This window comes from Uranotaenia lowii, chromosome 1 (genome assembly GCF_029784155.1).
Source record: "Uranotaenia lowii strain MFRU-FL chromosome 1, ASM2978415v1, whole genome shotgun sequence".
Classification (NCBI taxonomy): Eukaryota; Metazoa; Arthropoda; class Insecta; order Diptera; family Culicidae; genus Uranotaenia; species Uranotaenia lowii.
This window is the reverse complement of record NC_073691.1, coordinates 49,467,151-49,539,239: the sequence shown is the minus strand read 5'-3', so window position 1 is coordinate 49,539,239 and position 72,089 is coordinate 49,467,151. Positions and strand designations below refer to the sequence as shown.

The following is a 72,089-nucleotide window of genomic DNA, read 5'->3' as shown; positions in this document are numbered from 1 at the left end:
CTGCAGAGAAATTTACGAATATCGTTAATTACACCATCGATCGCCATGTGCCGAAACGTAGCGTAGGTGCTAATCTACGGACTCCGTGGGTCACTAAAGAACTGCGGCAACTGAAGACAGCTACAAACGTGCTCTTCGTAACTATAACAAGCTCAAGTCGCTGTACGCTCAGAACGAATACCGCAAATTGAACTCGACATATAAAAAGACCAGTAAGCGCTGCTACCAGAATTATCTTAATCGGCTACAGCGAAACTTCAAGACCAGTCCGAAAATTTTTTGGAAGAACGTAAAAAATCAGCGGAAAGAAACAGGGCTTCCGTCCCACATGTTTCTGGACAACAACACAGCTGATTCCGACCCCGAAATTTGTGAGCTCTTCGCCGGGAAATTCTCAAGCGTCTTTACAACTGAGGGCATTTCTTCAGAGCAACTAGCCAGGGCTGTCCGGAATATTTTACCTCTAGGTTCATCTTTGAATGGATTCCTAATTAAAGATGCAGCCATCTTGAAAGCGTCAGCAAAGTTGAAAAATTCAACCTCTACGGGCCCGGACGATATACCAGCAACTTTTTTAAAGCATTTTATGCCACTTTTGCTGACTCCCATCAAAAATATTTTTCAATCATCGCTGGACAACGCAATTTTTCCCTCACTGTGGAAGGAAGCTCAAATGTTTCCTGTCCACAAAAAAGGGGACAAGCGAGATGTTAGCAACTACCGTGGGATATCAGCTCTATGCGCGATATCAAAACTCTTTAAACTGGTTGTTATGGATCCTGTTTTCTCGTTCTGCGTGCCTCACATTTCCAACGACCAGCATGGATTCATGCCTAAACGATCCACAACTACCAACTTACTGAGTTTCACATCTTTCGTTCAGGACTGCTTTGCCAGGAAGACCCAAACTGACGCCATTTACACTGATATCTCTACTGCGTTCGACAAGGTGAACCATGATATTACTGTTGCAAAGCTCGGACGCTTAGGATTCTGTGGATCTCTACTGGATTGGTTCCGGAGTTATCTAACGGGACGCAAATTATCCGTTCGAACTGGTGAATCCTTTTCCAGGCAATTCCCTGCCCCCTCAGGTGTGCCCCAAGGAAGCCATTTAGGACCGATAATTTTCGTAATCTACTTCAATGACGCATTCTCACTTCTTGACGGCGCAAAACTCGCTTATGCTGATGACCTGAAACTTTTTCACGCCATAAACAACCAAGACGACATCGACTTTTTAAAGCAGCAATTTTCCGTATTTGCTCACGGGTGCGACATTAACTGCCTGCCGTTGAACCGCAGCAAATGCTCTGTTATATCATTTTCCCGTAAGCGGCTCACTCTTCATGCTGAGTACATCCTTGGAAGCGATACCATCACCCGAGTCGATCATTTCAACGATCTAGGAGTTATCCTCGATCAACGGCTGAAGTACAAGACTCACACGAACTATGTTGTTGACAAAGCTTCTAGAAACCTTGGATTCCAGTTTCGCATGGCCAAAGACCTCATAGACGTGTACTGCCTTAAAAGTCTTTATTGCTGCATAGTTCGTTTCATCCTCGAGTACGCATCAGCTGTCTGTTGCCCCTTCTATCAGAACGGAGCTGAACGAATTGAGGCTATCCAGCGGCGCTTCTTGCGGTATGCCCTACGTCACTTGAATTGGAACGATCCGTTTCGTCTGCCAAGCTACGAAAATCGTTGCCGCCTCATAGACTTGGATACGCTTCAAGTTCGTAGGAACGCAACTCGAGCTCTGGTTGTGACTGACCTGCTGAAATCGAGAATTGACTCTCCCGCGCTGCTGGAGGCTGTCCCTCTTAGTGTACGACCTCGAGGATTAAGAAACCAGCATTTGCAGCTCTGCGTTACCATTCGTCTGAACAACTATGGGGCCAACAGCGCTTTTGTCAGAATCTAAAAAACTTTTAATCGTTTTTCTGAGCATTTTAACTTTGACGATTCGAGAAATGTGTTCCGAAGGAAAATATTAGACGCGTCCAGAACTGAGTCGAGTGGATTTTAATTTTAGAAAGTTATTTAGAATAAAGTTATCATTTGGATCAACATGTGATCCGTTGATTTTTTTACAAATAAACAAATTAACAAATAAATCGGCCTCCGAAATACTCGCATGCAAAGCTGGAAAATCGCTAAAAGTAGCCAAATCAACCGTTACAAATGTAATTAAAGTGTTTGGGGAACGTTTGTCGACAGTCAGGAAGACGGGATCGGGGGGAAATCGAAAACCGGAAGCCGCTGAGACGATAAAGAGAGTTGCCGGTAGTTTTAAGCGAAACCCTAATCTCTCTCTCCAAGATGCCGCAAATAAGCTGGGTGTATTATTGGCTCGATGCCCGGTTGTAGACGAACCGGGCATCGAGCCAAAAAACGAGCCGGACTAACGCCTTACAAGAAGGTAGTGACTCCAAATCGCGATGATAAACAAAATACGATGGCCAAAGCGCAATCCCGGAGGCTGTACACGACGATGCTGACGAAGTTTGACTGCGTGGTAATGGACGACGAAACCTACGTCAAAGCCGACTACAAGCAGCTCCCGGGACAGGAGTTTTATACGGCAAAAGGAAGGGAAAAGGCAGCAGATATTTTCAAACACATGAAACTGTCAAAGTTCGCGAAGAAATATCTGGTTTGGCAAGCCGTCTGTAACTGTGGCTTGAAAGCAGCATTTTCATAGCTTCCGGGACTGCCAACCAAGAAATTTACGTGAAAGAGTGTTTGAATAAACGTCTGCTGCCTTTCCTGAAGAAACACGGTTGTTCCGTACTGTTTTGGCCGGATTTGGCATCTTGTCATTACGGTAAAAAGGCCATGGAGTGGTACGCCGCCAACAACGTGCAGGTGGTTCCCAAGGACAAGAACCCTCCCAATACGCCAGAGCTCCGCCCAATTAAGAAATACTGGGCTATTGTCAAGCGGAACCTAAAGAAGACCAAAAGAACTGCTAAGGACGAGCAGCAGTTCAAGACAAACTGGCTTTCTGTGGCGAAGAAGGTGGACAAGGTGGCTTGTCCGGCAATTCGGATTTGGAAAAGCGGAAGCCTTACTGAATATTTTACCTGAATTTTATTCTAATTAAACTTGAAAAAGAAATTTAATTTGATTTTTTAAATAAACGATTTTACCGATTTACACGCGTTTTCCATTGACCAAATTTTGACCGTATCACCCTTTAACAAGTTTACTTAGGTGGCCCAAGATACCCCACAAAATGTGGCCCACGATTCCCCACAAGCTATGATTTGGAATTGGTTGCGTTTGCGTGACTTATTGATGTTTCATCAAAAATTCCTTTTCGACGTGAAAGAACATGACAAAACTAAGATCATATGCGTATGAGCATATTTTTGTTATGTACTGTAGGTCTCCCGCGGATGCAATTTGCGGGTGCTTGTTTAATTATGTTAGTACACTTTTCTAGGCTTGTTAAATTAAAGAAGCATAATACACGTACATAAGTCAACAACATATAGAAAAACTTGCTTACGCAAAGCGACGACAATGGCAGTTGAATCAAGATTTTTATCTCAACACACAGCTCAGATATTTCGAGTAGCCCACGTTTCCCCATGGCCCACGTTACCTCACTCTCTTATACAGAAAATCCATTGATTTGTTTTAAATCAAATAAGTTCATTTATTTCCAATCATCTCCAAAAGCCGTTCATATTTACCAATCCAAACCCTGCAGTTTCAGGTGCTTTGAGTAGTGAGGCATACCAGCGGTAACCTCGGACTCAATGCCCAAATGATCCTCGCCACGAACAATGCGGAAGAAACCATTCTCACCCCAGTCCTGACCCCAGGAGTTGGACACCAGCCAGTACTTGACCGGGACACTCTTGATGTTTTCGACACCCCAGCCGACGATCTTGATGGCGTGGTAACCCTCATGAGGTCCCCAAACGTGGCGGTAGACACCGCTTTTGTAGGACTTGAAGTCCAGGAAAACGGAGAACGAAGCCTGAACTGGTCCACCGACGTAGATTTCCTCCATGATCTTGCGCTCATCCCGAGGAATGGTGTAGGCAGAACGCCCGAAACGACGATCATCGACAGCCTTGGTAACGTTGTAAGCAGAGTTGCAGGTACGCTTGCACCGAGGAGCAACATCTTCCTCATCTTCCGATTGGCAGGTTGTGAATGGGTAAGGATGGCATCCCTGGTTGGAACCATAAGCTCCCCCGCTGGAAATTCCACGACGAACCCAGTATTTCCAGGTCTGGGGCAAAAATCCTCCCTGGCATCCATCACCGCATTCAGTACAACAGGACAGCACATCGATCGATCCGAATTCGAAAGTTTCGTGATCCTGTGAGTGGATACACCAACGATCGGTCATGGTGGAAGTGGCCGAAACAGCGAAACATGATCCACAACATCCCTGGTTGCGAACGGTGCGAATGCTCTTACATTGAGGCCACTGCTGACGGGCGTCAAAGTTCTCGGGCAGTTCAATGTCCTGGTTAACCTTCAACAGCAGCATTCCCTCGGGCAGTCGATGTTGAGGTTGAGGAGCCAGTGATCCGACGCGATAGTGGGTCAGAGGCATCGGATTATTTCCGGGAGTCCAGGTTTGAGTAAGGTTCCGGATCTCGGAGGCAATTTGGTCCGAGTAGGTGTACCGGGACCCAGATCCCAGCCGATAGTATTGTTGACCGAACACAGCCTGGCAGAGAGCCAGGATCAGAAAGGCGCGCATCCCGAGATTCGATGGAAGTTAGCTGCTTCAGTGCTCAAACTGTGTTCCGGTGAAACTCAAGTGGATTGATGCTATTTGTTTGTTTGCGACAAGAGTATTTATACTGAGAATAAGATTCACTTTCAGAAAGACTGATAAGGTCGTCGTACTAAAAACTGCAATCAAGCAAATGCATTGTGATCATTGATTGAGGTAGCTCATCAATTCTTATCGGCATGGTTCAATCATGATGCCCTGTTCAAGAACAATTTGAAAACAAACAAAAATCGACATATCTGAAAATTTGTTACGTTTGAGAGAAGAAATCTATGGTGTTTCAAATAATTTAAACAAACCCGGGCGAAATCCGTCAATTTTTCTACCATATCTGGGCATCCTGGCCAGATTTGACTTATCTCGAATTCGTTATCTTAATTATGGGCAAGCCTGGATATATCAAGAAAATCTGGAATAAAGCGATACTTGTCAGCATTCCCTGTACGATCTACGTTGAAAGGTACACGGATATACCTTAGATGCTTTACTGATACCATAAGTATTGACGATTGTGTAGCTTTTTCAACATTACTTTTGGATATTCTATAAATTGTCCTCAATCATTTGGAAAATTTGACAAGTAATTGTATAAATATTAAACATAATGTTGAAAATTAAGGTTTCAAATTGGATCTTCCGGTAGAAAGACGATTGGCTGCTGTTACTGCAGCAGAAGATTTCTGCTGCCACGAGAAGAACCAAAACGTTGTTTATTATGGTTCCTCTTGCAATGTCCAACTCCCAATTGATGATTACTGAGAACAATAGGATGGTGATGATGATAAAAATTAAAATGTTTACAGCATCACACGGTTGAGCGAGACTACTCAAACTAGGTTCGTGGTAACACAATAGTGTTGCCAGATATTCTGGGTAAAAGTATCAAAGTGTTCAATGAGAAATGAGTAGTTAGTTTCCCGGCTAGGGAATGTGAGAAGTGGAAAGTAACAAAAAGCTATCACTAAGGTAAAGGATAGGCAGACGACTCAAAACTTGGTTTTGGCAAACGGAACAGGTTGAAGGTGGTTTGCTGACAGTTTGACAGTTTGGAGGGGGGCTTAATGACGAGCGAAGCCACACACCACAAAATGTTTGTCAATTTTACCTGGCTTCCTTTTCTGCCACGTGTTGGAATTCAGGTCGTCCAGAGCCCGAAAAGGCCTGTGCCATTTGTGCAATGGCTCGAATGTTCGTAGAGTCCCTCCTTCGCCCCCTGACGTCCTCTAGCGGTCCACGACTGCCACCAGCACGAACCTTCTGGCTCGCAGTAATGTCCATTATTCGGTAGAAGCCTATTCCAAAGAGCTCGGTTTTCTGATATATGAAAGGCAATATTCAGCAGCTTAACCGATACTCACCGAATACCCGCACGGATTGGTAAAGAAAAGATCGACGCTGAAAAACCGGTTCATGTGGATTCAATAAATATCGACTTTGCAAAAGCTTTCTACAAAGTACATCAAAGCAAAGCGAAAACTTAGCTTGAACACTACGGATTTCCTTCATGGATAATAAAATGGCTGCATTCCTACCTGGTAAACGCCAAGGCTACATAAACATCCAAGGATACACTCTACCAACAGTATTCGACATGCCCAAGCAACCAAAAGTCACATTTTTACTTGAATGAAGGCATTGGAAGTTACATATTGGCTGACAAAGAGAATCAACTGACCAATTCCCTTAAGTGAACTTTATGTACTCATTAATGAACTTGAAAGTTGCAAAAGTGATTAATATGTACGTTGTATGTGACTTGTTTCTCCCAATTCCCATTAGTGAACTATATGTACTCATTAACGAACTTGAAAGCTGCAAAAGTGATCTATACGTACGTTATACGGGACTTAAGTCACATAAAGGGCACAAAAGTGCTCAATACGGGATTTAGTAAGTCACATAAAGGGCACAAAAGTGCTTAAACGGGATTTGATAAGTCACAAAAAGTGCATTGATGTGCTTTCAAAATCAAATCACCTCTTCGAGTTTTAGTTCCAGTTAGAACAACATCTAGGCGTGGTCTCGTGGTAGCGTGTTCGATTCTCACCACGAAGGTCGGGGTTCGATCCCCAAGCCTGGCAAGTTTTTTTCAATACGTAAATTTGTACTTGAGTGACCATTCTGATGCGATATATGTAGGAAATGTAGGAAAGAAGCAATTGAGCAATTAGTCGAATTTGAAATCCAGCGCGTGGCATCTTGGCGGCACCGGTACAGAACACAGTAAATAATCAAGATAAGGTGATATGAACCGAAGCCAACGGTTCAGTTGAGATAGAGAGACATTTTTTTGCTCATTTTGCGATTTTTTGGAAGCTGAATTAAGAGGCCGCTGGAAGCTGAATAGAAGATCATTAAGACTTTTTTGGAACTTGAAAGTATCAATAAGAACTTAAATTTTGAGCTGCATAGAACGTACTTCATATCAATGATGGGGCTGAGTAAGCGTTTTTGTACCTGTTTTATGGGACTTTTGGTTGCTTGGGATGCCATCTGGTGTTCCACTAGGTAGTCACCTAGGACCGCTTATCTTTGTGCTTTTTTTAAACAACAAAGCTTGTTCTGCGAAGAAGTTCCACCTCCTCGCGGTGCAGAGTGGAAACATGTCTGCTTTATAGCAGATGTACGGCCGAGAGAACTACACCACCCCTCACCCCTCCCCCCACCCCTTATGAAGACCCTCGCTATCGAACTTTGATTACGGCTATGGACACACTATCGGAAACCGACTCCATTTGATGAAGTTGTAACGCTTAACCGTGCCGATGTACCTGGAAAGCCGGCGGGTCGTAAAGTCGGTTGCCTGTGAGGCACCAGGACACACCCAACAGTATCCCATTCCTTGCTGCGCTAAGCAGGTCACTGGCGCAGTCGACCTTTATTTACCGTGTGACTCGTGGGATTAAGAATGAATAAAATCAGCAAAACAAAGACAAACGATGGAACTGATAAAGGCAAAAGCCAGAATCCGTTCGGCGGGAGTGGCCTTAGGCGTTCACTGGTTAGGCAATCTGCCAACCCGGTGGACCTGACGGCGAAGTCGGTGGAAACACCGAGCAAGGTTCGAGCGGACCCGTGCGATGAAGTACAGGAAGCGCTGGAGGATCTACTGAGCTCTTCGGAACTTCAAGATCCGGGAGCTCCGGTAGAGTTGGTCACGGCCATGGCTGGCATCGCTGACCGAATGTGTGAAAGGAAAGTCCAACATCCAGAAGGAAATATGCGAGAAGCTAGCCAGGGTGATGCAGCTTTTCATCGCAGCAAAAATGCTGTGATGGAACGTCTCGCAGAACCCGAGACCAGACCAAAAGAGTGAGGGCCGGCAGAGACTCCTCTGAGGGCGGACACTCTCTGCCCGAAGAAGGTCAACGCCATTGCCCAAATAGAGGGCAGTCTTGCGTTTGCCAGCAACAGCAAACGTAAGAGAGGCTCTCCCGGGGAACTCAGACACGGTGACGCTAAGAAAAGTGCGAAGGATCCGTCTGTCCGGCAGAATCCTGCGGCCAGCACTTCAAAGAACGCAGGTGAGCCGACGAGCGCAAATACTGAATTGCAAACGGTATCGCGCAAAAGGGGGGGGCAAAGGTGCGGAGACGAAATAAGCCAAACCCCGACCACAACGACGCAAACGTCGTGGCAGGGAGAGGGAAGAGGCGATTGTCGTCAAGGGATCTGAGGGCACGTACGCAGATGTCCTGCGACAGATAAGTACTAATGAGGACCTCGCCGATCTCGGCGAAAACGTTCAGGGAATCCGTCGGACACGCACCGGCGAGATGATTCTAGAACTAAAGCGTGGCGCGGGAAACTCCAGCGGGACCCTTACGGCTAAGGCGGCCGAAGCCCTTGGCGGCAAGACTGAGGCACACGCCATCTTTAAGGAGGTGACCATCCGTCAAAAACCTGGATGAAATCACGACATAAGAAGAACTGCGGGTAGCACTGGTTGAGCAGTGCAAAATCTGCTCGGACCAGATGTCGGCAAACTGCAAGAAGCCTGCTAAATGCCCTGTCTGCGCTTGAGATCACGCTGCTGGCAACCCTAGGTGCCCTACCTACCTAAGGGTCCGGCGCCGATTGACCGACGCATAGGGCTGAGATAAAAGATCTCCACTGCTGGCGATCCGGAGCCAGCGTCTTCACTTGCTGCCAATCAAGGTTCTCGTCAACTGTGCGGATTTCAGCGGCTAGACTTCGCCGCCACGAGCTTTTGGGCCTGCCTCTTCTTCGATGCCCATCTGGATTCCAATCAAGCGCCTCTCTGCAAATCTCGTTTTCATCTCTTCGCAGTGTGTGCCCTATCCATCTCCACTTACGTTCCCGAATCTCGATTTCTAGCACCTTTTGATGACACTGGCGATGAAGGCCAACCCTAGGTGCCCCGTCTACAAAAAGGCGCAGGCGGTACCACCCCGGGCGCCAAGAGCATAGTGGTCGTCCAACTTAACCTCAACCACTGCTACACAGCACACCAGCTGTTGCGGCAGATGACAGTTGAGAAAAAGTTGGACATCGCGCTAGTGGTAGACCCATATCGTAGAGTTGCAAATGGCACCATGTAATTGGGCAACCGATGATGCCAAACTGGCCGCGATATGGGTAACAAGTAGTTTCCCCATACAAGAAGTGGTGACGACTGAAAACGAAGACATGCATGGTGGTAGCCAAAGTTAACGGGATCTACTTCTGTTGCTGCTATGCTCCACCAAGATGGTCCTTGGAGAGGTTCGACACTATGGTTAACAAGAGACTGTACGTTTACCATCTTATTCCGATAAATGTGGTCTTCTGTCACTGGGGCCAAAGGAGGACATAGTTGCAACGGATTTTCGTGAACGGCATCTTAACAAACGTTATTGATTCCCCGCAATTGCTGTTTTCTCTCAATCAGCTTGCTCCAGCTCGAGAACCTTGTATTCAAAACTTTCTCTGGCTACCAAGAAGCAGAACGTTTCGGCCAAAATTATCCACTACATCGATGCTGTCATGCAGATCCAGAAACTCGTGGGGGCGAAGCCGAGCCACTGAAATACGAACTGTCGACGAGAGTCTTGATTGGGACCAAGTGAAGACGCTGACTCCGGATCGTCAACAGTGGAGGTCTTTAACCACGGCCCTATGCACCGGAGAATCGACGCGGAACCATTAAGTAAGTAAGTAAGTCGGACGGATCGAACATCTCAATGCATATTGCTTCGAAGCGAACGAGTCTCATGATTGTGCAAGCATGTTCGACAAACCCCAAATCCTGGATACAAAAGCATCTGTTGTCGAAATAAAAAAAGTTACACAATCAAAAATGAATAAATCGAAATTTTGCACCCCTCGGAATTGTCACTTTGTAAAATTTTTGCTCTACAATGTGTTTTGAATTCATGCAAATGTTACTTCAGTTTGGGATTTCGGTCACTTGGCTTTGACTCTATTGAAATATTCGAAGAACTAAATATTTTGTACTCTAGAATTGGAATAAATGCTTGAAAAGATTTCAACTGAGTTTAGCGGACAGAACTCGTATTGGGATAATATAGTGCGTCCAGTATTAGAGAAGGCATTGAAATATTTCGGTATACTTTACGAAGTGGAGCGTACAAATCAAGCTCCTTTAGTCAACTGCTGAAACAACCAACGATACACTCTATGTTTATCTCGTATGTGTTCTATACGTGTTTTTTTCTTCAAATTATGGAAATAGTGATATTACAGAAAATTCAATATTTATTAATTCCAATGAGTTATTTATTTTCAATCGATTTCCTTCATTTTTACCAATCCAAACCCTGCAGTTTCATGTGCTTCTTGTAGTCCGGCATACCAGCATAGACATTGGACTCAATGCCCATATGATCCTCGCCACGAACAATGCGGAAGAAACCATTCTCTCCCCAGTCCTGACCCCAGGAGTTGGACACCAGCCAGTACTTGACCGGGACACCCTTGATGTTTTCGACACCCCAACCGACGATCTTGATGGCGTGGTAACCCTCATGAGGTCCCCAAACGTGACGGTAGACACCGCTTTTGTAGGCCTTGAAGTCCAAGAAAACGGAGAACGAAGCCTGAACTGGTCCACCGACGTAGATTTCCTCCATGATTTTGCGTTCTTCCCGAGCGACAGCATAAGCGGAACGCCCAAAACGACGATCATCAACAGCCTTGGTAACATTGTAAGCAGAGTTGCAAGAGCGCATGCACTGAGGAGCAGAATTTTCCTCATCCGCCGTCTTGCAGGAGGTGAACGGGTATGGACGGCATCCTTGGTTGGAACCGTAAGCTCCTCCGCTGGAAATTCCACGACGAACCCAGTAGCTCCAGGTCTGGGGCAGATATCCTCCCTCGCATCCGTCTCCGCATTCAGTACAACAGGACAGCACATCAATCGATCCGAATTCGAAAGTTTCGTGATCCTGCGAATGGATACACCAACGATCGGTCATGGCAGAAGTGGCCGAAATGGCGAAACATGATCCACAACATCCCTGATTGCGGACAGTGCGGATGCTCTGGCACTCAGGCCACTGCTGACGGGCGTCGAAGTTCTCGGGCAGTTCAATGTCCTCGACAGTCTTCAACAGCAGCATTCCCTCTGGCAGCCGATGTTGAGGTTGTGGAGGCAGCGATCCAACGCGATAGTGGGTCAGTGGCATCGGATTGTTACCGGGGGTCCAGGTTTGGGTAAGGTTCCGGATCTCGGAGGCGATTTGACCCGAGTAGGTGTACCGGGACCCAGATCCCAGCCGATAGTATTGTTGACCGAACACGGCCTGGCAAAGAGCCAGGATCAGAAAGGCGCGCATCCCGAAAACCGATGGGAGAGAGCTGATTCAGTACTCAAACTGCCTTCCAGTGAAACCTAAGTGGATTGATACAACATGCTGGATCGGAACAGGACTATTTATACTGGGAATAAGATTTCTTTGTAGAAAGGCTGATAAGGGCTTTGAACTGAAAACTGCAACCGAGCAAATGCATTGTGATCAGTGATTAAGGGTAGGTGATCAATTGTGGTCAGCAAGGTTTTAACAGATATATTCAATTTTTACATGTTTAGTTTAGGTAATCATAATCTTTCATCAATAAATGGAAGCCAATGTTTTGAATCTGTTTATCAAAAAATCATATATTTGTACAAGAAGGGATTACCTTGCCTATAATTCAGAAATGCTCAGTTGCGAATATTCATCGGTTATTTCTCCGCAACGTACAGCGAAAGGAGCGCTTCTACAAAGTCGATTATACAGGCTCTAAATGTCGATTTTTTAGTTGTTGATTCAGAATAAGAACTTGAAGTACCTGCAACCAGAAAACCTAACAGGTGAGCTCGAATGAGTTAAAAAAGGTAATTGCTAATTATTGGTAAAGACTCTTGCGGTATTTTTTCAATTGGTTGATTAGCCAGGTGGTAAATCCGGGTTCTGGGTCCATGGGTACAATTGGAAGACTCATAATATACTCCGTGTATACCTCCTGCTTCCTTAACTCCACATGGGGTCACAGACCTGGCTCCCACCTCGAACTGATAGACACACAATGCTTCAATAGTGGGAGGTCTATTCGCGCTAGTGCGCTCCAAGGCAATACTCATTAACGAAACCACTTTCAGCAAAACCTCTCATCCTTACGATTCGACGACTTGAGAACCGACATCTCCTTGCAATGACTCGATATTCCATCATAAATCTCTCGCATCGACTTGAGGATGACCTCTCCTCTGCACGATTCAAGGCCCGATCTCTCCTCTAGGGACTCGAGGTGACCACTTTTCCCCTCGTCTTGTTGATCAAAGGCCTGAACTCTCCTCTCGCGATTCGAGACCCGGCCTCCTATCGCAAAGACTCGGGGTTGACCCCACAGTTTCTCCCTTAAGAAGCGGCACTACTCGGTTACCTCTGGCGGTGGGATATCCTACATACGTTCGCGGCGTACCCATTACCTCCGCTACGCAGCTCCCCTGCAGGGCAGTCATGATCCGGGTGAACCCATCGCTTTCATTCCAAGTATTGGGGTCCGTACACATACTCTGCATCACGTTGTCTGCTATCGTGTTGAGCCCACAGACGGCAAGTATGTTGGTACGTCTTGACAGGCAAACTCCACATGTTCGGGTGTTTCGTCTTCGTCACTACAATCTGGGCAATATGACGAAGCCACATGTCCAAACTGGTAGTGGTACTCCATGACCAGTCAGGAATTGTGTCATATGGAAGTCCACATCACCGTGACTTCTTCCGATCCAGCTCCCGATATGCGGGATCAGACGATGGGTACACCTTCCTATCGCTTAGTTGTCCCACAGCTCCTCTAGCAAAACCGAGATGGGTATAACGCCCGCCACTACTCAGGCGGTTTTGGACGAGATGGTTCGGAATCCACTAATAACACACAGGTTCATCAGCCGCTGAACGCTGCTAAGTCTCTGCAGGTTATATTGTCTTCTCAGGGACTGCCTCCAGGCCGCTGCTCCGTACCGCAAGATTGACGTGATCACGATTGCCAGTATCCTCCTCTTATTACTGTGGATTGCCGAGAAGTTCGACATCAACCATGTGAGTGCAGCCGTGGCCATTTCCGCTTCCTTACACAAGTGGTCGACATGATCCGTAGAACTGAGTTTGTCGTCTATCAGCACCCCTAGGTACTTAATTGCGCGTTTGGACACGATATCGCACGGTCCAACTGCAATGCAACCTGTGTGGGGTGAGATCAGGTTGGTGATCAGCACCATCTCGGTTTTGTGGTAGGCTAGGCGCAGGCATTTGGAGTGCATCCAGCTTTCCACGGCCTGGATAGCTAGTGTGGCAAGTAGCTGTACCTCCGCTATCGAGGAGCCTCTCGCCAAGAGGACTATACCATCCGCAAATCCTAAGAGTTCAGCTCCCGATGGGAGGATCATTCGTAGGAGCTCGTCGTAAATACGTGTTGTTCCACAGGACCGGACCAAGTATTGACCCCTGTCGTACACCCGCCGAAACCTCTTGTGTTTGTAAGCCCTCACCGGTCATATACTGTAATTGGCGATTGTGTTTCCCCAAGCCTATACATATCTGTCGAGACCCTCATTAGGATGAGCAACGACGCAATCGCTGTCCAACTGCCGCTGTTGAAGGCGTTCTTCACATCTAGAGTGACCACCGCGTAAAAGCGGAGCCCTATCCTCTTCCTTAGCCTGGCTCTGTCCGCTACCTCAATAATAGAGCGGATGCTATCTACGGTGCTGCGTACTACACGGAAACCAAACTGTTTCTAAGAGAGTCCGTCCTCTTTTTCAGTGTACATCTTAGTTCGGTTCTGAATCGCCTTCTCCAAGACCTCACCCGCTGTGTCCAGTGAACATTTCGGCCGTTACGCCGATGGGTCTTCTGGAGGCTTACCCGGTTATGGCAGAAGGACTAATTTCTGCCGCTTTCACGTGTCGGGGAACACCCGTCTCATCACATATCGTTGCAACGAAGTCCGGAACATTTCGAAGAACTCCCTGATCGGGTCCTTTACTGCGACGTTTGGAATGCCGTCTGGTTCGGGGGCCTTCCTTGGTTAGAGAAATTTGGGGATTTCGCGAAGTTCTTTAACCGTAATCCTCTCCCCTATGCTGGTGTTTCAGCCATACGGAACTGTTACCTGTTACCAATAGAGTACGTAATGTGGCCGTTATCCTTCAGGGCTAAGAAGTGAATACCAATTTTGCCATGAACGCCTCCCAAAGTCGCTGTACAAGATGCAGAAACGAAACTGAAAGTCTGATATAAGCAGATAATGAAATTTAAGAAGGATTTGTTCGAGTGCAGTGGTACCTGTACTTGAATTAAGTTGAAATAGCTGATTCTTCTAGCTTTGTCGCTTGCTAATCTACAAGGCTCTATAAGATCTATCTTACAGTTAGAGTCGTCCAAATATTAAATCTAGGATTTTTATTAACTATTTTGATACTTTTTATGTCACTTGCTTAAAGCCGTAGATTTACGTGGAATTTAAAACATGAACTTAACTCATGCTTATTCTTTTAATCTAAAAGAAGACAACAACTGGGGGGTGATTTTTGTTCTGTTATTTCTGTTTTTTGTAATAAGATATAAATTTTTCAAATTCCTCCTATTACTGGAGTGCCAAGGTGGTTAACTGACCCTGGCTGTAGTAGTTTTTCGAGCTTATCAAAACGCATTCATGAATGTTTGAAGAAGTTACTCAATGAACAGCTTATCTGTTGACGCGATCTACCATGCTATTTAAATTCCATAAATGTTTACCAATTGAAAGTAGGTCAAACTGGTTGGAAGCTGTGTATTTTTTCTAAAAAAAAAAACAACTCTAATCATTAATCGCTAGGCTGATAAGAATTCGTTGAACCCTATCAATCAGTATAAAAAGGGAGTCAATCCAACGAAAAGGTATGTTATTTGGTTTAGGATTTCAACGACCAACGGCAGATAGCTTCAGGATGTTCCGTGCCATTTTGGTGCTGGCTTTGTGCCAGATTGTTTTGGGCCAGTATGGAAACCAGTACAGCTCTAACTACAACCAGCGATATAACAGCCACCAGCAGGAGGATATCCGTGGTACCTACAGCCGTATCGGAGACATTGTCCGCAACAACTCAGCCAGCTGGAAAGCCGGCGTCTACTCCAAGCCGTTGTCCCACTTCCGTACAGGTTTGATGAGCTCACAGTCCCATGCCAAGAATCTCCTCCAGGAGCAGTACCCAATGGGCATTTTGGCCGTCGGTGGTGACTTCGAGCTCCCGGAATCTTTCGACTCCCGCACCAAGTGGCCGGAGTGCAAGAGCATCAACGAGATCCGCAACCAAGGATGCTGTGGCTCTTGCTACGCCGTTTCTGCTGCCTCGACCATGAGCGATCGTTACTGTATCCACTCTCCGACCCACGAGTCTTTCACTTTTGGTTCCTACGATATCGTCTCCTGCTGCCATCAGTGTGGTAAGGGATGCAACGGCGGTGATCTGCCTCCAGTTTGGAAGTACTGGGTTGATCGTGGTATCTCCAGCGGAGGTCCGTTCAACTCCAACGAAGGCTGCCATCCTTACCCTATTGACGTGTGCCATGACTACGATGAAGAGCCTGCTTTCCCTGCCTGCTCCAAGAAGTGTCAAGCTAACTACAACACTACTGAGGCTTCGTACGATCGTCGCTATGGACGTGCTTTCTACGGTATTCCCAACGAAGAGGAACGCATCATGGAGGAGATCTACTTCCACGGACCGGTCCAGGTTGCCTTCGATGTGTTCGTTGACTTCAAGGCCTACAAGAGTGGAGTCTACCGTCACGTTTGGGGACCTGAGGATGGCGGTCATGCCGTTAAGATCATTGGCTGGGGTGTCGAGAACATCAACGGTGCTCCTGTGAAGTACTGGCTGTGTGCCAACTCCTGGGGACAGGACTGGGGTGAGAATGGTTTCTTCCGTTTCGTGCGTGGCGAAAACCACTGTGGCATCGAGTCGTACGTCTTCACTGGTCTGCCACACTTCCACAAACACAAGACCCTGGACGGATACAACTGGTAAACACTCTGATGTCTTACTACTTTGGACCGAATAAATGACGTGAATTACAATACATGCTTACAATATGTTTTAAGAAAGAAATCCCAATCTCAAATAAGATTTATGAACGACTCTGGCCAGAAAAACATGTTCGTTTTTATACAAATCCGCCCTTTGCTTTTTTGAGGATATCAAATTTCTTTTTCTCATGTTACTAGCTTCACCTGTAGAATTCCATTTGAAATCTTATTGGTAATCATAAAAGCAAGTGCCAGATTATATGATGGAAATATTGAAAGCAATACAATGATTGTACATCAGTTGAGTGTATGAGAAGGATCAGATCATGAGGACCTATTATCGATCTTGATTGCCTCCGAATCCTTAAACTGGAGCTTATTTTTATGATAAGTTTGAGTGGTGTGGTGATAAGGTTTGTGGGGAAACGATTCCCAAATTCCCCCAGATATAGACGTCTCAGTCTATGAGGCTTTTTTTAACGGTTATCAGCCATTTCCCAGCTTTTAAAACTAACAGCTGATTTTTCATTCCTTACAAATTTTTTGGCAACTTCTGGTCTGGCGAATCATAACAACATTAAGCATTCACAGTATCATAATATGTTTCAAGCCATAAAATCAAATGCAAGTTAAACGCCACAATAATGTTTTTTAAGATAGATATGAGATTCTATAGATTCATCGCATTCGAAACTGATAAAAAAATGTACAATTTTGGCATAATTGGCATAAGAAAAGAACGCGAGCAGGGATGATTCGATTTGCAACAGCCGGCGTTAACCTCCCAGCGCCGTGAAGCGTGAGACGTGAGACGTGAGACGTGAGACGTGAGACGTGAGACGTGAGACGTGAGACGTGAGACGTGAGACGTGAGACGTGAGACGTGAGACGTGAGACGTGAGACGTGAGACGTGAGACGTGAGACGTGAGACGTGAGACGTGAGACGTGAGACGTGAGACGTGAGACGTGAGACGTGAGACGTGAGACGTGAGACGTGAGACGTGAGACGTGAGATGTGAGACGTGGAACGTTGAACGTGAAACGTGATACGTGGAACGTGAGACGTGAACCATGAGACATGAGACGTGAAACGGGAGACTTGAGACTTGAGACTTGAGACTTGAGACTTGAGACTTGAGACTTGAGACTTGAGACTTGAGACATGAGACGTGAGACGTTAGACGAGAGACGTAAGAAAAGAGACGTAAGACGAGAGACGTAAGACGAGAGACGTAAGATGAGAGACGTGTGACGCAAGACGTGAGACGTGGAACGTGCGACGTGAACCATGAGACATGAGACGTGAGACGTGAGACTTGAGACTTGAGACTTGAGACTTGAGACTTGAGACATGAGACGTGAAACGTGAGACGTGAACCGCGAGACATGGGACGCGAGGCGTTAGTTGTGAGACGTGAGACGTGAGACGTGAGACGTGAGACGTGAGACGTGAGACGTGAGACGTGAGACGTGAGACGTGAGACGTGAGACGTGAGACTGAGACGTGAGACGTGAAACGTGAAACGTGAGACGTGAGACGTGAAAAGTGGTACGAGAGAGATGAGAAGAGAGATTATAAAAAACTGATTCAAATAGGATCTAAATAAGTGAAACTTTATGTTTCTATGCCGCTTTGCTCATACTGCTATTGAAAGGTTTGATTTATTTGTTGTTTTTTCACTAAAGAAGGCTACAACGAATAGCCGAAACGTTTGAACAAAAATCAATAACGATCATTAAGAAAACAACGAAAAAATATCAGTAAAAAACTAATAAAAATTTTTGATCAAAGCTTAGGTGTTTCGAAACTGAAATTATAAGATAATTATAGATGTTTAATCTTTTTTTTCAGAATTTTTTATGCTTACTAATGCATTAGAATAAATTTTCCCATCCAACCAGTTACATCGTACTATTCTAAGTCAACATAATCCCATGCATAATGACGCATCATAAAAAAGTTCACAAGAAGCTGAATTGAGCACTCGTTATCGATTTTTACGATCTGTCAATCAGAGAAATTGATGTTTCAAGAATTTTCCCTCGGCAGACGAATTCAAATTAAAAACCTAACTACAAAACGTCACGCTCAATGAGTTTTACTCCCGATGGTCTGAGGGAAACAATCCTTTGAAATCTTGGTTTAACGGGTATCAGGAATATTTGTTCCGATAGGGGATCATTGATAGGATTGACGGGTAGAAATTGCGCATGGGAAAGTGTGGATGGTTGAAAAAAAAAAAGGAAGGTACAAAAGTCAAAAGGCGTTTTCCTTCAGATTTAGATTATGACAGGCGTCTTGTTATTTTGAGATGTGATACTGTGCCGTTTCTTTTTTCTTGGGTATGTTCGAATGAAAAGCTTTGACAATTAACCTTTTTTCAGGGGTTTGTGGTAAGTAGTAAGTAGTAAGAGGGGTCGTTAATCTTTCCGGAAATAAAATATCAAGAAGTTATTTTTTGTACGATCTCTTCTCAATGCAAAAAGCATTGAAGCCCGGTTTGAAATTGGAGTATGATCGATGGTTGTCCAGTTTCCGTTAACTCAAACTGACGAATCAGCTCCCATTTTTCCCATTACTTCAAATCGTTCACAAGACGTTGGGAAAAATTTGCATATATATGCAGATTGTGCCCTGGAGAACAACACGTGAGTTTCTTGACAGCATCTCCCTGTTGATCCGCCTCCAAACGTCAAAGGACTTCGACGATTCTTATCAGCGTTTGTGAAGTAAACGACACAAAACAAGAATGGGTGTTGTTGTTTCTTTCTTCTCCTTCTCTAAGTGTAATCTTTATTCATGGCATGGCAGACGACGGTGTGTTGTTACACGTTGATTTGCATGGTTATCAATCACTTCTAGTTTTGCGATTATGTCAGCAGTTTGGCCCGGTGTGTCGATCTGTCGGTTATGAATAAAGTGAAAGGAAAAAAAAAATCCTTGCAATGCAATCGATGCTGTAATCAATCAAGCCCATCAATCGGGGAGTCGACAACCGACAACCATCAAAGGTTTATGACGTGATTTACCCCCATTCACAAAGAGGTGTTGGTTGTTGTCAATCAGTTTGGATTGGAATAGATTTTCAAATTGATAAAAATTACTTTGATAAATACTGTCACAAACCATTTAACAAGAAATTTTGAAAAAAAAATTTAAATCTGTTTTAAAAATTCGTTACATTCCATCCGCAATTCATCTTTTTCATATCGAGTAAATGTTTTTTTAAGTCTTTCATATTCCACTTTTTAGGATCAGTTATTCCTTCAAGTCGAATTGAACGCCAAACCAAAGATGGTAGAATAATTGTTTTTGCTGGTTTTTATGATCCATAAAAATGACATCCTGGCTATGAATTATGACGCAGTCTTCAAACCATCGTCATCGTCAAGGAAGAAAAACTTACAGATGTCTCCTACCTCTACCAGTGCAATGCAACGCAATGCCTATGCTAAACAGAAACCCTTTTTATCGGAACAATATCTCATCACCAAAGTCGTGGTTGGGTTTAACTTATCGACAGAAGGAATTGTTCAGATATTTGTCGAAAATTAGGGGACCTTCCATGAATGACCTCATAGTTGAAATTTTTTCAACAGAAAATACTTACAAACACACAGTACGACATTTAAAGACGAGGAATATTTTCCAAGTAAATCATCAAACCAAACCGAGGAAAAATCACTTCTGTTTCAGGGATTTCCTGCTTCCTGCCCTGGAAATACGATTACGACTTTCGGAAGCTTAGCTTCAACCCTTTTTCTTCAGTCCCCTCTACGCCACCGATAGAATTTTGCCCACCAACCAGTCGCCGCCTGTCATCATCGAGCGGACCTCAAATCTTCGTCTTTTTTGATAGAACAAAACCGTATCATTTCTTACCGAAATTTGCCTTCGGTTGTTGTTTTTGTGAAGAACGTAGTAAGGGGATTTTCCCGAAAGTTATTTATCGGATGGTTGAGTTATGCAGCGGTATGTTCGTCTCGAAACTTTATGTGGTTTCGAGACGAACATACCGCTGCATAACTCAACCATCCGATAAATAACTTTCGGGAAAATCTCCTTACTACGTTCTTCACAAAAACAACAACCGAAGGCAAATTTCGGTAAGAAATGATACGGTTTTGTTCTAGCAAAAAAGACGAAGATTTGAGGTCCGCTCGATAGGCGGTTTAAGAGGCCGATTTTATAATAACTCATTTTGGAAGAATTTAACGTTCTTATTCGAATCTGGCACAATGTTTTGGTAGTTATTATGAGGCTTGAAACATCTGCCAGTAGTAGCTATTGATGAACAAAAAAAGCGTTCCAAAGTCTTCCATAGGGTGTCCAAACGCAATACTAACTCGTTTTGACCTGGGCAACGCAGAATTTGAACTAACCAAAATGAAAGGGATTTTTAAGACAATATGTACTAAAAATTGTATAGGGAAGAATGCTAAGATGTGGTAAATTCCCGGGAAAAACTGAACATTCATGATATCTGTAGTAGATAGTTGCTTTTTTACTTACAAAAACGCGCACATTTCATTAGGCTGATATGCAAATTCACGGTCTTGACCTTAGAAACACTTGATTGCCTCGTTCCAGGCTGGGAAACGACTGAAAGACATATTTTGTGAGCTGTCCAATAGACTGAGTCAATTTGGGGTCATTTTTGAATTTCTCAAACCCTGGGGTCTAAAAAGCTTCGTCTTGTTCCCAAACTCATTTATGATTTTTAGCAGAATTTTTAAGTAACGTTTACATGAGTTAATTTGAACCTTTTTGTTTGTATGGGAAAATTGAATATTTTGTACTAAAAATTCAACATCATTTTAGTTTCTTCTGTAGAACCGAGCCAGCTGATGGTTTTTGTGCCCATTTATAAATTCCCTTAAGTAAATTTTCCGCTGAACAACTTTGTTGAAGGCCGCATCTTCGTATCTTATTAGGCAAAAAAGTTATTAGCTGTTTAACAGGGGTTTGTCTTTTCGTACTGATAAACAAGAAATTAAATTGACATCACTGCTGGAGCCTCGCGAAGTATTGCACGAAAAGCAGTCATGCAATACTTCGCGAGGCACCCTTTAGGCCCTTTAGGCATCTTCAAAGGTTTGAAGATCTGCAGCTAGGACAAAAGCAATAATGGGTGAGAAGAGAGAAGGCTCAACTGATTTGGTCCGATTGGGAGAATATCGTGTTTTCTACCGATAAACTCTTCGCTGTACAGCGGTTTGTCTGTAAATAAAGGGTGATACGGTCAATATCAACTTGACGTATTTCTTTCAATTTTGCATTTAAAAAACCTGAACACCCCTCATTTTGAAGGTTTGTGTGTAGAATGTTGCCCCTATTTTGATTTTGGAATTCACTCTTCAGTTGTCAAAATGCCGTCCAAGGAAGAAGAGCAGCATATCGAAATTTTGCTCGCGAATCGCGAAAATCCGAGCTACTCGCAAAGCTGGTAAAATCGCTTAAAGTTGCCAAATCAACCGTTACAAATGAAATTAAAGTGTTTGGGGAACGTTTGTCAACAGCCAGGAAGTCTGGATCGGGGGGAAATCAAACACCGGAAGCCGCTGAGACGACAAAGAGAACTGCCGGTAGTTTCAAGCGAAACCCTAACCTCTCTCCCCGAGATGCCGCAAATAAGCTGGGTGTATCGTCTACAACCGTGCATCGAGCCAAAAAAACGAGCCGGACTATCGACTTACAAGAAGGTAGTGACTCCAAATCGCGATGATAAACAAAACGACGGCCAAAGCACGATCCCGGAGGCTGTACTCGACGATGCTGACGAAGTTTGACTGCGTGGTAATGGACGACGAAACCTACGTCAAAGCCGACTACAAGCAGCTTCCGGGACAGGAGTTTTATACGGCAAAAGAAAGGGGAAAGGTAGCAGATATTTTCAAGCGCATGAAACTGTCAAAGTTTGCGAAGAAATATCTGGTTTGGCAAGCCATCTGTACCTGTGGCTTGATAAGCAGCATTTTCATAGCTTCCGGGACTGTCAACCAAGAAATTTACGTGAAAGAGTGTTTGAATAAACGTCTGCGGCCTTTCCTGAAGAAACACGGTCGTTCCGTACTGTTTTGGCCTGATTTGGCATCTTGCCATTACGGTCAAAAGGCCATGGACTGGTACGCCGCCAACAACGTGCAAGTGGTTCCCAAGGACAAGAACCCTCCCAACACGACCGAGCTTCGCCTAATTGAGAAATACTGGGCTATTGGCAAGCGGAATCTAAAGAAGACCAAAAAAAGGTGGCTGTACAAAATTTGATGGCAGTGGTTAAGCGAAAGGCCCGGCAATTCGGATTTGGAAAAGCGGAAGGATAACTGAATATTTTTCCTGAATTTTATACTAATTAAACTTGAAAAAGAAATTGAATTTGATTTTTTATATAAACGATATCACCGATTTACACGCGTTTTCCCTTGGCCAAATTTTGACCGTATCACCCTTTATTCCTTCCCAGTGTCGATTTCAGCAAATTTTTAAGAAATAGGTCATGAGACTCTACAAAATTCTCATGAAAGCCCACAAAAACACCGAAATACTACTCATGAGTCATGACCAAGATAAAAGCTGCATGGAGACAACTGTTAGAGGATACACGACATCGTCAAAACAGCAGCTGAAATACCTCGTCAACAAACGCTTAAGATTTAGAGCGCATTGGAATGGATGTAAAATGCCGAAAAAAAAATAAAAATAATGCCGAACTGCCTTAGTTTTGTCGAAAATTAGGCTGAGTCATTCGGCCGAAAGCCATTCGGCCGAAGTTAATTCAGCCGATGGACGTTAGGCCGAATGGGCTATCTGGCCGAACAGGACACTAGGCCGAACGGGTTATTCGGCCGACGGTAATCCAGCCGAATGCTGTTAGGCTGAAAGGACGCAAGGCCGAAAGGACGCAAGGCCGAAAGGACGCAAGGCCGAAAGGACGCAAGGCCGAAAGGACGCAAGGCCGAAAGGACGCAAGGCCGAAAGGACGCAAGGCCGTAAGGATGTTCGGTCGAATGGTCACTAGGCCGAAAGGTCACAAGGCCGAATGGTTATCAGACTGAATGGTCGTAAAGTCTCATGGACGATAGGCCGAATGGTCTCAAAGCCGAATGGTCGAATCCGGCCTTGCATCCATTCGGCCTTGCATCCAGAAGCAATAATATGTCTTATAGGCCTAGCATAAATTCGGCCCAATGACCATTCAGCCTGACAACCATTCGGCCTTACGACCATTCGGCGTTATGACCATTCGGCCTAACGATCTTTCGGCCTAGAATCCATTCGGCTTTACAAACATTCGGCCTTACGACCTTTCGGTCTTATGACCTTTCGGCCTATTGACCATTCGGCCAGATGACCATTCGGCCAAATGACCATTCTGCCAGATGACTGTTTGGCCTATCGTCCATTCGGCCTAATGTCCATTCGCTTAATATCCGTTCGGCCAAATAATATTCGGCCAAATAAACTTCAGCCTAATGTCCTATTCGGCATATTGTCCTATTCGGCCGAACATCCGTTGGCCTTTCAACCCATTCGGCCTGGCGACCTTCGGCCTAACATCTTGCAGCCTATCAGCCTTCGGCCGAATATTCGGCCCCTGTCGAAAATACCATATGGAGAAGTGGCATGGAGCCTTAGAGGTAGAGCGAAACAGTTCCGAATTACGGAACACATATCGGCTGATAACCATGCTAGTTTCCTATACATAGAGGACCAATTCATCAGTTATGGCTTTTGACCTCATCGACATAACTCTGACAAAGGATAAGAATTTTAATGAAGCAAGAGCTGTCAGAGGAGTGTGTAAACTTCAAGTGTGTAAACTTCAGCCCCAGGTTCAAAAAGTTAAGAGTTCGAAGAAGTAGAAAATGCAAAGATGTGTCACATGAACCATTTGTGTCGTACTTGAATCGATGAAATCACGCAGATCATATGCGATCTACGGATACGGATCCGGAGAAAGAAAAAGTCGTAGTCACTGAACGAGCTAAAAGAAGGTCCAGGGTCTCGTATGACATCAGTCTCTCAACCGGCCATATCTGAGGGTCCGGAGCTAATTGTTTTACGCATACTGCCAAAATTGAAGATTTCTCCTGCTGGAGATCAGGAGCCAGCGTCTTCATTAGCTGCCTGCTAATGTTCTCTCCAACTGTGTGCATTTCAGCGGCTATACTACACCGCCATGAGTTTCTAAGACTGCTTCTTCTTCGATGCTTTTCTACAAATATCGTTCTCATCCCTTCACAACGTGTGCCCAATCCATCTCCACTTACGCTCTCGAATCTCGATTTCTAGCGCCTTTCGATGACACCGGCGATGTAGTTCCACGTTTGAGATCCAGTTGTCAGGCCCCAAGCGCGGATTATATTCCGCAGGCAGCGATTCACAAATATGTGTAGTTTTTTCTGTGTCACCGCATATGTGCGCCAAATTCCGCTTCCGTAATCTGGCCGCCAAGATACGGGAAACATTCCACTTTCTCAAACTGTTGCCCAGCTTCCATGAAATTTAGAGAATTTTATGTGTTGATTTTCATCGACCTGGTTTTTCCAACACTGACGTTGAGACCTGCCCAAGCAACCAAGATTCACACATTTACTTTAATGAAAGTTACATATTGGCTGACAAAGAGAAACAGTGGCCCAATTTCCTTTAGTGTACTATATGAACTCATTGATGAACTTGAAGGTTGCAAAAGTAATTTATATGTACGTTGTAAGAGACATAAGTTACATAAGGGCACAACAGTATTTTATTTAATCGGGACTCCTAAGTCACAAAAGTGCATTGAGAGGCATACTGGCTGGCTGGCTGTCTGGTAGGCTACGAAATCAAATCACCACTTCGAGTTTTGTTTTAGTTAGAACAACATCTAAAAGTAGTCTTATCGTAGCTTGTAGCCACCACTAAGGTAGTTGTTCGATCCCCAAGCCGAGCACGTTTTTTTTTTCAAAAAGTAATTTTATTATTTGAGTGACCATTCTGATGCGATATATTTAGGAAATGTAGGAAAGAAGCAATCGAGCAACAAATTGAACAAATCTCGGCTAACCGCAATTTTTCCAGTTTGTAATCCGGCGCGTGGCATCATGTATTTAACATAGTAAATAATTATTGGAGGCAAGGGGGTTATCCAGACCGCTCTCACAGGCAAGTACCCCATTACGATGAGAACATCTTCCTCACCTATCCGGTTTTCAATTCATCAGAGATCAAATCCGTAAAATCATCCAGACTTGGCTACATCTACTTGACTTCCAGCATCGAGACGCAACGTATCAGGCACTACGGAGACCCTTGAGCTCTTCGGCTCAGTCACGCTGTTTCCTGCCAGCGACAACAGTCGTCCAGGCCCTGAGTTCGTATGTGCTGAAGGGTTTCTCCAGCCTGCGCTTTCAGGCAAGTACGCTATTATCGACTGTCCTTCTTCGCTTGATGGAATTTGCATTTCCAGGGATTGTCTTTCGTGTTCTGCATCCGATACATCTGATCCGATCAACGTTTACTATCACATTACAGAGGATAGCGTTCAAGTCTTCTAAGCCAGAGGTCATGAGATCAAGTCTTGGTCACGGCAAACATAGTACTCTTTCTATGGGTTGGTGGTGTTAGCATTAGTAAAATGCTATCCATTATATCCTTGAAAGATGTACGCTTAGTCTTAAGTAGAATTTAGATCTCTTCAAAGAAACATGAAGTTTCACTGAGATCCTATATGTGAGTGTTCGTTTTAAAAAAAAAAATAAAAAAAAACATCGGTGGTGTTAATTCCTATTTGGTTGATTACCTCCTTGCCACGTCGTGTTCCTGCTATGAAATCATCGCCTTCACAAAAACATGGCTGAACGACTGGACCTTAACCAGTAAGATTATCGGTCAAGATTATATGTACAGTGTTCCGTTGCGATCGAACCCTACAGAATAGCAAGAAGCCTACTAGAGGCGGAGTTGCTGTCAATATCCAGACAGATCAGTTTATCGAAGACAGTAGTGTACGTGCCTCCTGATCGTTCTGGTGACCTGGTTGTAGCTGAGTCTTTTTTGCGCTGCATCTCCAAAGTAAGCTCTATCTACTTTCCCGAAGACTACTTCTCATCGGCGACTTCAACATGCCTGGCTTGAAATGGTGCCCCTCCCGAGGTGACTTTTGATTTCCGGATCCTATGCGTTCTACTTTCTTGGCGTCTTCCAACATATTTGTAGACTCTATGAGTACCGCGACTCTACGTTAGATCAACAGCTTCGAAAACGACAACAACCTCTGCTTTATAATTGAATGGTTCGGGAATCCAACGATCGATATAGCTCTCGCTCCCCTTGTTAAAGCAGTTTCTCATCACCAAGCCTAAAAGGTCTAATTTGATGTCTCCAGATCTAATGCTCCGGTTAAGGAAACAGCGTTCTCCTACCACGACTTCAAGAACGTTGACTTTGAAGCTATTCATCTTGTCCTGAATTCCATCGAGTGGTGTCTTTTTCCAACATACTCAACTTCATAATTGACAGCCATGTGCTGAAATGGTGCGTAGCTACCAATTCATGCCCCCCCTGTGTCACTGATCAACTACAACTGAAGACGGCTAAGAAGTGTGCGCTTTGGAACTACAATAAGCACAAGTCCTTCCACACTAAGGAAGAGTACTGGAAACTGAGCTCAGCGTACAAAAAAAACGCAGTAAGCGTTTTTATCCGAGCTATCTTCATCGACTTCAGCGCAATTTCAAGACAAATACAAAATCTTTCTGGAAAACGACAAAAATCAGCATAAGGAATCTGGGCTTACGTCTCGAATGTTCTTGGACGGCTATACAGCGAACACTGATCTCGGAATCTACCGTTTTTTGCCGAAAAGTTTTCTAGCATTTTTACATCTGGGCCCATTTTTCCAGAACAACTGAATATGGCTGTGAGAAATGTCTCACCACTACATTCCTCCGTTAATGGTATTCTAATCGACGATGCAGCCAAATTGATCGAATTGGTTGTTCTGGATCTTATCTTCTCGTCCTGCAAACAGTTCTTCTTCAACGACCAACACGAGCTCATGCCATTGAGATTCTAATTATTATTATTATTATTACTTCTAATTATTTATTAACCTTCACAACCTTTGTGCCAGATAGCTTTGCCGTGAAGACTCAAGCTGATGAAATCTATACAGATCTTTTTGCTGCCTTCGATAAAGTGAATCACGATATTCAAATCGCTAAGCTCGAACGCTTAGGTTTCTGTGTATCCCTATTGGACTGGTTTCTAAGCTACTTAACGGGACGAAAGCTCTCTGTTAAAGCTGGAAATCACTTCTCAAGGCAATTCTTTGCTCCTCTGGCGTACCTCAAGGAAACCATTTGAGAACTATGACTTTTGTTACATATTTTAACGATGTACTTTCTCTCTTAGGCGGTTCAAAACTCGCTTATGCTGATGACCTCAAATTTTTCCACAGCACCACAAGCCAAGAATGCATCGATGACTTTGTAACGTCAGTTCAACACGTTCACTTTTGTTGTGCCACCAACTGTCTGCCTTTGAATCGCAGTAAATGTGCGGTTATATCATTTTCTCGCAAATAGAACCCTCTTTATGTGCAGTACACTCTCGGAAACAACATAATTTCTCGAGCAGACCACATCAACGATCTTGGCGTTATCCTTGACCAACGGCTGGAGTTCAAGACTCGTACGAATGACGTTGTCGAAAAATCTTCCAGGAGTCTTGACTTTTCGTATCGCCTTACCAAGTATTTTAAAGACGTGTAGTGTCTAAAAATCCTAGTAGTACTCGATTCTTGAGTATGTATCAGATGTTTGGTGCCCATTCCATCAGATCTGATCCAAGCGAATAGAGGCTAACAGCGGCGCCTCATACGATATGCCCTGCGACACTTGAACTGGCAAGATCCGTTCCGTTTACCCAGTTACGAAAACGGTTGCCACTTCACAGACTAGATAGCTTCAAGTTCGCCAGAACGTTGCTTTATGTTGATAGACGGAATACTATTTAAATAACATAAATTAACTATACTTTAACTGAAGATAGACTTAACGATGACTCTTAATCGCTTCTATTTAGCTAGTATCATTTATTGTTTCGAGCTTTCCTTGCAGGACATCTTTAAACGTATAGATTATTCTGTTTTGTGGAATCAATCGCTGAGGCCGCAGTCCTTGATCTCAGTATTGACATAGACACATTCGAAAACAGCCTCCTCTTGTTGTTTGGATATCCGAGGTATTTACCATGATCTAGTTTGTTTAGCCATCGAAAATAAGCTACATATGTTCTATGCAATCGATCTTTGAGGAATCACCAACATCTTCCATTGCTTCAACAAACTAATATGGAACTTTAGTAAAACTAGATGGTGGTTCTATTTATGGGATACGCGATCTTATATTGATGAGCGACTTTGCAAAATGTCCTCTGGAGCTTGTTGAAATGCTTAAAATTCCTCTTACAGTTCAAAGATGCTCCAATTTAACATTGGTCATTACTCATGGATCTTCAACTTGTTTTTTTTTTTTCATACAAATCCCTCAAAGAACGTTCTGAGATTATTTTTTTTAAATAATGTATAATCTGAATTTTCCGAAAAATCACCTTTAGGCGAAAAACAGTCACCCAACACCAAATCCGACAAGGATCTGTGACAGGCAATTCCAGCAGTCCATCCCAGTCACAGCGAAGTCGTAAATAATAATCGCATCTCCCCGTTGTACGTCCTTAGGTTTTGTTTGATACTTTTCTCCCGGGTTTGTTCCGGGTGGTGGTTTCTTCACTAATGCCACTTTACGATCGGCAACAGCACCCCGAATTCCAAATGAAAAGGGTTGAAGGCAGTCAACCGTGAGGTTTGAATGAATGGCAGCAGAAAAAAAGTAAAACTAGCTCCTTCTGATGCTGGTACCTAGCGAGATCCTGGGATTGACGCATTCCCGGAACCTGGGGGCATATGGCAACAACTTTTCGCGGAAGGGTAATTTTGATTAAACTCCTCCTTCAGAGGTGAAGGTGTGGCACCACACCGGGGCAAAAGGGGTTTTAAGATGGAAAATTAATCCTTTTTGGCAGCCTTAGCGTTTTTCTTTTAGCTACTTACGACAAAGTAATGCGGCTGCTGCCTGGTTGGGTTTGAATTTTTACGCCCGAAGCGATATACGAATTATTGCTTATTAGAGTCATTAAAATGTTTGTAACCTCTCCATTTTCCTTCGGAAGTTGGTGGACTGGCAGAAGGCTTAATGCAATTTATGAGACTGGCTTTTTAGCAAAATTGGATTAAATTGAGAGTTTTATGGGGAATTATCATTCATTGCTCTGGCGAGAATTTTGGAATATTTTTATGAGATTGGACAACTCCTTGCGAATTTAGCTTCTACTGGTTCCTCCAACAAATTTTTGAATGTTTTTAATTTTTCCTTATCATAGTCAGTAGACAATTTCTACAAATTTCATTTCAGGTAAATCTCACGTGTCAGAAAGGCAGAAAATGGCAGATCCAATTTTCTTCTGCTTAGTTTGTACTTTTCGTATCCAACATTATTACTGTATGCAAATTTCCGGACCACTGACTGACATATCTCACAGAAGCAATTTGCCGTTCTATTATTTTACATTTACCATCTCATATATTCGGGATTGGAACAAATCTGCCCTAGTCATGCCCTGGCTGCAACTGATTACATTCGTCCTGCAATGAAGCAAAACGGAACCCACAAGAAAAAAATGATTGAAGCCAAAATTGCTCAACAGTTACCTTCCTTTGGTTTGTTTCCATTTCGCCTACCTATGCTTGAAAAAGGAAGAAGGGAGGAAAAATATCAACAAAAACAAAAATACTTCCGGAGGCAATCCATCATAAGCAGCAATTCCACATACCAGCGGCATTTTGAGGAAGGGAAATCCTTCCGGAAGGTAAAGAGTGCATACTCATCAGAAAAAAGAAATCAACAAATGTAAATGGAAACAAAATCTACATAACCCAGGGGTTGATTACCCTTATTTCGTTTGAACAGCCAAAAAATAAAAAAAAAAATTTGTATCAAGAATACGAATTAAAGGCTTAGGATTTCTAACATGTTTATTTTCGAGTCTTCAGAATATTACCAACTGATGACATCGTACTTTCAGAAAATATATTAGCTAAATCAATTATCACTAAAAAACAGGAAAAATACGAAAGATTTTTTCTTCAATCAATATTTTTATTAAACTGAGCATCTTCAGGGATTGGTTAGCATATTTTTTCTATGAAATTTTTGCTCAAATTATGCATAAATACTATTTTTTTTTAATACGATTTGATTATTCATTTCAAGTTCACTTACATAAATAGTTTTTCATGCTAAATAGAAACTTTTGAAAAAACATCCTTAAATCTTTCAAATAATGATTAGGAATTGTACAAAGAATCCTTAAGTAACACAATAGGAAATTTACGTTCATCTAAAATATGGCTTTAAAATCTGGTGATCATAGCTTAAGATTGCCAAACGTTCTCCCGCACTTATCCGGGCTGGAAAAATCCTGTCTTTTTTTATTTAAAACCTAGCAAAATTTGGGCATTCTAGTTCTAAATCTTCAAACCAAAACCCTGGAAATAACCAGGAAAATTCGACAAAAATCCATGAACTTTTCAACAAAAATCAAAAAGAAAAACATTTGAATCAAGATTTTTTTTATCGAAAATCATATCCAGATTTTGAATCGTATTTCAGGCTCTCAAAATGGTTTTAGTTATTTTAAAAAATCTAGCTTGAATTTATTTTTTTGAATAAATTTTACAGAAGACAAAACTTGTAACATGAACCCAAATTCTGCCTATTTCTTGTTATTTTCAGCTGGATTGTGCAAACGAACTGACTTTGGTTAAATTTTTAAAATCGAGCTTACAATCTGAGTTATAAGCCTGCGATCTCTTGCAATCTAAATTCCTTACCAAAATATATTTATCTTGATAATTTCATTCAGATTGTGGCATTTATTCACGAGCTGAATCTGAATCTGAGTTTTGAACTATGCATATTCTGAATCTGAATTTTTAACCTCATTTCTAAATTTGTTTTTTCATTCTTTTCCGGAACCGCAGTACTTTTTCTGAAATGTACATTGAAACGGTTTCTGAATTTAGAAATATGAGCCAAGAATTAAAATCAGTTTCAGATACCATAATGATTAGTCAGATGTTTTGGGTATTCATCATTATTCTTCATTTCAATTATGTTTTTCTAATTCGACTTGCAAATCTAAATAAAAATAAAAATTTCGAATGATGAATCTGTATCGCCGTTTTGAAGCTTCGTTATGTTTGAATTTAAAGTAAAGTTCTTGAACTTCGAATCTGAATAAGAAACAAAAATTCAAAATGATTTGTTTATTTTTCTTTTTCATGTTCGTAAAAATATTAACTAAATATAAAAAATGCGTATGAGTTTCGAAATAAATGAACCGAATGTTGAAGGAAATGTGAAATCAAATTTAAACGATGATTTCAAATACAGTTTTCCAGCAAACATTTTTGTAGCTATATTCTTATGCTGTTTTAATATACGTTCCATATACATTATAGAACTGTTGTATAAAAGTCGAAAAAACAACATTTTCCTATCGAAGTGGAGACAATATACATACATAAATTTCATTTGTTTCTAAAACGACCAAAACTACACCAATTTGGCGTTATCGGATACCTTATTCGCGCCCATCAGAGGAATGCCAGAGAGCGTAAAAATTTTGCTCTCATAGCCTTTAAATCGTTGCCAGCGACAGTTTTTTCCAGTTCTCTCATAGATCAATATTACTCAATTCCAATGACGATTATTTTCTCACTTCAAAATTTACAAACATGGCGGACTTTCTATCACATGCGATTTAAACTAACTTCAGACGACAGTTTATACGATCTTTTCATTAAGCTGTTGGATTTCGATTTGCAACACCACTGTAAACGACTTAAGTTATCATTTCTGATACGATTTCATGTTTGCTGGGTTTTCGTTTAAATTTTAAATGATTTTTGAACCGAATGTTTTCCTTTATTTCAGGGATTTTTTTTATTTTTTTTTACAATTACGATTGTGATTATAGGGAACCAAAATCTTTGAAATGCATTTAATCCTTTTTAAAATTAAGTAGGGTAAATGTACCCGAACTTGGCCCCTAAGGCATGGTTGACTATATTTCCCATGATGGTAGTCTTCCTGTAATATGAACCTTCAAAAGTCCTTCGACAAATATGATTGCTTACTAGCCTGAAATGTGGTAAAAATATATCCTAGCTTTAAAGCGGTGGATAATTTGAGATAAACCTGATCAAACTATTGATTAAAATGCTCCTTATTGTGGCCCCCGTTCCGAATTGTGGCCCTTTATGAGTTCCTTAAATTGGCCGCCTCAAGAAGAAATTTGCCTCACTAATACAACAAAAGCCCCCACGAATTCGTTGATAATATCCTGGAAGGAAGCACAACAATGTTCTGTGTTGTTTTCAAAAAGTCGAAAGTACGAAATGTCAACCAATTTTTAGAATTTATATTTACGTGCAGAATTATAATCTTACGTAAAAAAGTTGCACTTGTTTGTTTCAGTTTTTGGTGTATTTAAAATTTCTATTATCAGAATGACAATCTAGAACAAATAGGTTCCAAAATATTGCATTGGTTAACATAAATATGTTTATTAACCGAGCAAACAAATCGTTTGTTCAATTTTTTAAAATGGAATAATGATAGATCTGTTTCCATTGAAGTTAACATACGATAGTGAATGTTCATATTTTTATATTCCACTCCCATAAAAGGAGGAGAGACATTTCAAAAACCATTATGACCGAGGCAAGAAGCAAGCTAAAGCTAAAACTCAAGTAAGCGAACGATTCTTTGAATCATACCTACATATTTAAAATGTCGCCCTTAGGAATTTTCTAGCAATCGTTTGCGTACACCCGGATTGCAAAACAAGACAAACTATCGCTCACTCCAGCTAGCCTGATAGAAATAGATTGCATCTCACTCGTTCGTTTGGGAACTATAGCCAATGGAAGTGAACAACAAATTTAAAGCTGGGTGATATTCAAGCTGCATCCCACTCGCACTCATGCAAAATCATCATCCAAACTCGACAGCGCTTCTTTCGCATATTCCTTTCCTACGGAAAACAAACGTCATCACCTCTGCTGATGCACAGTGATTCATAATATAAAACAAACTTGGTCAAATTTTTATTTTTGATTTCACATGAAATTGAAAACAATAAAATTTAGCTCTTAATAACATAATTTTTCAACATTGTAATGCAACTACTTTTTTTAATAAACATAATATTTAGAGTGTCATAATTTGAACTTTGCAACCATTCCTTTCAAAGCGACACATATATGTACAGCAAATGTTCATCTCCAGCACAAATAAAATGAAATCAAAATACGTTGAACCTTATTTCCAATTGTAGATTTTTTTTGGGTATGGATAAAGTTACTTCAACGTTGAGATCCAAGATATCGATTCGGATCCGAATCCTGTTGATTTCGTGCTCAGAAGTTGAGAGGAAAAGTTCTAGAAATTTACCAAAAAAAAGGCAGCTAAACTTTTAGTATTATAATTCCAACTAAGATGCCAAATACGCTTGAGAGATAAATAAATTGATTATAGTCCAAAATACATTAATGGTATTTTAAAGTTATTTCAATCATTCTTTTTACTTTCGACCAGTTTCAAATTTCCAGACCACTGTGCACTAACGGCCGACGATTCGGCTGCCGGCTGCCGGCTACCGTCTGCCTGCTGATTTCGTTCTCACACATACATACAAACCTCAATAAGTGGAATTTCATGCCAAGATTAGGCGAAAAAAATGTTTATATTTTCTTCAATTTTAGATCAAATATGTACGTTGTTTGGAGTAGGTTGTAATTTTATATTTTTTGCCACGTTTTGCTGTAACCAATGGTATTTTTTAGTGATTTTTTCATAGGAAAGTGTGTTTTTAAAATCGATCCGAAGGTGGAAGATGCAATAGCAAGGTAGGTTCATTTTAGATTTTTTCCGAAAATCGTAATTTTACTTCCAGTTCGTCATGTGAAAAAAAAATATTACGCAGTTAATTGGATTCAATTGCGGACAAATGCTATGCAGAATGTAGACAAATGCGATTTTCTTTTATGTTTGATTTATTTTATATTTTTAGGCATATGTTTGACATGTAAATTACCAAAATGCATTTTGGCATGCCAAGATAAGGAGCATGCCAAGTTAAGGCTCACTTACCCTACTCAGAAATTAATTACCATCATTAAGTGATTTTTTTTATTAAATTAGCTGAATTCTGAACCTGTAATTAGTTTTCGAGGTTTTGACATAAGTTCTGAGTCAAGGTTGTTACTATTAAATATCCACACTCCATCATCATAATATGATTAAGAATTACAAATTTTGAGTGTAGAGTTGTTTATCTTGCTTGTTTTTGATGGACCTTCAAGGATGACAGACTTTGAAGTAAATCAGTAATTCGTACTCACATTTACTACTCTTGGTTTTCTTTTTGTGTAGATTATGATAATTACATACAATATTCTAACATTAATAAAATCGATGCACCCAGGCGGTTTTATTTTGGAACATGAGATTTGCGTTCGCTCTCTATAATTTTATAGTTTCATTTTTATCGTATCATGTTTTATCTTCTCAACATAGTTAGAAAACAATTGTTTAGCTTTTTTAAACTTGGCGACTTCTACCATGATATTGTTTTAGAGCCTGTTATTTGTGCATATTTTTTGTAATTTTAGTTTTCTTTTAAATTTTCATATTTTTTGTTCTTCACGGATTCAGTGAACTGGACTTCTGCACGGAGAAAAATGTATAGATTAATCAACTAAATAAAGTTTCAACAGGAACATTAATATGGTTGTTTGGTTTTGACCCGAATATTCGCAAGCCAACCATCAGATTAAGCCGATGCTTAAACTGTTTAACTGTTTTAACCGTTGCTACTATTCCCCCTGAATGTAGAAAATTTTAGCTTTAAAATATAAAAAAGGGGTTTTCTTAGGTGTCTCGGAACGACAATATCAAAGTACACCCGCTGCAGCTCATTGCCTAAGTAGGAGTATCTGAAACGAATTCACATTGTTTTGCAAAAAAAAACAACTGAAATAAAATTAGTTTTACCTTTTCGCTACTTGATGGAGGTCATATTTTCCAAATAAAAAAAACTCTAACACCTCCAGTCAACCATCACTGCCATTAGAGAACAAACTTTCAAGTAGACTTTGAAAAAAAAATAATCGAATCTACTAGAGTGTCTGTCACGGGATTTCCCGGGAATTTGAAAAATTCGGGAATTTCCGATTCCCGGGAATCGTAGTTTCATTCCCGGGAATTCCCGACATGTATGAAATGATTTCTTTGAAAAAACCTGAAAACCTCTAAAATCATTCTTATTGTTCTTTTTGAATATGAGTAGCCATTTTGCAGCTACTTGATGCAATTTTTTTTATTCAAATAGATTAGTTTAAAAAGATTATATGTATTTCCACGCCGTATTCATTGAAAGTAACATTCATGCACTTGTTTCCCTTTGGCTTTGAAGGCCAGATGAACTTCAAAACCTCAAAATGAAGACACCATAGTGTTTTTTTTTTAATATGAAGAGCAAATATGTGTTCAGAAAAACGAAAAATGGTTGGAATAATCAAACAAATAAAACATAACTTTTTTTATCAACTCCTTTTTTCCTGTTGGGGAGAGAGTCCGCTGCGACCATTAAGTTGGGTGATAAGGGGGTGGTTTCAAAATTCAAATTTAGCTAAAAATAATATCAATAATAAAAATACACAATAAACAAGGAAATGAATCATACATAAATCATCATTTTCTTACTCATGATGATCACACCAACTCATAAAATGATAAATTTTACTAAAATACTAATTTCCAAAATAATTCACAATGAAAGTTTCGAATTAATGATATATTCTAGTCTAGTTTTCAAATTTGAAATAAATATTTCCAAAACACATATTGAAAAAAAAAATCTGAATTCCAAAGTGAATGTCATAAAGTCTGCTTCATTTAATATTGGAACAAATTCTTTTGCTCATTGTGGCGCTCCTAGTGGACGGATTTGGAAACTTTTTTCACCCACGTGTCGGGAAATTCATTACCTTTCACCATGTATTTATGTCATAACACCAAACGATAGCATTTTGTAAACAACCGCCATGGAAGCCGAACGGAGAGATCAAATTGTGCACAGTTTTCTTGAAAATCAATTGTTGTCGGCATCGAAGCTAGCTAAACAGCTTAAAATGCCCAGTATGGCGTGTTATCAAGCAGTACAAGGAAACATTGACGACGGCTCGGAAGCCGCATTCGAAGCGTCGGAGTGGAACTGTCGACCGGAAACTGCGTGGGAAAGTCATCAAGGCCGTCAAGAGGAATCCCAATCTTTCAGACCGCGATTTGGCCAATAAGTTCCAGGCCGCTCACAGTACGGTGCGACGAATTCGTCTCCGGGAAGGAATAAGGTCATTCCGAGCCAGCAAACAGCCAAATCGGACGCTGAAGCAGAACAATGTGGCCAGAATCCGTGCTCGAAAGCTGTACGACCAAGTGCTGACCAAGTTCGACGGATGTATTCTGATGGGCGATGAGACCTACGTGAAGGCGGACTTTGGGCAAATCCCAGGTCAAAAATTTTATTTGGCGACGGCTCGGAAAGATGTACCTGCAAAATTTAAGTTCGTGTTTGCGGATAAATTCGCCCGCAAGTACATGATTTGGCAGGGGATATGCAGTTAGGGACAGAAAACCAAAGTCTTTCTCACTGACAAGACAATGACATCAGAAGTCTACAAAAAAGAGTGCCTACAGAAACGGATTCTGCCGTTTATTCGTGCCCACGACCGTCCAGTAATGTTTTGGCCGGACCTCGCAAGCTGCCATTACAGCAAAACGGTTATGGAATGGTACGCAACGAACGGGGTCAGCGTTATACCGAAGGATCTCAACCCCCCAAACTGCCCCCAGTTCCGGCCGATAGAGAAATACTGGGCAATCACGAAGCGGAGGCTTAAGGCAAAGGGAAAACTTGTTAGGAACATGACTCAAATGAAGAACTGGTGGAATCAAATCGCCAAAACGGTGGACGAAAAGGGTGTGCGCCGCCTAATGTGCCGTATTACGGGAAAAGTACGAGAATTTCTTCGAAACAGCAATGAATAATTTTTTTAATCTTTTTTTATGAAAGAGTATAGAAAATGCTACATTTGTATGAAAAACAAATTATGAATTCGTTAATAAATGACTGAACTACACGCAATTGTTTGTGTTCCAATATTAAATGAAGCAGACTTTATCAGGTAAAAAATTAACCATAATCAATTATTTGGAAATAATAATTGTTATTTTTTACGCATCTTAATATACATTTCTTTTGTTCATTGTCAACAGAAGGGTTGATTGACAATTCCGCTGTAGAGTTGAGAATTTGGAAAAAAATAATCGCGATTTGATAAGTGAATTTTTTATCAGGAAAAAAATCAAAGGTTTATGATTTTAGAACACAAAAATTGAACACTAAAAACATAGACAAAATTGTCAAAAATATTTTACAAAAAAAATCAAAAAGCTTGACTTTAAAATTCTGTTAGTTTATTGAATAATTCGGTAAATTCATTTGAAAATTAAAAAAAAAATATGATAAAAGATATGTTTTTTAACATTTAAGAAGGATTTGGTAGATTTTAGCGTCCTGAACTCGAATCTTTTGTCAGATTTGAGCTATCACATTTAGTTCTGTTTATATGGAGTTTTATAATGTGTCAGTTTTTATAAATCAATTATTGATAACTGATTAACTATCAGACCTTCATTAAAAAAAGAAATCTGGTTCGTATTTCGTTTATTGTACTTCATTCAATTAAAATGTAGTTGTTTGATGATTAAGATATAATTTTGGAATGCATGATCCTTAAAAGTAAAATTTAACAGTTTTTAAAAATATTAAAGATATTATTATTACAAGTATTTTTGTCATTACTGCAGAAAATTATGAAACACTTTATTTCATTCACAACCTGTTGGAACCTGCAAAACGATTAGATTTATGCTTTAAAAAAATAAAAAATTCTATTTTGTGAAGAACTTTTTTAAAAACTCGTTACATGAGAAAAGAAAACAAATAAAAAAAATTTCTAGAAATTTTTTCGCAGAACTCAAAATCACCTGAAGTCTTGAAGAAAGTTGGTAAAAAAAAATAATAAAATAAAAAAAAAACTTTTATTTCAAAATGTTATGTTTTGTTTTCAAGCATTAAAAAAAAGTAGAACCTCCTTAAATAATTTTAAGCTATCTTGAAAAGGTATTTTGATAACAAAAGCTGAGCAAAATATAGAATATTTAGATTCAGAGCACTCAAATTTGTCAAAATAACGTTTTGAATTCATTGTTCCTCGGAAAATGTAAATTTTGTGGCCTTGTGTAATTTATGATTTATGATGTTGAACATTTAAAAAATCAAGAAACACAAAATCAAATTTAGACTAAAGTTGGTTTCCAAAAGAATATTTCATATGAGCATCAAATTTTTAAAGACAAAAATAACTTTTTTAAATCAAAATTTTTAGTAATAAGGTAAAGGATACTAGATATTAGATTTTTTTTGGTAATTCTGTTGCCCTTCGTGAGAGATTAACGCCTGTTACATGGTTTTCAACTCGCCGATGTAAAAAATAAGTTTTTGATTGATTAATATTGAAATAAAAACGGTCCGTTTCATACTGTTCTGGTTTAGTTACACTTCCTAATGAAAAACCCATGCTAAGGACGAGGTAGGGTTTTTGTATGTCAAATTTAGGGTTTCAATACAAAAGGTGTTAATTGAATTGTAAATCAAAATTTACAATTAAAATAATTTTCAATTCGCGAACGTCATATAGCGTCGTAAAATGGAATTTCTTAAGCCTAGGGTAATTAACCCTCATCCGCATTAGATTTCATTACCCTAATCAGCACTAGGAGTGTCATTTTGACACTACAAGCTAAAATCGTCATTACTCTCTTCATATCTAATCGATTTCAATAAAACTTATATCACTAGAAACCTTGTAATGTCAGTAAGATATGTTTAGAACATTCTATACAGCTAAAGTTACAAGTTTTCTCGTTATTCAGCTTGAAAGAAAAATAATCCGAAAAAACATGCCTCACGAAAACTGCTGCAGTTCATATATGTATTACACGTCCAAAAAAATATTTGTCTTATGCATATGAAAGCTGAAGTAAATGCCTACATCATGAAGACAAGAAATATTTTTTTAATTTTTTTTAATGAAATGGTCACAAAAAGTTCAAAAAAGTGGTCTAAAAAACCTACTTTTCATTTGATTGCTAGTACAGTAGTTTTTTGATTTTATCACGCTTACTTCACCGTGATAATGGTAAAACTGGGAATTTGGCGAAACTTGAAACTAAAATAGAAAAACGGCAAATGGTTTCTGAATGATTTCCAAACACAACATGATAAAATCGAAACAATAACCTTCATAAAACAGAGCGTCAGCTTAGCAAGTATTGGAAAATCGAACAGTGATAAAATCGAAAAACTACTGTAAATACTGTTTGAGCGATGGTAGAGTTTTAGAAAAAATATGACTACAAACTTTATTGAAATTCTAACATTTGGCTGTCGTTAATTTTTCGATGCAACAAAAATTGAATTTACTGCAATTAAGTGGACGCATCATTACTTCGTCTGTCGGCTTCGCTCTCTGCCCGAATCACCACCCACCGTACCTACTCGAAGAGCAAACAAACACGTCTTGCTGGACGCGCTGCTTGTAGTTCTAGAAATTCAGGAATGATTTTACGTTTATAATTTTCATATTTTTGTGAAATCTCACAGCGTGAATTGTTGCACCTCACTAGAATGTAGATTAAATTCCCTTTTCAATGGATATAGTTTTGATTGCTTCAAACGGCGAGAAAGCACTGAAAATCCGGGTACAACCTGACGGTGGACCACAAAAACTGATAAAATTTCAATTAGTGAAAAAATCGCGCAAAGTAGTCGACTTTGAAAAATTCCAGTAAATTCAATTTTTGTTGCATCGAAAATCTAAAGACAGTAAAATGTTAGAATTTCAATAAAGTTTATAGTCATATTTAAAAAAAAACTCTACCATTGCTCAAACAGTATTTACTAGCAATCGAACGAAAAGTAGGTTTTTCAGACCACTTTTTTGAACTTTTTGTGACCATTTCATTAAAAAAAATTAAAAAAATATTTCTTGGTTCCATGATGTAGACATTAACTTCAGCTTTCATATGCATCAGGCAAATATTTTTTTGGACTTGTAATATATGAACTACAGCAGTTTTCCTGAGGCATGTTTTTTCGGATTTTTTTCTTTCATGCTGAATAACGAGAAAATTAGAAGCTTTAGCTATATATAATGTTCTAAACATATCTTACTGACGTTACAAGGTTTCTAGTGATATAAGTTTCATTGTAATCGGTTAGATATGAAAAGAGTTATGACGAATTCAGCTTGGAGTGTCAAATTGACACTCCTAGTGCTGATTAGGGTAATGAAATCTAATGCGGATGAGGGTTAAAGGTCGAAAAACAAATTACGTGACATTTAAATTTTAGTGTACCACTTTTTTACAGGACATTTACTTTAATAATAAATGAATCTACATTGACTTTTAAGGAAAACAATTTTAAATTACAGGTTTTGTTAATTACAGGTTGATTTATTATAAAGGTTGCAGTTTCAGTGACACGTAAAAGTTAAAAAAAAATTCTGTGTGTACTCGATCTTTTATTCAAACCATTTTTCTTCATCCGACCTCCACCTGCTGGAATACATCATTTTATAACATTTACATACCTACTTTCGCGTTTAAAAGAAAAATACAAATTCTCGAAAAATATATGAAAATGTGTATAACACAATCACTTGAAACCGTGTTTTCTCGAAATAACCTATTACGCAAAGCCAAAGGGTTAGGCTCCAAGGGTCCAAAAACAAGCTTGTTGATCATGTCGATGATTTTTTGTGTCTTTATATTTATTATTTTGATTGTATTTACAAACTTTATTATTGTTCAAATGTGAATAAAAAATGTGTATATAATCGGACATCTTTACTTTATGTCATTCATAAATCGCTATCGATGTTATCATGATTTATAACTATGGTGTCTATTGAAGCAATATCAATTAATAATCATCCCAAAAGGAGAAGGTTTAAATCGTAGTATTTTTACATTAAATGAAAAATAGTCACAAAATCGGGTCAAAAATGGTAAGAAAATCGGGAGTAGACAAAATCGGGGGCAGACATAATCGGTGCGTGACAAAATCGATGATTCACTGTACCAAATTTACTCAACTCCCGATAATTTTTTTTCCTTAAATAAAATTCGTGTGGTCATTGGCGTTTTCTCTCGTCATTTAGCTATCCCCCGCTTAATTAACCACAAAATGATCGGGTTTATTTTCTTACTGTCATGTCATCAAAGTCAGTGGTTTGAGAATGAGAATTGAAATAAATATTTATTTAATGAACTTGTATTGAAAATTTACTAACTCTGATGTTTTCAGCACTCAAAATACATGATTGAATCACTCACCTTCCTAAACATATGAGTGATCTTAAAGAGTGATCCAACAAGTCAATTCGATACACATGCATTCATACGGCTGACAGTTACTATTATCAAAAACAAAATCAAAGCAACTGGACGGTAATGGAATAGGTCACAGGAAATAAAGCAACCAAAATATTCCTTTTATCTCAACCAAGTGGTTGGAATAAAAAGGAATTTTGAGATCGCGCTGATTCAGTAGAATGTTAAACCAAATATGCTTACAAAACATTACGGGATTATGTTTTCTCCCACCTGGTTGACCTAATCTTCAAGTGTGATTCAGCTTTGCTGATAACAAACCGTTGACCCGCGGATTCCAGTGCTGCTTTTAATGGCCAATTGTAACTGATCAAGTATAAAAAGGTTGTCAATAGCCTCTAAGCTGTATTAATCATCGATTGAACGGTGATCAGTTGAGTCTAGTGCTTGGATCTAGATTGAAGGTTTGTTATCCTTTTAAGCTTGAAACGTTTGATTTGTTCTTGTTAAGGGGTGTAGTTTTACAATTGTTTTTTTTTTTTTTATTTAGACAAACCTTGTGTAAAGACAACTCTGCCCAAGATGTTCCGCGCTGTTTTGATGCTGGCAGTTTGCCAGCTGGTGCTGGCTCAATATGGAAGTCAGTATAGCTCCAACTATGGAAACCAGCGTTACGAGTCCCACCAGGAAGCCTATCGCCGTATCGGAGACATCGTCCAGGAGAAAACGACAAGCTGGAAGGCCGGAGTCTACCCGAAACCGTTGTCTCACTTCTACACCGGTTTGACCGTTTCGCCAACTTCGAAGAATCTGATGACCCACCGAACCCCGATCGGTATCCTGCTTTCGATGCCAGAGCAGCTGCCAGAGTCCTTTGATGCCCGCACCAAGTGGCCGGAATGTAAAAGCATTCGTACCATCCGGAACCAGGGATGCTGTGGCTCTTGCTACGCCATCTCTGCTGCTTCGACGATGAGCGATCGTTGGTGCATCCACTCGCCGAACCACGAGAGCTTCAGTTTCGGAGCCTACGATCTGATGTCCTGCTGCCGTAGCTGTGGAAATGGATGCCACGGAGGTGATCTGCCACCGGTTTGGGAATACTGGGTCGAAAAGGGTATCTCAAGCGGAGGACCCTATAACTCCAACAAGGGTTGCCATTCGTATCCGGTTGATGTGTGTGATCCCGCCGATCCTGAAATGTTCGAGGCTCCCAAGTGTTCTCGATCGTGCCAGTCTGGTTTCAACGCTACCATGGCTTCCCAGGATCGTCGTTATGGAAGCAAGGCTTATGCTGTTGCTGACGATGAGGAGCACATTATGAGCGAAATTATGACCAATGGACCGGTTCAAGCTGCCTTCGATGTGTACGTTGACTTCAAGGCCTACAAGAGTGGAGTCTACCGTCACGTTTGGGGACCTCGCGATGGTGGCCATGCGGTCAAGATCATCGGATGGGGTGTTGAGAACATCAATGGCGCTCCGGTCAAGTACTGGCTGGCTGCCAACTCGTGGGGACAGGAATGGGGAGAGAATGGTTACTTCCGATTCGTGCGCGGTGAGGATCACTGCGGCATTGAGTCGTACATGTTTGCCGGTCTGCCCGATTACAAGAAGCACATGCAACTGGATGGATACAACTATTGATTTGAATTGTTTGAAGTTTTTGTTTGGAAAAATGGTATGAATCTTTACATGTTGATGCATTATTTAGAAAGAAATTCTGAACTTTAAACGTTCCTTTAACTATAAGGCTTGTTTTGATATTGTTTATTTCATTTTAAGAAACAAGATTTTATAAGAACTAAAGTTCCAGTCCAAAAAGGTATTTATTTAAAACCCTAGAAATTTTCATTCAAATATGATTGTAGTGTTCAGCTTTAGAGTATAGATGCAGAGGCCTGAGCCGTTTAGCATCATAAAGGGTGGCCACAATGAAATTGCCACAACAAAATTGATTCGAAATTAGGCAATTTCATCGTGGATACCCTTTATGTTTGGAATTTAGCTTTTTTGTTATCTGTTGTCCTCTTTTACATTGATTCTATGAATAAAATTCCAGTCGATCGTTAGCCAGTGATCGAATTTTCGATTGAAGACTGCTCATTAGCGATACTTTGCTGAAAAGTGATTTGAGATGCTTTTGACCACTTTTTTTCCAGTCTTGTACGAAGTTTATGATAGAATCTGCAGACTTCTTATGTTTTCTCAAATACGATTTGTAAATGACCAAAAAGTTTAATCGGTCTCGCTTGAGGACAATTTGGTGGATTCATCTCCTTCGGTACTGTCTGGACTTTGTTGGATTTTTACCAAGCCAGCTTCGAATAATGAACTGATGCCAAATCCGCCCAAACAGTACTGGATGATCATAGGCAGCGTGCGCGGGTTCTGATACTATCGGACGTAAACAGCTGTATTCATATTGTCAGTGAATAACACGATCATTTCTCCGTTTTTATTTCAATTTTTTCAAAGGAAGTCAGAATTGCGTGTACTTACAGGCTTTCACAAATTTGCAATGTGCTTCCTCCTTTCTCGAATGGCTCGGATTCGGCGGCTGATCAACTGGACATTCGCCACTGGTGCGCCGATCGGATTCGGCTAGATTCAGCCCCTGAACCACCGGATATTCGCCATGGATGAGGCGATAGGATTCGGCACCTGAACTTCCAAGATCTCTCGCCACTGGTTCGGCGATCTGCTGTGCACGGACTCGGCACCTGTTCGCCCTTGATGCGGCGATGGGATTCGGTCCAGATTGGCGGCTGTTCCTCCGGATGTTCACAACTGTTGCGGCGAGAGATGCGATCGAATTTGGCGGCTGCACCATCGGATTCGACAGAAGAATTACCGGAGTTTAACGCCACTGGTGCGGCGATCGAAAGCAGGCTGGAGCCGATTGGACGAGTAGAATTGTCGTTTGCCGGCCCTGGGGAAAGTCTCCGACGAAACCAGCGAGATGAGGATGTAAATAATAGAAAAAGGCCGCCTGAACGACCTTTTTATCGATTGTTTTCCTCGCCTCGACCTCACTCAAGCCGAATTTCCCGGCTGAATTTGCCCTTTTGCAGACACAGAGCCGGATTTGCTGTCGGATGATCCGGTGCAAAGATGCCCGTGGTGCGGTCTGCCTTTTTCCAAGTTTTGGCTGCAAATTGTCGCGGCAATGTTAGCGGACTGCACCAAAACAAGTGGTATCACGTACCTTTCCTTTCCGGAGCTTTTGGCACGCTTCCGTTTCTTTCTTTCCAGACTTTTCCTCCGGGGCAGCACAATTTTCACTCGCGACGATTTTTTGCGTATGCCGAACTTTCACCTCGCGCACGTCCAATCCTGCATGCTCAGTATCGCTTACTCATGTTTTCTGCACGATCCATATCGTTTGCTCATTTTCTGCACGCTCAGGATCCTTCCTTAATTTTTGCGTTTTTGCGCTAACCCTGCTTAACATGGGGTTGGGTTTTTCGATGAGTTATTGATGCCAATCGCCTTCAACGTATCGATTTTGAGACTAATGAAATGAAATAAATTTGAATGGAACAGAGTTCTTGAAATAAATGAATATATTATAATTTTCAGACAAACTATTACCAGCTTTTCAATTGAAATTGTTCAACCCATTAATGCATAGTGTCCTCTTACAAAAAAATCATTGCATGATAATAGTTTTTTGCATTTTTATTTTTAAACATTTATGTAGAGAATAACATAAGTTTAGGTAATCCAAAAATAAAATAAATGGATATATGGCAACACTTATATAAAATGTTGATAGAGCTTAAGTGACAACCCTGCGACTGACATGCTCAGCCGTTATCGTCGTTAAACGGAGAAAGTAAATGAAAGAAAAAAACGAGATTGAAAAAAATGAGTTAGTTTACAGACTAGTTTCGAAAAGTGATGACGGCGTTTGAGGAATGGAAGAAAAAAAAAACAAAAAATGAGAAGGCGAAATAAACGGGTTGATTACGAAAATTTATAGCAATCAACAAAAAGGACATTAATTGCAAATTAAAAACCCTTCCAGTCAGCGGGATTCAACCAACAATGCATCATCGATAATCCATTTTGCTATCGGATTAATGGATGCAGGCGTCACGATGCAAAACCAGAAAAGGGACAAGTTTGGCATGAACTTTTCCATAAGAACGACTGCCTCGATGACGACGACGACGCTTCTAATGAAAGTGTAATTCAATTAGCAAGAAAATTGCATACATTCAACAGTCCCGCTTGGAAGGAGGATCCTCGCCGAGATTTGTTTTCTGTGATTAAAAATCATTACCCACGCGTAATTTTTCAAATCCAGCAAGTGCAGAATGCATCGTTTCCATCACCATTATCTCCGTCATCTGCATACAAAAAGAGCGCATATTGAAGCAACTGCTGGAGCTGCAGGGCAAAAAACCAGCTAATTTTATTAAAGGAAAACAATGATGCTACCGAAGGATGTTTCTTCGGGATTGTTGGAACAGGATCCGCAAAAAAAAAAACGAGAAAAAAGGTTGCACTTAGGATGGCAGATGAGGAAATACCCCTCATTTTCGCATTATCATTATTCAAATCTGCTGAATTTTTGAATCAGATTTCGGTGGAATTGCATCTCGCTACTCTGGCTGCTGCAGTCAGCTAGAGCATTCCCATTGGGAATTTGTTAGCAATTACAAAAATAGAAGCGGAATATCAACTGGCTAAGGAGAAAATGCATTCCGCGTGCTTTGAAACAATGCAATGTGGAAGGGGTTATTCACAAATGTGCAATTTGTTCCCCGCGTTTATGGTCAAAAGGCATGTTTCGGAGCGACACCGCGGTAGGTCTTTTAATTAGTATTCCACAGTGAATTAAACTTTAATGTGTTGATTTATTGGAATGGATGGATTGGAATAAAAACCATTTGACAGGGCAAAAAAATTCACAAAGAATTACAAAATGTGACTTTTTTCATCACTTTGAAATGTTTCTCACATGAAAAAAAATTAACAAAAATATTTATTTCAATTTCTTATTTATCCAATAACAAATATAAATCCAATTGTTGTGTGGTAAAAGGGCTAAGCAAAATTATTTTCTTTTAAATTAAGAAATAGGCGCCTTTAAATATGCAATAATACTAGGATTAACAAAAACATTTAGAGCTATCTTCTTCTTACACTTACAAACTGCGCCATAAGAACTGTAACAACCAAATAGTAAGTGGACATTCTTACTTAGAATTTTGTTTGTTTTTTTTTGCAAGGATTAGGACTCCTTGAGTGAAGGATCAAGTTTTTTTTAATAAAGGGTCAAGCTTTCCTTAACATTCAAAATATCACATATTTTTCGTCCCACGAAAATTCTTCTTATTCATCGAAGGAATCCAGCATCGTTAATATTTTAGAAGTTTATAAAATTGAAATCGTGTGTTATATGATTTTAATCGCCTTAATTTTTTTGATTATAATTTTAATGGCATGTGCGGCGGAGTGAAAACTAGAGAGAATTTTTATTTTATAGAAATTAGAAAAAAAGGTGGATAGACAGGCATTAGTGCGCCAATAGGAGAAAGCTTGATAGGTGTTGAAATTTTAGGCTAGAGGGCATGTTGATGAAAATCTCCCATAAATTATCCCACCTTTGCTCTGCACTAGCTAACTATACATGAGAAACTCAGAAAGAGAATTCTCATGTATAGTGAGCCCAGTGGTTTGAGAGCGTGGTTTTACACACACTTCAAACAAGCAGCTCGTTTAGCAGGCTATGTTTTAATGCTAATGAGGCATGAGACATGAGACATGAGATATCTCATGAGAAATTACATGTTTCATGTCTCATGTCTCATGTCTCATGTCTCAAGTTTCAGGTCACAGGTTTAAAAAAGATTCTAAGTGTTTTCCTTTGAAAAGTACTTAGAATGTTTTCTTTAAAAAAACACGTACATTCTGAAAACTGCGTTAAAAACCGCGCAAAAAAGCCGTATAAAACCTTACGGTTTACATTTATAAATGTTTATAAGGAAATTGTTAAACTTGGTGTCAATTTATTGGGGCGCACTTGGAGATTCTTGAAAAAACTATAACTCATATTGAACAGTGCCAATATCAAAAGGAATTTGCATTTTTTTTTCATTCTTCATAACCCAGCCATTATGTAAAAATTTTGTGGAATGGTCAAACATGTGTAAAGTCCAAGAACGTAAATCATAACTTACTCAGAGCTTCATCCCAATTTAAAATTTCTTTTTGCTTGATTTAATTGAATTAATATGCAATCATATGAATGTTGGAAAACAAATTTACTCCTGAGTCCATACATGTTCTCGATTTTCTTTTCACATTTTTTGAATAATTCTGTACTGTAAAAATTCAATCAGTTTTAATGCATCAAAAATTCAATTGGAACCTACAAAAGATTAAAAAAATCTCATTTCGCTCACTAATTGAACAGTTTATACTATTGAAGTAACAATTTGTTTTTTTTTCGGGACAAATTGCTTTTTCAGAACCTCAGACAATAATATTATTTATTCTGAAGAAAATTTTGTTTTCTCATCGGTTCATAGTTCATGCAAAAGAGGGTTAAAAGGTAAATAAAAATCGAATACGTTTCTACTCTTCTAGTACCGTATCCAAGAGGAACTCCATCCATGAGAATTCTGATATTTCCTAATAAATAGCAAAAAAATACACCTCATGTCGATCGAGTGGAACATACTCTAGAGCAGTGAACAAATTGCCCCTCGCCACGCATTTCTAATACAAATTAATTGTCTAAGCAAGTCCTTTCCACAGAACCCTCGAGCTCCTGAAAGATTTGGCTAGTCTTAGAGAATAGGGGAACCCCTCTTCAATTTTGTTCCACGCACTAGCACTTTTTTTCGATTCAGCTTCTAAAGCACTCATATTTTTTGTAGAAAGAATAAGCTGCCCATTCTTGAGGGCTCCAGTATATTAGTGAAACAAAAATTTGATGACGATGACGGGTACCTTTCTAGTTTCGGCTAGAGTTTTTCTAATGAGTCACGGATCATTACTTTGGTAGGGAAATTCCCTCCTTCTTTGGGCACTTCTAGGATATGTTTACCCTAAATAGGCAAAAGAGGTGGTGAGCCACAAGCTCACAACAAGAAAAGGTCCTTCAGACAAATCGCTTTCTCTGTGTCCGTGGCGAACCAAATTACAGGCCTTATGGGTATTCTTTTCTTTTCGTAGAAATTATTGGCGAGTTGTTTTCTAATCGAATTTACGCCACTTGGGAGGCACCCTTGAGATGTCAAATATTTACGTTTATTGACGACCTCATTCAGTGGAACCGTGGGAAATGTTAAGCTGAATGGTTCCTTGGGAAAAGGAAACTTTTTCTAGGAACATCGGCTTATATGTGTAGTTGCCATTTATTGTTTTAGTTTGACTATATTTATGCTTGAAACATAATATGTTTCTTAAAAGTTGAAACTGCTTTTAGGAAAGCTGATAAACATCATCAGCATGCAGCTCGAAACATTTTTTATTTTCAGTATGAGCTATTTTGATTGAGATTGGAAGTTTATAATCATCAGCGGCATTTCACTTTGCGTTTTATGACAAAACCCATAAAAGCAAGCTAATCTGTATTCCGCAGCCACAAGGCAATCGTTATAAGTGGAAACTCGCCCTTTTGTAGAAATTTCATCTTATAGTCGAGCAAATCCGATCAGATTCATTCTGATGAAGCACGCTAATGACGGCCGGATTTTCGCGAACCTCTTTCATCGAGGAAAAGTTGCGTTTTATGGCGTTTATTTCATTCAACCAATTGTATGATGATGATGCTTCTGATGATGGAAAAGTGGTAGCTGAAAGCCTTACTTTCTATAAAAGAGCCCCCTGGTTGTTGACAATTCCAGCAACCAACTAACGAACTAACCAGCCATCCGGGAACCAATTCGCGTTAGTCGATGATTATGATTCCGGATGATGGGGCTTTATGATGCGCTTTCATGATGTTTGACTTGCTGTCGAGGGATTCGCCAAATCTCCAAAACATTCAGCATTCGAAAATAACGGGTAGCGGAAAAATGGGATACGGTTTCGACGGTTTTTTTCCACGGGCTCTTGTACTTTTGTTACGGTGGAACTGGTGGATAAAAACATTTCTTTTTTCCTTGCTCAAATATTTGCTTTCTATTAAGAGGGCTTTCGGCGAAATGGGGATCCAGAGTTTTTTTTATGGGAATGTTTTATTATTCTTTTCAATCGTCTGTCGCATCAGACGAATCGGATTTGGATCCAAATGTCTTGAGGCGTTTTTGATTCTTTGAGACGATGTATGTGCTGTTTGTCGAATATCTAAACGATCCATCGTATCAATTCATTAAATAAAAAAATGTTTATATTTTTTAAAGATAACCTTCAATATGTATTAATCATGGAAAATAACTAAGATAAAACTTACAGACTTGTACAATTTTTTAAAAATAGTTTGTAATTCATAGTGTAAAATGTTAATCAATGTATTGCAAAGAATGTAATGTTATTAAATATTTAAGGCCAGCAGGCAAAGCTAGCAATTAAGGACAGGTTTCCATTCTTTTTTTTTTTTTTTTTGTTAATTCAAAACCCTTTTATCAAATATCCTTTTTTTTCAAAAATAAGGGTGGCCAACTTTTCCAATTTTTTTTGGCGAAAAAATCGAAAATTTCATATTTTTTTCAAAAATATGGATGGTCAACTTTGCCGAAAATTGCGAGTAAAGTTAAATTTTTGTTTATTGTTTTAATAAAATGGAATTTTGGAAATTTTTAAATCGTTTTGCAGTCTTAAACCAAGGTGTTAAATGAGCTACAATTTTCAACATTAAACTAGCTGACCCGGCAAATTTTGTTGAGCCTTTGAATTTCGAAACATAATGTACATATGGATAGATAAGTAGAAACAAGTTAAATAATTATGCATGTTCATGAAATTGGATTGGTTAAAACATAAAAACTGACATAATCTTGAACGTGTATCAGTGCGTTGTATTCCGCTTCTTAAATATTTTATAGCAATGAAGGCCAGCAGGCTAAGCTAGCAATTCAGAGGTCAATATTCGGATGGGGGGGGGGGAGGGGTTAATAGATAATAATACGAAAAACAAACAAATTGGAATAAATTGCACGAAAGCTTGTATGCAACAAAATTGCATACTATATTATCGCACAAAACCTTTAAATCAAGTAATTTATTAGAGGAACAGGTTTAAACAACATTTATAGAACGGGAGAGATAGAAAAACTGAAGAAGCAAATAGAAGAAACCGTAAAGAAACAAACTCAAACAGAATGGAAGAAAGCTATGGAAGAAGTAAGTTATCTACTGCATGCAGATAAACATTCGTAGAATGGACAATTTAGAAAAGTTTGACTCGTTCAAAATCTTTCTCGAAAGCCTTAAGATAAATGTTGATGTTGTCGTTATAAGCGAAACCTGGATTAAGGATAAAAATACGATCTTCTATAATTTACCTGGATACAAAGCTAATTTCTCCTCTCGATGCAACAGCAGTGGTGGATTAGCAGTGTACGTAAGAGATGAACTAAAGCTTAACGTGAAGCGTAATATCGAGGATTGTGGCTATCACCACATTGAAATCGAACTCTGTTCTCCCAGTGAACCTATGACGATTCATGGAATCTATAGACCACCAAACTACAACTTCTCTAGCTTCCTCAACCGAATAGAGCAAGTCTTCTCCGAGGCTGATTTCACAAAACCTTTCCTCATGCTCAGGGATATCAATATTCCAGTGAACAGAGAAAATGATAACTCAGTACTACAGTACCAGAATCTACTGAATTGCTTCGGCCTGACTATTTCAAATAACGTCATAACAAGACCTGCGAGTAGCAATTTGCTGGATCACAGCATTGTGCGATTCAATGATCTCAGCTGTATATCTAACGTTACGTTTGAGTGTGAAATAAGGGACCATAGACCCGTACTTACTACATACTGCAATAAGTACCAACATCGTAGAGTAAATATTTTGTCAAAAAGGTATACTTATAGGGAAAATCTCCAGAGAGAGTTAAAAGATTTTCTTAGAAACGTTGATCTTCGGAATTTAGACCCTGATACTAGGCTGCATTCGATAGCCGAACGATATCAACAACTTCTCGACAAACATACTCGCATATATACAAAATTCTGAGAAAGTGGAGAAGAAATTCCGACAACGTTAGTCTCACTGAACAAATAAAAAACGCAAACAAGAAACTCCAGTACGCTAAAAGAAAGGCTAAAACAGACTATTATGAGCAGCTCATGAACACTTCTAACACTAAATATCTATGGAAACATATAAACGAGCTTATTGGTAGAAACTCTAAACACGATGATCTGGAATTGGACATAGATGGAGAACTAGTAAACAATCCGCTAACTGTTGCAAATGCATTCAATAAATTTTTCACGTCGATTGGAACACAACTCGCTGATCAACATAATTCTACTGGTAACATTGATGAATACCACACAATAAAACGGATACGAAACTCCATCTTTCTACGACCCTCCACTGTTCAAGAAGTCACAACAATCATATCGAAATTAGATCCTTCAAAAGCTCCTGAAATTGATCGCTTCCCAGTATCAGCGTTACAAAACCATCATCTGGAATTAGCCCCTATCCTTTCGTCGACGTTCAACGATAGTGTAATCATGGCTCAGTAACCGGAATCTCTTAAGCATGCCGTTGTCCGACCTGTGTTTAAGTCTGGGAGCCTGAAAGATGTCAACAGCTACCGCCCTATTTCAGTCCTATCTGGTTTTAGTAAAGTTTTTGAAAAGCTCATCGCAACAAGGTTGACTGAATTTCTAGATAGTGAAAGCTTCTTGTATCAACACCAACACGGATTCCGGAAAGGTGGGTCTACGGAGATCGCCGTCCTAGAACTGGTAAACAGTGTATCACAGAACACACAGGACAGGACAGGAAAAAGGAAATACCAGGCGCCTTGTTTCTAGATCTATCTAAAGCCTTCGATACAACAAATCACGATCTTCTGCTGAAAAAACTAGAAGCATATGGAATACGAGGCCTGGCCAATATATTTATGCGTAGTTATCTTCAAAATCGAAAACAAGTTGTCAAGATCAATAATACTTTTAGCTCCCAACTGCCAATAACTGTAGGTGTTCCTCAGGGAAGCAATCTAGAACCTCTGCTATTTCTGACATATGTCAATGATTTACCAAATCTTCCTCTAAGTGGTATTCCAAGGCTTTTTGCGGACGACACGGTTGTTGAATACTCGAATCATAATGTTGAAACTACAATTCGTGAAATGAAAAACGATCTAAATGTTATTGATAAATATCTTCAAAACAATCTGCTCACATTGAACGCAGCCAAAACGAAACTAATCATTTTCCGAAGAATTAAAACTAGATTACTGCCACACTCACCTCCGGTTCACAAAAATATTGTTATAGAAGAAGTTTCTACCTTCAAATACTTAAGTGTTTATCTAGATAATCGTTTATCCTGGAAGCCACATATACAGAATCTTATAAAAAAAATGTGCTCCCATCTGTGGGATTATCCGTAAGTTTTCACATTTTATGCCTAAACATGTTCTGCAAAAGCTTTATTACAGTTTTGTACACAGTCGATACACTTACGCCATCAGTGCCTGGGGACATACCAACATGTCTAACCTGTCAACATTAAAAGTCCAGCAAAACCGATGCATTAAAGCAATTTATAAGCTACCTTTTTTATACCCTAGCCTAGAACTGTACAAAATGCCAAATCATAACATATTACCGATAAACTGCCTGCGAGATCTAAAAACATTAGTGATAATGCATAGAATAATAAGAAACAAAGATATCCACCACAACTTCAATATCGAACATGTAACACATAACCACAATACTCGATATGTAGACAGGTTACTGATAGAAAATGCAACAACAAGAATCGGAGAAAGAAGGTTTACCACGACAGGTCCAACAATGTATAATCGCCTAAGTCGAGAAATACGGAACATCGAAAGTTTAACTTTATTTAAAACTCGCTTGAAACAAGATTTCCAAAACAATTTAGAGCGGTTAATGTAAGTAATGTTAGCCATGATAAGCTGAAATTACTCCTATAGTAACTATAATCGAGACCTTTTAGAGGAATGAAAATTCATTAAGGTTTCTTTTCTTTTCTTTCTGTAATGCAATAAAGTCTTATTCGAAGTTATAAACTGATTGAAATTCTGAAATCTCATGGAGCACCTGGAGCAGAACTTTCTGCAAAAATAATAGGAGAGCTAAAAAGAGCAGGTGAGTGAACTGGAAATAGTTCATGATGCAAAGTAATTTTAATATATTACAAACAAACAATCAAAGTCTATTTACAAACAACAACGAACTTTCTCATGAACTATTTACCGAAAAATATGATGCTGCACTGTTATCGGAAATTTGGGTAAAGCCTGAACAACTGATGACACATAGATGGAACATTCAAGGTTACCATCGAATACTATCGCCTAGAACAGACGGTTTTGGAGGTGTTGGTATCTACCTACGTTCGGATTTAAGTTTCGAGAAAATTATATTGAACACATTTATTCCAAAATATTACTGGATCTCTGAGCTTACTGAGCTATATGAAGCTAGACAAAATGCATTGAGAGACTACAACAGATGTAGCAGTACTTCTAATCTTATAGAATGGAAAAAAATCAACAGCTAAATTCAAAAAGGCAAAAATAAAACACATAAAAGGAAAAATATTGAAACTTACTAATTCCATAGACACCCGCAACGTTAAAGAAAACTGGAATTTAGTGAAGAGATTAAAATTTAACCCTGTTGTAAATTCCAAAAATAATCCCATATTACACGATAATGATATTGTGGAAAGATTTCTTCTTAAAAACTTCGGTCAACAAGAAATAAAAACACCACTTCAACCTGATCTAAATACAAGACCAAAAATACTGAGATTAGAATCCTGGAAAGGTTTTTCAAAAAAACAAACCGATTCGTTCCTCACCAGGAACCGATAGCATGATTTATGGAATGCTAAAATGTATGGATCTAACTACTGTCACAAAAATACTTGACCTATTAAATCAAATGTGGCGAAATGGTGATCTAGACAAACACTTGAAAGAGATAAAGATCATACCAGTATTGAAACCAAATAAACCTCCTGAAGAAATTGAATCTAGCAGACCCATAGCACTTCTATCAACTTTGACTATAACTATAAACGCAGCAGTCCTTGAAGATATTAACCTCACCTGCTTAAGCAATAACATACTGTCAGACTACTCATTCGGATTAAGAAAAGGTATGTCAACGGAACACTGTGTGACATTTGCCACAAATTTTATTATGTCGTCAAGAAGAGAAGGATTTGTAACTATTGGAGTTTTTTTTCGATTTCTCAAATGCATTTAACAGTGTAAATGTTGACAAATTGAGAAACATGATGCAGAGCTATGGATTCAAAAGGGACACTGTTACGTGGATTTATAATTTTCTGATCAACAGAAAAACGATTATAAGTACAGACCAAGGAAAAGTAGAACACACAATCAGCTGTGGAGTACCACAAGGTGATGTTTTATCACCGGTGCTTTTCAATATTTACACTTTTTCTCTTAACAACACAAACCTGGACAAAAATATAATCACTCTCCAATTCGCAGATGACTTTCTGAAAATAGTAAGGGCAAAATCGTACGAAACTGCTATGCAGAAAATGCAGACGGAGATTGATGACTTCACAAGTAAGGCTGAGGAACTTGGATTAAAATTAAACAGTTCCAAAACTAAGGCTATGCTGTTTAAAAACACGGTTAAAAGGCTCTTGCTCACTTTGAATGGCGAGACGTTACAAACTGTAGAGAACTATAAATATCTGGGAATAACGGTGGACCAGACACTCAAATAAGGAATACACGTTAAAAACCTTAAAAAAACATTCATGGACAGATTAAACATGATAAAAATCATCGGAGGGATAAGGCATGGCGGAACCCCAAAAGCTATGATAATGTTCCACAAAGCTCTTTTCGGTAACTATTTTAATTTTAACACTATTTATACCGGAGGGGGTCAAATGACATTTTTTGAACTTCAAATGACTATAACTCCTATTGTTTTCATTTTTTCGGAAATTTTTCTTCATGACTATTTTTATTTTCAAAATGCACGTATTTTTGCATCAAAATATTATTTTTTAAGTTTGTAGATTTCGAAATACGTATGTGGTATACCTATTTATACCGCCGGGGGTCAAATGACCCCTAACACATTTTCCGCTAAAACTCTGTTGTTTCTCAACCGATTTTTACAAATTTTATAGTTTTGGAAAGCTTGTAACGTGACTCAAATATTGTTCTCAGACAATATTCAGCTACAATCATGGATTTTGAAGTAATTCGTAGTATAAGAAAAAAAAATCCAAAAAAACATGCTTCGGGAAAATGGCTGTAAGTCAGTTTAAAGGAGCGCGAAAAAAAATTCATTTGGTGCCTGAAAAACCTGAAGTTAGAAGCTATTCGTTGCACATATGGAAAAAAAATTAAAATTTTTTTTAAGATCATGACCACAAAAAATGTAAAAAAGTGGTGTAAAAAACGTACTTTTTAATGAACCAATCACCAAAGCTGTCCCAGTCACAGTAGAAATTTTTTGAAAAGTGAATTGGAAAATTGACGTTATTTGTGACATTTTGGCATCTTTAGATTTATAAAACACGAAACACAGAATTTTTGACAGATATTCAAATGTAGCTGTTTTTAGACTTTTTTTATCAATTTACTTTTTCTGAGACTATTCTTACACTTACGATCGGCTTTGCACTGGATTTTCAGTATGTTAACAAAAGATTTAAAGAATAAATTTATATGCTCAAGAAAGGAAATTTCATACCGATTCTAGTGATGTAATTATATTGGCGGTGCAATGCGTGACAAAAATATGATAAATAAAATAGTGGACTAGTTTCAGAATTTTGAAAAGTCAGCACCAATTCCTGCTTGGCAGACGGGCGCAGTGGGTGGTAATATTTCACAGCTATTTTGCACACGAAGACGGGCGAAAGGAAACGAAAAAACAAACGAGCATTCGCTCAAATTTTCTGGTTTTACTTTCATAAATATATTTATCATATTTTTGTCACGCATTGCACCGCCAGTATAATTACATCACTAGAATCGGTATGAAATTTCCTTTTTTGTGCATATAAACTTATTCTTTAAATCTTTTGTTAACATACTGAAAATCCAGTGCAAAGCCGATCGTAAGTGTAAGAATAGTCTCAGAAAAAGTAAATTGATAAAAAAGTCTAAAAACAGCTACATTTGAATATCTGTTAAAAATTCTGTGTTTCGTGTTTTATAAATCTAAAGATGCCAAAATGTCACAAATAACGTCAATTTTCCAATTCACTTTTCAAAAAATTTCTACTGTGACTGGGACAGCTTTGGTGATTGGTTCATTAAAAAGTACGTTTTTACACCACTTTTTTACATTTTTTGTGGCCATGATCTTAAAAAAAATTTTAATTTTTTTTCCATATGTGCAACGAATAGCTTCTAACTTCAGGGTTTTCAGGCACCAAATGATTTTTTTTTCGCGCTCCTTTAAACTGACTTACAGCCATTTTCCCGAAGCATGTTTTTTTGGATTTTTTTTCTTATACGACGAATAACTTCAAAATCCATTATTGTAGCTGAATATTGTCTGAGAACAATATTTGAGTCACGTTACAAGCTTTCCAAAACTATAAAATTTGTAAAAATCGGTTGAGAAACAACAGAGTTTTAGCGGAAAATGTGTTAGGGGTCATTTGACCGCCGCACACAGGGGTAAAACATGAAAAAGGCGATCAAAACTGTTTTCTGCCGAAACGGTACGTTTTAGACCTATAGTGTCTTCGAGACAAATGGCCAACATCACAAGGGCTATAAAATTAGTTTTTTGAAAAATTGATTAATCCACCTAGTAGTGAGTTAGAAAAACTAACTTTTTTAATATCCATTTTAGAGCTATATTGTCTGAGAAAAGTTTTGAGCTTGTACCAATTCTAGCAACATTGCTAAAGAAGTCATAGCTGTAACATTAATCGTTTCAAAGTTATGACAATTTAAAAAAAAATAACATCAATTTTCAGTTTTTTCAACATAACTTTTTTGCGCGTGATTTTTCCTATAAAATATGTTCTAGAGAGTTTTGAAGGCAGAAAAGTTGTACACTTTTGCTGAATATACTGTATAAAAATTTAGAAGTTTAAACGAGATATCTTAAAAATACTTAACAAAAATAGTCATTTCGAACTGGTCATATCTCCCGAGTTCGGACGAGTTCGGTTACATATTTTACAATTTTGCATTCAGAAAAGTATCGCCTTTCAAACAATATACAACTCAAAGTGGCCAATTTTGATCTTCATAGCGTAAATATCAATAGAAGTGAGCCGAAAGTGAAGTTTTTATACTAATTTGAGCATAACTTTTACTATTAGGCTGCAACATGTAGGATTCCTAACAGTAGGCTTACTTGAACCACTTGGACTTGGGATGGTAGATGGGCTCAAATTAGTATAAAAACTTTATTTTTATCTCACTTCTATTGACATTTACGCTATGAAGATCAAAATTGGCCACTTTGAGTTGTATATTGTTTGAAAGGCGATACTTTTTTGAATGCAAAACTGTAAAATATGTAACCGAACTCGTCCGAACTCAAGAGATATTACCAGTTCAAAATGACTATTTTTGTTAAGTATTTTTAAGATATCTCGTTAAAACTTTAAAATTTTTATACAGTATATTCAGCAAATGTGTACAACTTTTTTGCCTTCAAAACTCTCTAGAACATATTTTATAGGAAAAATCACGCGCAAAAAAGTTATGTTGAAAAAACTGAAAATTGATGTTATTTTTTTAAAAATTGTCATAACTTTGAAACGATTAATGTTACAGCTATGACTTCTTTAGCAATGTTGCTAGAATTGGTACAAGCTCAAAACTTTTCTCAGACAATATAGCTCTAAAATGGATATTAAAAAAGTTAGTTTTTCTAACTCACTACTAGGTGGATTAATCAATTTTTCAAAAAACTAATTTTATAGCCCTTGTGATGTTGGCCATTTGTCTCGAAGACACTATAGGTCTAAAACGTACCGTTTCGGCAGAAAACAGTTTTGATCGCCTTTTTCATGTTTTACCCCTGTGTGCGCCGGCGGTATAAATAGGAATATACAAAGTGCCGGTATGTTTGTTAATTATGGCGCTACTCTGTATGGAAACACGGCAAAAAAATATAGTGACATGCTAGAGACGACGAACAGGCAAGGTCTACGTAAAGCAACAGGCTGTTCCAAAACTACACCGATAAACTCATTGGCAGCATTGAGTGGCGAAGGCCCACTATCACTAAAACGTGAATTTTTCACAAAAAAAAGGATTGCTTTGCACATCTCCAAAAACGACTTAATTGCTCAACAATTACAGTCACTGAACATAAATTCCTTAAAAGCAGAATCACAGTATACCTACATTGAAAGAATATTCATTTCAAACTTCAGTGAATTTCAAATACTACACTTACAGGCTAAATCTTGTAACATGCAAAATTTCACGATAAACGAACAAATTATAGGGTCAACTCTAAAGAAAAATAACATCTCCTATAGTACTTAAATCACTTACCCGAAACATGATAAAACAAATTACCATCTATACGAACAATGGTTCACGGATGCTTCCAAGTCTGGCCATAAATGCGGACTCGGAGTTTTCGATGCTACCTCGGAAGAGAGCGTTAGTCTAGGATTAGCTCACGAAGTAAGTATTGCTTCTGCTGAGCTCTTAGCAATACGGGTTGCATTAGAACAAGTAAGAGACAACAGCACAAGAAAAGTGGTCATTTTCACTGATTCACAGGCAGCTTGCAAAATACTCAAAAGAGATCTAAAAAATAAAATATTCGACAAAGTTACACTCGACATCTGCACACTAGCAACGCAAAAACAAGCTACAATCCAATGACTTCCGTCACACATCGAAATAACAGGAAACGAAAAGGCTGGTCAACTAGCAAAACTAGGACTTGAATGCCCAGCGATTCTAGAAAATAAGCTACGGTTGGATGATGCATGCAGAAACTATAAAAAGGATTTCATCAACACTACTAACAAATGGTATCAAGATATTGCGACAGAAAATCAAAAAGAACTGAAATTTTTCAAATTTCAAAACACATTTAATCTAAAGCCGTGGTAAATACTGGAATTCAGAAATGAATAACAAACAAATACGTACAGCAAATCGACTACTTAGTGGACACGACTATTCAACATACTATCTTGGACTTTTTCGAATCCAAGATACAAAATTATGTGAACTATGTTCGGAAAATTTCACAACAGAACATGCTCCGTTCCACTGTATACAGTACAATCACGTAAGAAATCACTACGATTGGGAAAGATACAACAATCTATTCGAATTGATTAACAACTTCGATGAAGACAAAATAAAAGAAGCCTTGGGATTTTTAGAAAAAGCTCGATTAAAAATTTAATTAAAAATTGTGCTAACTAAACACACCGTGTTATCGAAAATCTGAATAACATTGATACCTACGTAGTAGTGATATAGAGTATAACACTCTCGGCCATAAATCTAAATCCATACATACATACATACAAGTAATTTTTTATCAAAATTTCAAATTTTTCATTAAAGTCAGTTTGTTTTGACACTGAGTAAACAGTTTAATAAAACACTATTAACAGTACCCTGTACCCATTTAACTCAAAAAACTTTCAAAATCAAGCATTGAAACCATAGAATTTACTTGGCGGAAATGAAATAAAGACAACATAAACATTTAGCAATAAAGCCATGCAATGACATACCTTCAAGTAAATGATTTTCCATCCCCTCCCGATCAAATCATACCTTCAAAGATCTGTCCCACTTCTTTTCTTATAATTTGAATTTCATTTTCTCCTCATCCCACTCCCTGCCTCATACAAATTTCATTTCAGTTTTAACAAATTCTCCAACCGAAAGCGAATCAAAAGCATGTAACACCCTTGAGAGATTGCTACCCGGCAAGCAATCTCTCTCTTAAAAGTAATCTTCCGAAAATCAATCATTTTCACCGAGTCATGCTTGACTACATTCAGAGCCAAAAAATCAAAGCAGTCAGATTTTCCTTCTTCAACCAAATCATACAAACAATCATGCATGACAACGACGCTTCCGTATTTGAAACACTTTTGCGATACATTATGAGGTAAAAAAGGACGCAGACTATCTGCAACGAACGTCTCTATGCTGATTTCTTTCCCTTGACGACTTTCAACCTTTAGGATCATAACTGATATGTATCAGTTCTGAGCGATCTATGTAGGCTATCAGATGATTTTTTATTTTTTGCTTTGCCTAGAAGGACAAAAACATGACTTGGTAACCGCAATGAACTGTCCAGCATGTGCTACAGCTTTTTTGAACATGTGGTCCTGGTATTTATTCAGATTTATCCTTTTGAAACATTAATGATCGTCTATCAGTAACGAGCATTATCAACAATGATGCGAGGATAGACGTTCGGGAATGATTGAGGGATCGACGTTCAAAATGTATCACCAAGTATGTCGATCACCGTCGATTAGCCACGTGACGAATAGCAACGGTAGCCTCCGATGGGGCATGGTATATCTTCTTGTATCAAGTTAGTGTTGATTTTCGACATATATTCAATGGGTACTTTTACCACGTGCGTATCACAGCACTCGGAGGAAGCATCATTCTAGCTAGAAACCATTCCTGATTGCTTTTCTTGAGCGATTTTCCGACCATTGCTTAAAAGTGGCAGTCGATGTCAATTAAGGCTATCAATCGCTCGTCATTCCTCCGATTTCTGTCCCAAGGATAATCCGGAACACCAACCAGAAGACGACAGAGCAAAGCACCCGCATAAAAATGCGAACAATTTCAAGAAGCTGAAATATGTCTCATTCTGGTCCTTCAACGTCATCAATGGGTACTTGTCAATTGGGAGACGGGCAGGGATCAAATCAGGACCGGGATCAGCAGCAACATAAGAGACGGAGAAAAAAATGACACAAATGAAAATGATGCGATTAAGTGTGTGTTTGGCATGGTTGGAAGTCGGGGGGAAAAGTTTTTACGATTACGATTATGGCGTATCTGGGTACCGACCATTGATGAAGACGATCACTTACCGGACTAGTTAGTTGATATCGGGGACATTTCTTAAAAAGCAAAGAGAATGAGACAATCTGCCAAAGTGGTTGGACGCTCGGAATTGGTAGGACATTTTTAAAAACAAATAAATGAACGGTAATTTGGGAGCCGGATAATGAGAGTGATTTTTTTCTGGCGATAATACGGTTGTTCGTTGCTTTTATTGGGCCTTAGATAATTTAATTTTTGCTTCTTCGGATTACAACGATGGTCAATTTTCTTTCAGCCTAGGCATTGAGTAATTTCAGTTTATAGTACAATTTATCCCTGTTAAGTTTCCTGTAGATTTTACTTTTTTTGACAAAAATGACAAAAATGACAAAAATGACAAAAATGACAAAAATGACAAAAATGACAAAAATGACAAAAATGACAAAAATGACAAAAATGACAAAAATGACAAAAATGACAAAAATGACAAAAATGACAAAAATGACAAAAATGACAAAAATGACAAAAATGACAAAAATGACAAAAATGACAAAAATGACAAAAATAACAAAAATGACAAAAATGACAAAAAATGACAAAAATGACAAAAATGACAAAAATGACAAAAATGACAAAAATGACAAAAATGACAAAAATGACAAAAATGACAAAAATGACAAAAATGACAAAAATGACAAAAATGACAAAAATGACAAAAATGACAAAAATGACAAAAATGACAAAAATGACAAAAATGACAAAAATGACAAAAATGACAAAAATGACAAAAATGACAAAAATGACAAAAATGACAAAAATGACAAAAATGACAAAAATGACAAAAATGACATAAATGACAAAAATAACAAAAATGACAAAAGTGACAAAAATGACAAAAATGACAAAAATGACAAAAATGACAAAAATGACAAAAATGACAAAAATGACAAAAATGACAAAAATGACAAAAATGACAAAAATGACAAAAATGACAAAAATGACAAAAATGACAAAAATGACAAAAATGACAAAAATGACAAAAATGACAAAAATGACAAAAATGACAAAAATGACAAAAATGACAAAAATGACAAAAATGACAAAAATGACAAAAATGACAAAAATGACAAAAATGACAAAAATGACAAAAATGACAAAAATGACAAAAATGACAAAAATGACAAAAATGACAAAAATTACAAAAATGACAAAAATGACAAAAATGACAAAAATGACAAAAATGACAAAAATGACAAAAATGACAAAAATGACAAAAATGACAAAAATGGCAAAAATGACAAAAATGACAAAAATGACAAAAATGACAAAAATGACCAAAATGACAAAAATGACAAAAATGACAAAAATGACAAAAATGAGAAAATTTTAAAAATAACTTAAATGACGTACATTAATAAAAATATTCAAGCTTTTTTCCCTCCTATTGGGGAGAAAAAAAGCTTGAGTATTTTTATAAATGTATAATAAAGCTAAATAAAGCTAACTTTATTTGAAATTTTAAAGTTGTTGCAGATATATGCACGATCAACGAAAACTTTATAAACATAGTTTTCTACTTACAATGACTTTTTAAGACTTTTTCTTTCATTCTTTTTTATTTCGCTTTAATTTTATTTAAGTTTACCCTCAAGCAAACAAATAGACCATCCTAGTAAAAATTAAGTTTAAGTTGTCTTATATTCAATCAAACTGTTCACGTTTGGTTGGAGGAAGTATGGATAAATTTATAATATTATTTTGATAATATTTCATCATAATCCTTCGGGTTTTCCAAATTCCAAAAAGCTGATTTTGTTCATAAAAACACCAAAATGTTATACAATGATTGGCCCCAAAAATTTGACCTATGCAAAATTTCAGCTCAATCAGACTCTATTTAGAGATGCCTCATTAGACCGCTTCTAGCTTTGTATGGAAAATTCAAATTCGTAAACTTTTACAACTCCCATAACTTTTTTTGGTTGTTTTTGATGCTAGAAATAGCAATACAAATTTTGTAAGCGATCCATTTAGTCATTAATTGAAGCAACGAGTATTAATTTGGTACGGAAATTTGTATGGGATAACTAGATTTTTCAATCAAACCAAATATGTACTGGAATGAAATGTATTTCTAGATTCATGCAAAACAATTCATGTGAACAATGCATAAACTTTACTCGTACGCCATCCAAAACATTTCGGTATCGAATTTTGAATTTTGTATTGAGAAAAACGAGTTCAAAGTTTGACAGCTCCATAAGCTCCCAGCAAAAATATAATTTCGTTTCCTCGTTTTCTCAGAAACCAAATATCCTTTAGATAACTTTGTACAATCAAAATGTAGGTCTTCGAACGTTCTTCTTCATTATCTCATAAATCTGTTTTGCATAGCCAGGGAGTTTATTGATTTATATAACCTTTCCAAAATCATGTAATGCAATTATTAAAGGCTCTATCAAGCAAAGTCTGCCATTTTTAAACACTTTTCAATGGATTTCGATTTTTCATTTTGAAAAGGTCATAACTTTTTTCATGAAATTCTTAGCTGCTTGTCATGTAAAAAAAATTAAGATTAAGCATAGTCAAAACCAATAATCAAAGGCTGACTTCATTTCAAGCTTATTTGAATTTTTTGGATGGTATCTTCTTCCATAAAAATTTCAATACAAAATTGAAACGCATTGCGCTAACTAAGGAATTTACCAAATAATCTTTAATTTTACACTGATGCTTCTTGACCCAAAAGGCATCGAAAAAACATATGGGAACAAAAAGTCTTTTTTTTACAGCGGGCTAACACCCCTAACCGTTAGTTTTTACCCTAAAAATCACCGGAGGGTGGTTTAAAGGAAATTTGGAAAATCCAAATTTTAATTTTATTCCAAATTTCTTTAAAATGTATAAAAAGTCAAGACTTGGTGATATTTCGGTAAATTTGGCCTTTCGGAAAATCTACTTAGTTCCAGAAAGTCAATTTTTGAAAAAAATATGCTCGAGATAACACCAGATCTCGTTTCATGTATTTTAAGTCATTTGATATAAAAATGAAAATTTTATTTTTTCCGATTTCCATTGGTCTCTCCTTTGATAATTTTATGAGTTAAAAAATTGAAACTTCGATCGCTTTGGGGCACCCCTGAATTAAGTCCGATTTAGTTGAAATTTTGCACAAGTGAGTTTTTGGGCCAGTGCACAAAATGTATATGGTCGGTTTTCAAAATTCGATCATGTCATTTTTTTCCATAAATTCATTGCCTATCCAGGGACATCTATGACACTGTTTAAAAAACCTGCGAACAAAATGAAGACTGATATTTCGTCTTTTCTGCTTGATTGAAATTAGAATTTCTGAATTCAAACAGAAATAAAATCTTATACATCATTTCAAATAACGACTCATCAATAAATAAAATTTTTTTTAAAAGATATATATGTATGTTTCAGTTATATTTTTATCAGTGTTTTCAAAAAAAAAAAAGATATAAGTAGATCTATTCGAAACGGCAATGGACATGTGCAAGAGGTTTTTACAGCATCTGAATAACTTTGTATGTTCAAAGAACAAAAGTAAGTAAAACGAAAAGAGTACTTAATATTTTGCTGAAAATTGGATTGGCAGATTACAATTTCCGGGAGAACAAATTATAAGGAAAATTGGACACTTGAAAAATTAAAACGAATGCATAAGAAAATATGCTTACATTTACTGGATTGCATCCAAATTGAAATTGTATCTTGAACTTGGCCGTAGGAGGTTTTCCTTTACCCCATGAGGGTTCAGGAGAAGCAAGTGAAGTGTAAAACTCCTCACTTAAAACTTCAAATTCTCAATAAAATTTTGGTGCTGGATTAAGATTATTCAAGAGTAAAAATCATGACTCAGAACTGATGCCATAACCTCGAAAACTAATCACAGGTTCAAGATTTTGCTACAGTTTTTAAAAATTTCTCAATTGCTGATTAAAATTCTGAATTTTAAATGAGAGTGAACTCATTTTAGAGGTTCATATTAATAGAAATAGAAATATAAAAAAAATCATCAAAACTTAAAAAAAAATCAAGAGCTGATTTGAAATCATCGATCAAATTAAGTTTTGCGTCTTTTCATATGTCTTTTCAATATTCAGATAAGAATTTTCCTTAAGGGGGGGGTAGAGTCTAACGGGTAAAAAAGAACACTATTTTCACGATTTTTTTTCTAGAGCTATCGTTCAAACAAATGTATTCAAATTTTTTGCATTATACAAAGCATTGTTAAAAGAACATTTAGTAATTTTTTCGCAGAAAAATATTGAAAAATGAGCCGGTGACGGAGCACTTTCGAGGATGCCTTTTAGAAAACAGGATTTGCGGTGGACACTGTATCTCAGCACAGAATCATCTGAAGTCAAAAAATCAGAGCAAAATATTTTTAATAGATGTTTTTCTGGACCCCAACGTTTTTATTTAACTTAAAAAAAATTTATAAAATTTTTGTGGCTGTTTGAAGTAAAAACTACGGTTTTTCACGAAAAAATCCGCCATTTTTTATCTATGAAATCTCCCCAAGTAAAAAAAAAAAGAAAAACGTTGGGGTCTGGTATTTAATATGTAAAAAATATGTTCCAAATTTGAAAAGAATCGGATAAGTAGTTTTCAAATGATGATGTCCACGGACTTTAAAAATGTGCTTTCGAGAAAAACGCGTTTGAAGTTTCTGCTCTTGCTTTCTTGCAGTTTTGCTTCAATTGACTTGAAAATTTGACAAAACATTCTTGAAATGTTTTACAATAAGAAAATAAAAAAATAAAAAAATCGATTTTTTGAAAGTGTTAGACCCTACAAAACCCTCCCCCCGCCACCCCCTTAAGTGAAAACAATGAAAGCATTCTTTGTACTTTATTTGAACTTTTGTCTCATATTCAGAATCTAAATTATTTAACTCAATTCTTATGCAGCATACAATCTTCACCAATCTTCAAAATGACAATCTTGAATTAAAAAACCGGAATCAGAAACCTCAAAATTAAAATAATTGATTCATGTATGAGGACTTTAAGACATATTTCAATTCTTGGCTCATATATGAAATTTTGGTCTGGAATCAAAATTCAGAAATCGTTGTTTTTTATACGTTTCTGAAATCGTTTTGACATATTGTGGACCAAATACGAGATATCTCGTTTCATCTCTTTCAGCTAGTTTGCTCCTCTGATGAGCATAACTGAAATGTTATGAATTTTATAATGGAACATCATTCCAAAAAAAAATGTACACAAATAAATTCATCAGTTCAAAGGTGGTTCAGCTTAGCTTAGCTTAGCTTAGTTGTAAATTCATCAGTTCAAAGGTGGTTTCTGAGAAAAAGAGTGCCGAATTTTGATGTTTTTCGGCGTTAAAATCTTCGCGGTCCTTAATGTGTTAAGATTCAGAAACATATGGTAAAATACTCAAATTTTGAATTCTGGTTCAGAGTTATTATTCCAAATTCAGATTCAGATTAAGCTCGTTAATGAGTTCCATTGTCAAGATGAAATTATAAAGATGACCAATTGCATATTTTCAATTGCAATTTTCCGTTTTAATTTTTTTATCAAAGTCACAATTCAGATGAAAATCAAAAATATAATGTATATTAAGCCTTTTTTCGCTAGTTTTGTTCAATGAAATAACCTGGTTTTTATTTTTTTTTTTATCATTGACAGAATTTTAATGATGGAATCCATTTTGAAGGAAAAATATTTTCCAATAAAAACATGTAATCTTCCCGTTGACAATTTTTCAAGGAATTCCATATTATTTTGGTGAATTGTTTACTATTTTCAGTATTGCATTTTTTCCATTGCCAAATTACACTAAAATTTTAAATTTGAATCGAGTTTGCAAGTATCCGATTTGAACCACGAATTTTTAATCTTTTACGTTTACTTTTGAAAATTAAATTAAGGTTCAAGTTGATGGATAAAATCTTTGAATTTGCTCAGAAGTTTGATAAATTTTGTATGATTCTTCTGTATTCGAATCAAATTAGCTAAGTTCATCAGATCTATGAGCAAATTAAAAGATATTAACCATCGATGAAAGTAAGTTTCCGATTTCGTTACCGCCAACTGGGGCAACATGCAACACTTCAATGTGAATGGCCTCTTAAAACTTATGTTCATAGTTTATCATACCCTTTATGCATCCAACGTTTTAAGATTGATGGGGCATCAAATGGGCTTTGTCAGAAAAATTATTGGTTTCATTGGTTTTTATAAATTTTGTAGATAAATGCGATTTTCGCCTTCCTCAGAAAATGGGGCAATTTGTCGCAACTCTGTTTTTAATGAAAAATCTCCTGAAAACATTTTTATAATTTTTAAACTGTGACCCAGAGATGGGTCTTGACTCAAACATTCAGTCAGCGAAACTTTTTTATTGTAGAGAAATGAATCCAACTGTAAGCTGAAAATTTCAGGGACTAGACAAGATGAAAATTGATGTAGAAAAACATGTGAAAAAAATTCGCCTTGTCTCCCGGTAGGACTTGAACCCACATCTTGCGCCTCTCCGGGGCCCATGTATTAACATTCTACTACAGGAGACAACCTGGCGTATGAAAGTTATACTGGTGGAAATTTTCAACTTACAGTTGGATACATTTTTATAATTTTTGATTAATTTGCGAATTTTTTGTTCTGTGAAAAGTTATTTCCAGATTTTTTCAGAAAATAAGGGTGTTGCATACATCTAGGGATCAAACAATGCAACAACAAATTCTACTAGCAGAAATCATAAAAAATAATATTTGGAAGATAGAAATTTCAATATTCATGTTTGCTATTCAATATTAATATTTTAACACCAACAGTGTTGGTATAAGATTATAGAAAAAATTAAAGTTTGTAGGTGATATTGTTAAGCCAATTCGTCATACTGGATAAAGTTTTTTACGGCATCGAAAAATGTTCAAATTTGATAATTGATGTTGATACTTGATTTTAATTTTTTTTTTCATTATGAAAATGATAAAATTTAAAAAACTAGCTTAAGATGCGAGAAATAATACCAACATCATTTTGCAATCATTGAAAGTTGAAATTTTGTCAATTTGCAGTATCAAAGATATTACAAATCAAGAATCGTAATAGTATTTATATTTACCCCATAGACACCGGGATTATTTTGAACAAATGGAGTAACATTGAACAGACATTTTACATTTTACTACTTAGCTTATACATACATGTTGCACTTTAAAAATAGGAAAATAATCTTGAAATGTAGACATTAACTATTTGGTTATTGATTTTAGTTTCTTTTCAGAACTAGTTCATCGAAATACTTTTACCTAAATAATTTTATTCATAGAGTGTTCTGTAAATCTTATTTAGTAATAAGTAAACAGAGCACAATCTGAATGGAATGTTGAGGTATTAAAATTCTCTAAGTCTAAGCCGACAAAAGAAATCAACAAACCTTTCAAATGTCAACAAACTTTGGCGACGCTATATGTACGTATGTTTATCAATCCAAATTAAGCAGATGAACGTGCGGTTTCCATGGATTTACCCCTAAATCCTGTTGCTGGTTTGAAGTCAAACGCTTCTCCGTTTCGTGGCTACCGGCAAACATTTAATCTCACAGGAAACACAATCCTCGGTACCGAAAAGAAACCGTCTGGTCATAAATCTATGTTCTCCCTCTCAATTCAGTGGGTTCAATTTCAAAGCCTCACGCAACTTTGATTGATCCATCTTCAATACTTATCCCCTTCTTGCTGATGGCTAGCGCGTTTGATTGAAGGAATCCTTCTAACGACAGTCATAACGTGGAACCAATTAGAAATCGGTGGCCGTGTGGTGGGTCATTTGAGAGCTTACTTAATATTGGTGGAGACTGGAGGGATGGTAATGGTGGATAGGATATCTTAGATCGGAACCAAATTCCGAGGCTCTGATGATGATGGTGGACATTTGAGCCCCAGCACTGAGGCTGAGTAGCTCTTTATGAGCTCGATAAATCCTTCTTTGATGATTATGTGCACGTTCCAACGCTCTTTGATGGCATTAACGGTCGCAACAATCTTAAGACGGATGCACAATCTTGGCCGCTAAAGAGAAGCCTTCACAGCATATGTCACCACAGCACACATTCCGGCATCTTGGTGCCCGTTAACAAATGGGCGCGAATTCCGTGTTAAGCTGCTGCCATTGCTTCGTCTTTGGCGGGATTTGTTTAACGAATTTCCGGACTTTCAAGGAGGGTGTTGCCAAGGTGATGATGGGTGAGTAGATCTTCGGATTCCGTTCAAGGCGAGGATCTTTAATGACGGTCGTGAATTGTGTGTGCTCTTCGTTAAATTGTTGCACTATAAACTACATACCAACAAAGATGGCAATGTCATTTCCCGGATCACGGTTTTCCTTAATCCTGCCGAGCCCATCTGCGGCATTCCGTCGATTGTCGTGGATTGGATTGTAAGAAACCACCTTGATGTCGATGGATGGTGAACACTAATTTGGCGCCGATTATGGCTGTCGTTTGTCGTTCCGGAAGTCCATTGGAAGGAACATTTTCAACGTTATCGACGGACTCACAGCGACAATCGAATCATTAGTAGACTTGTCTTATTTTTTTAATGGTCATTGTAATGTCAATAAATTGTGTTTATTTTTGATCGGTAGTACTTCAAGAAGAAACCAGTGTCTTGTTATAATAACAAGGCATAAGAACGGTTCGAACAACCAACAAAAAATATCTTTAAAAAAGTTTAAATTTTATCAACTATGGATCCAAAAGGTCACATTACGATCCCGTAAGTATACACGGAGAAAAAAGACCAGCTATTTCAGCTGGTTCTACCAATCCTCTAAGCATAGTTGATTTTTTCGGTTAAACGAACTAGATGCAAAATGCTGAAATAATAAATTAAAGGAAAATAAAACGAAGCCATAAAATTATTCCGAAATTATTCTTTAGATATAATAACTTTAAGTAAAAACAGAATTTTAATTCACATTATTTAAAATTGACATCATTGAATCAATCAAATAAATGGTCGGGATCCGATCAGACCGAACTGAACGCCATCAACTTGATTTTGAGAAAATCGATTTCAAAGTTCTCAGGTCATATTACCATCTCATTTAGACTCTTATAAAGCCGACGAGGCTATACTGGTCGATTAATGATTATGCAATAAGCAGAAAACTGAATTTTAATAGCAATATGTTTGCACCCAGTTCGCTCTGGTCGAAACAAAATGTTTAAAAAGTTGCCATGCACCATCATTTGACTGGGCAATTTGTTCTAAACGTAGGAGCCTACTTATAGGCGCTTTACGAGCAGCACATAACGAGTATGGCAGATGCTTGAAAAATGTTTTTTTTTCGTTGAGCCAGAGTGAACCGAGCCATACAAATTTCACACTTTTGAAATGCGAAATATTTTTGATTGTTACGTACCGGTTGCGTTCTGAACGACAGCAAGCAATAAACTAAAGCATCTTTTATCGTAAAATGTTAAAAATCCTAACATTCCGTTGAGTAAATTGGAAAACAAAATTCAAAAGATTCGGTTCAGTCTGGCTGAACAAAATTTTAACAAATGCTAATGTACTGCAACATGAAGTTTTTAATCACGGGAACTTTTTTTATTACATAATTTATCAGATATTAGTTCTTGGCGAGCCGGAGAACTGTTTAGAATAGAAAAAATCAATACACATAAGATTATTTCGCACAAAATCAGTTTTCATGATCAAAACATGATTTTCGACATTACCTCTAATGTGGCTCTCAGTTCACTTTGGCGCAACGCATTTTTGCCATTTCCACTGTCTGCAACATTGAAATTTTCTAATAAAATCAGAAAAAATTGTTTAAATGTTCTGATTTTTATTGGATAGGTAGTTTATCATGTTTCGCATCCGCTGCAATAGATAACTCATTTTTTTTTTAAATTGGCGTTCAGTTCGGTCTGGTCGAATCCCGACCAAATATAATTGAAACTATCATTAAATCAATCATATTATTATAGTTGA

General features: G+C 38.3%; 4 protein-coding genes across 4 annotated transcripts; 2 read left to right on the top strand and 2 right to left on the bottom strand.

Annotated features, from left to right (window-relative positions):
• Window positions 1-3,700: 3,700 nt before the first annotated feature.
• LOC129739520 (cathepsin B-like) lies at window positions 3,701-4,766 on the bottom strand. Its single transcript, XM_055731001.1, has one exon. The coding sequence runs from the start codon at window positions 4,730-4,732 to the stop codon at window positions 3,701-3,703; it is 1,032 nt and encodes a 343-aa protein (XP_055586976.1). The 5' UTR covers window positions 4,733-4,766.
• Window positions 4,767-10,533: 5,767 nt separating this feature from the next.
• Window positions 10,534-11,565, bottom strand: LOC129759878 (cathepsin B-like). The gene has a single exon (XM_055757420.1). The coding sequence runs from the start codon at window positions 11,563-11,565 to the stop codon at window positions 10,534-10,536; it is 1,032 nt and encodes a 343-aa protein (XP_055613395.1).
• A 3,668-nt stretch (window positions 11,566-15,233) lies between these two features.
• Window positions 15,234-16,283, top strand: LOC129759859 (cathepsin B-like). The gene has a single exon (XM_055757402.1). It carries the CDS (start codon window positions 15,420-15,422, stop codon window positions 16,281-16,283), a length of 864 nt encoding a protein of 287 aa, XP_055613377.1. The 5' UTR covers window positions 15,234-15,419.
• Window positions 16,284-42,328: 26,045 nt separating this feature from the next.
• Window positions 42,329-43,609, top strand: LOC129738911 (cathepsin B-like). Its single transcript, XM_055730245.1, has 2 exons — window positions 42,329-42,379; window positions 42,466-43,609. Exon 2 carries the CDS (start codon window positions 42,498-42,500, stop codon window positions 43,560-43,562), a length of 1,065 nt encoding a protein of 354 aa, XP_055586220.1. The 5' UTR covers window positions 42,329-42,379; window positions 42,466-42,497; the 3' UTR covers window positions 43,563-43,609.
• Window positions 43,610-72,089: the final 28,480 nt, after the last annotated feature.

What these genes read in the sequence shown, in the direction of transcription:
- LOC129739520 (XM_055731001.1), bottom strand. Translation starts at nt 4,732, where the DNA reads ATGCGCGCCTTTCTGATCCTGGCTCTCTGCCAGGCTGTGTTCGGTCAA.
- LOC129759878 (XM_055757420.1), bottom strand. Translation starts at nt 11,565, where the DNA reads ATGCGCGCCTTTCTGATCCTGGCTCTTTGCCAGGCCGTGTTCGGTCAA.
- LOC129759859 (XM_055757402.1), top strand. Translation starts at nt 15,420, where the DNA reads ATGAGCTCACAGTCCCATGCCAAGAATCTCCTCCAGGAGCAGTACCCA.
- LOC129738911 (XM_055730245.1), top strand. Translation starts at nt 42,498, where the DNA reads ATGTTCCGCGCTGTTTTGATGCTGGCAGTTTGCCAGCTGGTGCTGGCT.